The 72,089-nt window shown below is 36.5% G+C and overlaps 1 pseudogene across 1 annotated transcript; it reads left to right on the forward strand.

The window, feature by feature from the left end:
• Positions 1–27,975: 27,975 nt before the first annotated feature.
• Positions 27,976–47,305, forward strand: LOC308344309 (glyceraldehyde-3-phosphate dehydrogenase-like; annotated as a pseudogene). The gene is made up of 2 exons: positions 27,976–28,082; positions 46,342–47,305. The product of its transcript is annotated as a glyceraldehyde-3-phosphate dehydrogenase-like (transcript).
• The last annotated feature ends 24,784 nt before the right edge of the window (positions 47,306–72,089 follow it).

Genomic DNA, 72,089 nt, shown 5'->3' on the forward strand with positions numbered 1-72,089 from the left:
TATAATTTCTTATCTCAATCCTATAAGATAGCTACTGCTATTTTCTGTAATGTATGGATAGGTAAATGAGGTTCCAATAGGTCATTCTCCAATGAGCGAGAATCCTGATTGGAGTCTTTTTATCTTTTTTGATCCCCCCTCAAAAACTGATGGAGCAACTTTTCAGGCAGGCAAACAAACAAAAAGCCTGTGGACAACACTTACTACAAACCAAAGTAGTGGAGAATTGTCATAAATCTCAAAATATGTGTGGGAAGAAACCAATTCCTAATAGTAACTGGATCCACATAATACCAGTGGCTGATGGGGGAATGCAGAAAAAACAAACAAACAAAAACAAAAATAAAATCATGGCCCCCAATAGACGAGAGAAAGTTAAATTGGACAATCCATGAGCAGGGGTGGAAACTGGGAGGAGACTATGCGGGCTTCAGTGAGAATGAGGTGAAGAGAAAAGGATTGCAGGAAGACTTAATGATATTGGTAGGTGTAGACCCTTCCAGTTCACTGTCCTATACTGAAGAGAACCTAAGGGGAAGAGAATTCAAACTGAGTTTGTTAGCTTGGTGTATATCTCTAAAATAATTTAGCGTAAAGTCTGTGAGTTCGCATCTCAATGATTTCTCTTGACCTTGCAAATGTCAGTGGTGGGTCTCATTCTGAATATTAGGGATAGCGGCTGCTCTTTGCCTTCAAGTCACAGGGGCCACAACGTGGCTTCAGGGAATTGGAGTACAGCTGTCCCTCTAAACAATCAGGTATGTGGAGCCCAAGCTGTCCTAGAAAATCCATTCCACTTTGGTAATCTGAGTTTGAGAACATGAACTAATGTTAATTTCCCTACCTATATAAACATAGGTCATATTTTAGTGGCTGTTTTGTTTTTCAAAGAGTAGAAAAAGAAACATCTCTATGAGAAATTCAGAGCTTGTCTCTTCTCATATTTCTCAAAATGTCTTCAAAGATACTCAGAAAATTATGATGCAAAGGTATTTGTAATGATGTAAAGAATGTCTTTGTATAATTTCCCATAAGGTGGATCTCAAAGCTTGAGAAATGTGATTCCTGGCCATATTCTTTTCTTTTTGCATTTTGCAGTGTTGCATTTTTAATAATTTTATTTATAAATTAAATTCATTTCCAAGGGATTGTTGTGGTGTAATTTTTTTCCCTTTTCCAAAAAAGATTCTTTCATTTTGTAAGGAGAAAAAAAGGGATTTTAGCATAGAATTTTAAAAGTGCCATCATTATTTTAATAGAAAATGTATAAGAGAAAAAAAATCTCAAGTCATCTAGCAAGTAAGTGTCCAGGCTAGGACCTAGGGTTCATTAACTCCTATACTCTGGCTGAGCCTCCCAAAATAGGTGATTCTAATGCAGGACAGCTTTTCTCACATAACCAGCTTCAGAGATTTGTTCTGAAGGACAGAACCTTCAGGACACTATAACAAACTAGGGCTACCATAACAAATTACCATGGACTTCATGGCTTAAAGCAACAGAAATTTATTTTCTCAAAGTTCTCAAGGCCAGAAGTCTGAAATCAAGGTGTTGGCAGGCTGCATTCCCTCTGAAGGTTCTAGAGGAGAATGCTTCCTTGCCCTTTCCAGCTTTGGGTGGCTCCAAGCATCCTTGAATTGTGGCAAGGTAACTCCAATCTCGATATGTCTTTGCATGGTTTTTCTGTGTGTTTTTCTATGTCCTCTCATAGCCCCATTTTAATAAAGGATGATCTCATCTCAAGATTCTTTTTTTAAAATTTTTTAATTTTTATTTTTTTTATAAACATATAATGAATTATTAGCCCCAGGGGTACAGGTCTGTGAATCGCCAGGTTTACACACTTCACAGCACTTACCATAGCACATACCCTCTCCAATGTCCACAACCCCGCCACCCTCTCCCAACCCCCTCCCCCCGGCCACCCTCAGATTGTTTTGTGACATTAAGAGGCTCTTATGGTTTGTCTCCCTCCCGATCCCATCTTGTTTCATTTATTCTTTTCCTACCCCCCACGTTGCATCTCCACTTCCTCATATCAGGGAGATCATATGATAGTTGTCTTTCTCCGATTGACTTATTTCGCTAAGCATAATACCCTCTAGTTCCATCCACGTTGTCACAAATGGCAAGATTTCATTTCTTTTGATGGCTGCATAGTATTCCATTGTATATATACACCACTTCTTCTTTATCCATTCATCTGTTGATGGACATCCAGGTTCTTTCCATAGTTTGGCTATCATGGATATTGCTGCTATAAACATTCGGGTGCACGTGTCCCTTCGGATCACTACGTTTGTATCTTTAGGGTAAATACCCAGTAGGGCAATTGCTGGGTCATAAGGTAGCTCTATTTTCAACTTTTTGAGGAACCTCCATGCTGTTTTCCAGAGTGGTTGCACCAACTTGCATTCCCACCCACAGTGTAGGAGGGTTCCCCTTTCTCCGCATCCTCACCAGCATCTGTCATTTCTTGACTTGCTAATTTTAGCCATTCTGACTGGTGTGAGGTGGTATCTCATTGTGGTTTTGATTTGTATTTCCCTGATGCCGAGTGATGTGGAGCACTTTTTCATGTGTCTGTTGGCCATCTGGATGTCGTCTTTGCAGAAATGTCTGTTCATGTCCTCTGCCCATTTCTTGATTGGATTATTTGTTCTTTGAGTGTTGTCATCTCAAGATTCTTAACTTCATTATATCTGCAAAGACCCTCTTTCCAAATAAAGTCATATTTGTATATTCCAAGTGGACTTACGTTTTTGAAAGCTACTATTCAATCCACTACAGTGACTGATCTATAGATAAGTAGGGAAGGTCTTTTCATACACTTGAAAATCTATTTATCATATCTTGAAAATAGATTTTACTGCCTATGAGTAGTATCATCTAGGAAAGATTATACTATATTTTTTCAAAATAATAATTAAAAACTTATCAGCCTATGATATCTAATTAAAAGAGACATTTACATCTTGAGTTGATTCCCAGTCACAGTAAAAGTAAATACACTTTTATTAGCATGAAACGAATTTTGTTTTTGAGAAAATTAATACTTCATTATGAAGTATTATAATGAATTGTGTATTATATATTAAATTATTATGAATTGTGTATTATATATTAAAATCAGTTTCTTGTAGTAGGATGTTAAACGGATAATACTGTACCCTAGAAATAAAAGCAAAGTAGGAAAATGACAGAGGCATTTTTACAAAGTAATTTAGTTTAATGCTTTCATATTGGGCCATAGTTTTATTATTGTTATTTTTGTTGTTGTTGTTTGCTTTTACATTGTTCAGTCAATTGTGAGATCAGTGAACTGTGAATATGAAATAACAAGCAGGGAATTCTAAAATAACTGAAATTTTTCTATAATATAAAGAGAATTGAAGAGAAAAAATACTCCCTTCAATTTGATGATTCTTTTTTATATTTCCCAGATAGGAAACCCAAATAAAAATTGTCTATTTATGAATAAAAGGAAAGCATCTTATGCCTAATGTGCTGAGGCAGAAACAAATTTTAAATAAGAGTCACATAAAGGAGAAAATCACTGCATGTATTATTTTTTCTTACAAAGAGTATGGAGACTTTAGGTGCAAATGAGAGGAAGAGGAAGAGGTGGAGGTAGGGAAAGAGAGACAGAAAGTGCTTTCTATCACATATAGCAATGTTACGCATGCTGCTCCTCTTATAATCTGGTAGGAAATATTTGTGTTTATTCCTACCCAGGAAAAATAATTGGCTAAAAGGGAGAAATTCAGTAAATACTACAGCACAGAATTGGTGGATCCTAATTTATTTGTGAGCCTGACTATACACCTTTCGGTTTCTGTTTCTCCACCAATAATATAAATTCTACATAATCAAAATCTTACCCTACCTTATAAACATTTTGCATGTAAACTCTGGGAGTTAGTCTTTGGGAAAGAGAATACTAGAAAACATGTGCTCTTTCTGAGCTGGTTTTTAACGTGTCTAGTAAGACACTCAACAAAGACACTGATGCTCAACAAATATTTCATTTGTCCCCCTACATTTTCCAAGTTCTTTGCAGTGAAAAGGGACCTTGTGACTAGTTCCGGACAATGAAATGTGACTTGAAGCAGTAAATGTCATTTCCTATTTAAGGCAAGGAAAAACACCTCATGACTCTCCAGTTCTGCTCTTTTCCCTTCAGGGTAAGAGTAAAGGTCACATGTTGTTAATGGCAGAACTACACGTTTGGAACCGCCTGTATCCCTGAGCCATCATGTGGATGGAATTCAGCACCCGGAGAGTTCCAAAAACCTATTGTAGGCTTCACATGAGTAAAAAATAAACTTTATATTTTAAGACATTGAGATTTGGGGATGGAATATTACTACAATATAAACCTATCCTAATATTTCTGATATTTCCAAGTTGTTTGGGATTAGCCAAAGTAATCCCTTAATAGATATGAAGTAAAATTAAATGCTACAAAGGAGACAGTTAAATTTGCTGTTTAAAAAATGCACTCTTGGGTGCCTGGGTGGACCAGTCAGTTAAGCGTTTGCCTTTGGCTCAGTTCTTGATCCCAGAGTCCTAGGATGGACCCCCACATCAGGCTCCCTGCTCAGCAGGAAACCTGCTTTTCCCTCTCCCTCTGCCTGCCAGTTCCCCTGCTTGTGCTTGGGCATGCTCTTTCTCTCTCTGTCAAATACTTAAAATAATTTTTTAAGGATTTTATTTATTTATTTGACAGAGAGAGATACAGCGAGAGAGGGAATACAAGCAGGAGTAGTGAGAGAGAGAGAGAGAAGCAGGCTTCCTGCCCAGCATGGATCCCGATGCAGGGCTTGATCCGAGGACTCTGGGATCATGACCAGAGCCCAAGGCAATCGCTTAACAACTGAGTCACTGAGGCACCCCCAAATAAATAAAATAATTTAAAAAACCTGCACTCTTTTAGGGTGCCTTGGTGGCTCAGTTGGTTAAACAAACATCTGCCTTCAGCTCAGGTCATGATCCCAGGATTCTGGGATCAAGCCCCAAGTTGGGCTCCCTGCTCAGCTGGGAGTCTGCCTCTCCTACTCCCTCTGCCCCTCCCTCTTTCCCTGCCCCTTCCCCCTCCTCCTGGTCATGCTTGCTTTTTCATTCTCTCTCAAATAAATAAAATCTTAAAAAAATAACCTATTCTCTTTTTGATGCTTTTTTTACTGTTAAAAAATGGTCTTGTGATTTTGGACACAGATATATTAGTAATCATTATTTTAAATTTTACTAACAGGAAGATCTGTGATTACAAATCCTTCTTATACTTTTCTTAACCCTCATTAACTTAATTGATTTTTTCATACAATTAAAGTTGTATGGGAAGACCTAGAAACCATAAATTTCTGTAATATTTTCATCTAGATATTTATGTGTATATAGTAAACTCTATTATCGAGCATGACTCAATGGAAGTTTTGGCAAAACTAAAATTTAAATTCATATTTTTAAATTTGATGAACCTAATAGGATAGATTTGAAAAAAATCACCAAAACCTTGATCCAAGCATATAAAATCATTCTTTTTATAGAATTACATGACAATCATAGATTATGGCTGTAGTTCTTAAGCCTGTAGACCATCTAAGTGAGCCCCTTCTTTAATAAATTTTCATAACTAGAGGTGCCTGAGTGGCTCCATCAGGTCATGATCTCAGGGTCCTGGGATCAAGTCCCACATTGAGCTGTCTGCTCAGTGGGGACCCTGCTTCACCCTCTCATTCTCCCTCAGTGCTCTCGCTCTCTTTCTTTTTTCTCTCAAATAAATAATAAAATCTTTTAAAAAAATAATAAAATAAACTTTCATATCTACATTGAAATATTACCCATTAGTGATCTTGACAAGAAAGGAACATACGGCCCATCTACCCACCTCCAAGCGGTAGAGATTACTAGTATCCACTAAAATAACCTGCAGCCCAAAGACCCTTTGAGCATCAAGCTGTGCATGTAAATCAAGGCTATTATAACTTGTACAGTTTCTCTGAGTAAAACTGATAACCTCCACTGGTTAGAGATAGGTAGGTGGGAGCCATATGTATTTTTCCTGTCAGGAGCACTAACAGGTGATACGGATCAATGAATACATATCTTAGACTAACTTCTCCTAAGCAGGAAGAAACACAGCCTATTTTATAGGTAATAGAAATCCCTATACTATACATTAATACTATTAAAATAAATCATAATACAATTTAACACTGCTTCAATAGGTTCTATTATCTAAGAGGGAGATGTCAGTTTAAAAGAGTATTTCCTACTGCTTTATGTGGACATTATGAATTGAAATCAGGGTGAAGTGGGAGAGGAAGGAGACTCTTTCTTTCAACATACTTCTGGTGCCTCCGACATTTTTTTCCTATGGGTGAAATATTACAAGAACTGGAAGAATGTGGATTTGGACTCTAATCCCAGCAGTTTACAGCATTGCAGGATTTCTTTTTGTGTGGCTGTCAAGAAATAGTAATCATCCTGAGCCATTTAGACTAAGACATGAATTAAACAACAACAACAAAAATCAACCGTTAACTATATTTATCTGCACATTTCCATGCTTTCAAATTGTATAAACAAGTGTCACCCTAAGTGTTTTATTCATTTAAATGAGGACTGAATGAGAGCATTGGGAGAGAGAAGGGCTTTATTCCAACAACAACAACAAAATGTTATTTCTGAAAGATAAGAGGAAAATGCATTAGTAAATCCATGATGTATGCTCTGAAACTCCCTCAAAAGCTACGTTCTGAGGCCAGGTGGACGACTGACCCACCATCGACTATATCCATGGATTGAACTCTTTTGCAGGAGAATTAAGGCAATATGGTACTAAAATGAGTAATTAGATCTTAATTAAACTCTTGGGCTGTAATTAGTAGGCAATAGTGGTGGCGTGTTCTTCATTATAAACTGGCAGCTGTTCATTCATTTATTTTTGTTGTCTAGTGCTCTTCGCACAAAGACTGGGTAAATAACCTGGGGAAATTAGTAGCCATTTTGCCTTTGCCTAAGTAAATCCAGCAAGTTAGTTTTATTGTTTAATTTCAGGTGAGGCTCAGACTATTGAGGGTGAGAGAAATTTTTAATGCAGAGTACTTAACAAAGTAACAAATCCAATAAGCTTTACCCTACTGCTATCTCTGTTTCTAATTTACTCCTGCCTCTTCCCACCCCCCATATATAAACTACTAATAGCACCAATTCATTGTAATCTGGCCTTCCCTTTTCCCCTAAGCTTTTATTCTGTGAAAAGTGAAAAGTGATCTGAAACCACTGAGAAACTAGCAAAATGCCACAAATAGCTGCATATATTTAACAGCATGACCTGACCCTGTTATTAAAAAGGAGATTCTTGGTAGATGCAAGTCTAAAGAGAGACAGAAAGAAAATCCTAATGTGTTCTCCCACAGGAATGGAAGGTTTCACACCCTTTTAACAGGCTCCTTATGAATACACTTTGGAGGGAAAATCATAGTGCTTTTAATAAGCATTTTTTTAATTTCCTTCGCAAACTGCATTTCCTTTCATATACTTGTGGATCACAGTTTACTAAAAGGATTCAATCTACAAAGGAGGAGAGAATTAATATGCCACTTTAAGACCTGTTACTTGAGGGGGCAGAACATCTATTACCTAGTATCATTCCTCTATTTTAACTTGACTCTGCACTTCAACTTGAGTCTGCTTGAGTCAATAATAATAAACACGTTTTTCTATATTCTGAAGAAAAGCATAGAATTATGGATTTCAACATTTAAAATGCACAAAGCATAAAATACAGATATAGATATAGATTATAGATTATAGATATAATCTATACAGATTAACACATATTTTGTATGTTATATGTATCATATACTATATTCTTAGAGAAACTTGGGAAAAAGAAAATGTTATTAAGAAAATAATAAAAAATACATTTACAATACTATACTGTATTTATTTTTAAAAGCTGGTAATAAGCGGACCCATATAGTCCAAACCCATGTTATTTAAGGGCTAATAGTATATATTTAAATAAATCCCTGATGGGTGATAGTTAATTCAATCCAAAATAAGTATTTATTAAGCCCTGTTCTACCTTAACTTTGCTATGCCTTACACAGTGTATAGAATATATAAATACATAGATACTAAGGAGAGGGACAGAGAATTTTCATACCTATGAGCTTTGCATTTCTATACATCTTAAGAGTGAGACTTTGTTTGCCCCCTTTTATTGACTTTTTTTTTAAGGATTTTTTATACTAAACAGAAATAGTGTCTTTGACTGGAACGAAGATAGGCTTGCTTCCAGCCTTGGAGGATAATAGTGTTATCCTCCAGAGCAGAGGGAGAGCTGGCATGCTGTCCATTATACGAGATTCAGATTTGGTAACAATTTGTTTTGTGTATTTGTGAGCCTGTTTCTGTTTTGTTTTATTTGTTCATTTGTTTTATATTTTAGATTCCACATGTAAATGAAATCATATGATATTGGTCTTTGTCTGGCTTATTTCACTTAGCATAATACCTTCTAGGTCCATCCATGTCCTTCCAAATGGTAAGATTTCATTCTTTGTCTATAACTGAGTATAACACTATTTTGATTATTACATCTTTGTATAGTTTGAAATGTGGAGCATGATACCTCTAGATTGTTCTTTCTAAACATTGCTTTGGCTATTTGAGGTCTTTTGTGATTTCATTCAAATTTTATGATTATTCCCGTTTTGTGAAAAATGCCATTGCTATTTTGGTAGGAATGGCATTGCATCTGTAGATTGCTTTAGTTAGTATGGACATTGTAACAATGTCAATAATTCCAGTGCATAGGCACAGAGTATCTCTTATTTGTGTCTTCTTCAGTTTCTCTCATCACTGTTCAGTAAGATTCAGAGTACAGGTCTTTCATGTCCTTGGTCAAATTTATCTGCAATTAAATGGGATTGTTTTTTAAATTTCTCTGGTAGCTTGTTATTGGTGTGTAGAGACATAATTTATTTCTGTGTGTTAATTTTATATCCTGCAACTCTACTGAATAAATTTGTTCCAATAGTTTTTTGGTGGAGCATTTAAGGTTTTCTATATATACTGCCATGTCATCAACAAAGGGTGAGAGTTTTATTTCTTCCTTTCTAATTTGAGTGACTTTCAGTTCTTTTTCCTTCCAAATTGCTATGGCTTGGACTTCCAGTACCATGTTGAATAAAAATGGCAGGCATGGGCATTCCAGTCTTTTCTAGTCTTGTGTCTGATTTCAGAGGAAAAACTTTCAGCTTTTCACCATGGAGTAGGATGTTAGCTGTGAGTTTATCATATAGTGTCCTTATTATGTTGAGGTACATTCCCTCTGTACTCACACTGTTGAGAGTTTTCATCTAATTTATCTAATTAGATAATTTATCTAATGCTTTTCTGCATCTTTGGGATTGTGTGATTTTTATTCTTTGTTTTATTAATGTGATATACACACTGATTGATTTGCAGATGTTGAACCATTGCTGTGTCCCTGGGATAAATCCTACTTGATCACATAGTATGATTCTTTTCATGTATTGTTGAATTGAGTGTGCTAATATTTTGTTGAGGCTTTTTTCATCTATGTTCATCAGGGATATTGGCCTGTAACTTTCTTTTGTGTGTGTGTGTGATGTGTATGCATACTTTCAGTATCAGTATAATGCTGGCCTGGTAAAATGAGTTTGGAAGCCTTCCTTTATCTTCAATTTTTTTGGAATAATTTGAAAAGGAAAGGTACTAACTTTACTTTAAAAATGTTTGGTAGATTCATCTGTGAAGTCATCTGCTCATGGACATTTTCTTTCTGGTAAGTTTTTTTTTTTTTTTTAATTACTGCTTCTATTTCATTTCTTGTAATAGTGTACTGAGATTTTCTCTCTCTTTGTGATTCAGTCTGGGAAGATTGTATGTTTCTAGGAATTTATTCTAAATTGTCCAATATGTTTGTATATAATTGTTTGTATGATCCTTCATATTTCTGTGGTACCAAGTATAGCTTTTACTCTTTCATTTATGATTTTATTTCTTTGGGTCCACTCTCTTTTTTCTGGATGACTATGGCTACAGATTTATCCATTTTACTTATCTTTTCAAAGAATCAGCTTTTAGTTTCATTGATCTTTTATATTTTTTAAAAATCTCTATTTCATTGATTTCTGCTCTGATCTTTGTTTTCCTTCTTCTCATGCCTGTGGGTTTTGTTTGTTCTTTTTCTAGTTCATTTAGATATAACATCAGGTTATTTATTTGGAATTTTTCTTGTTTTGTGGTAGACCTGTATCACTATAAACTTCTCCCTTAGAAGTGCTTTTGCTGTATGTATACATATGTATACATATGTATATATAATGGGATACAGGGGCACCTGGGTGGCTCAGTCGTTAAGCGTCTGCCTTCCGCTCAGGTCATGATCCCAGGGTCCTGGGATCAAGCCCCACATTGCGCTCCCTGCTCAGTGGGAAGCCCCCTTCGCCCTCTCCCACTCCCCTGCTTGTGTTCCTGCTCTCTCTCTCTCTGTCAAATAAATAAATAAATAAATAAATAAATAAATAAATAAAAAAATGGGATACAGCAAAAGCACTTCTAAGGGAGAAGTTTATAGTGATATGTATATATAATGGGATACAGCAAAACACACACACACAAAAACAAAACACATTTCCATAAAATGGAAACGCAGTATATATTGTGTTTTCATTTTAATTTGTCTCAGGATATTTCTGTATCCTCTTTGAGTTCTTCATTGACCCACTGGTTTCATGTTGTAGCATGTTGTTTAGCCTCCACATGTTTATGTTTTCCCCAGATTTTTTTCCTCATAGTCGATTTTTAATTTATATTGTTGGAAAAGATGTTTGATATGATTTCAGTCTTCTTGAATTTATTGAGACTTGTTTTGTGACCTAATAGTTGATCTATCCTGGAGAATGTTCTGTGTGCACTTGAGAAGAATGTGAATTCTGTAGTGTTTGGATGATAATTTCCGTTTATATCTATTAAGTTTATCTGGTCTAATGTGTTGTTAAAGGCCGATGTTTCCTCATTGATTTTTTTTTTGGGGGGGGGGTCTGGATTATCCACTGGTGTAAATGGGGTATTAAAGTCCCCTACTTTTATTGTGTTACTTTCAATTTCTCCATTTATCTGTTAATATTTGTTTAATATGTTTAGCTGTCCCTATGGTGGGGACATATATGTTGGGGACCCCGATATGTCCCTTTAGTTATAGTTGATTTTACTATTTTTATCCCTTAATTTTCATACTGACTTTTTAAGTGGCTGATTTACTGCCTTTACTAAATATTTGCTTTTACCAGTGAGATATTTTTCCTATATTCTTTTTTTTTTTTAATTTATTTATTTGACAGACAGATCACAAGTAGGCAGAGAGGCAGGCAGAGAGAGAGGAGGAAGCAGGCTCCCTGCTGAGCAGAGAGCCCGATGCAGGGCTCGATCCCAGGACTCCGGGATCATGACCTGAGCCGAAAGCAGAGGCTTTAACCCACTGAGCCACCCAGGCGCCCCATTTTTCCTATATTCTTAAATTTTCTAGTTATGGCTCATTCTTTTCCACTTAAAGAAGATCCTTAGTATTTCTTACAAGGCTGATTTAAAGGTGATGTGTTGCTTTTTGCTTGTCTGGGAATTATTATTCAACTCAATAATAATTTTGCTGGGTAGAGTATTTTGGTTGTAAATTTTTCCCTTTTGGTACTTTAAACACACCCTGCCATTTTCTCTGGCCTGCAAAGTTTCTGCTGAAAAATCAGCTCATAGTCTTATGAGTGCTTTCTTGTATGTGACTCTCTTTTCTTTTGCTTTTAAGACTTTTCCTTTCTTTATCTTTAATTTTACTCTTTTTATTTAATTTTTTAAAAGATTTTATTTATTTATTTGACAGAGAGAGACACAGTGAGAGAGGGAACACAAGCAGGGGGAGTGGGAGAGGGAGAAGTGGGTTTCCTGCCAAGCAGGGAGTCTGATGCAGGGCTCCATCCCAGGATGCTTAATAACTGAGCCACGCAGGCTTCCCTAACTTTACTATTTTAAGTATAACACGTGTTGGTGCGTATCTTTTTGCATTCATCTTGCTTGGGACATGTGCTTCCTGGACCTGAATATGTTTCTTTACCCAGCTTAGGAAATTTCCAGCTATTATTTCTTCAAATAAGTTTTTGCCCCTTTCTTTCTTTTCCTTCTGGGACCCCTATAATGTGAATGTTAGTACATGTGAAAATATCTCGGAGATCTCTTTAACCTATCTTTAAAAAAGTGCATTTTACTTTTTGCTCTTCACTAATCCATTCTTTGCAGATCACTGATCCATTCTTCTGCATTCTTTATTCTGCTGTTGATTTCCTCTAGTGTATTTTTCATTTAGTTATTGTAGTCTTCAACTCTTAATTTGTTCTTTTTTATATTCTCTATCTTAAAGTTCTGAGTTCACCTACTCTTCTCTCAACTGTAGTGAATATCTTTATGACAATTACCTTGAACTCTTTATCAGATAGATTGGGTATATCCATTTCATTTAGTTCTCTCTCTGAGGCTTGTCATTCTTTCATTTGTAACATATTCCACTATTTCCTCATTTTGTTTGACTTTCTGTATTTTATTCTGTGCATTAGGTAGAATAACTGCCTCTCTAGTCTTGAAGGAGTGGCCTTGTGTCGGACTATCCCCACTGTTGACTGCATGTTCTTCAGTGGCTTCAGCTGGTTGGCTGAAGCTGGAATAGGTGCAGGTCAGGATTTCCAGGGTGTTTTGCTGTGTGGTCACCCTGGTGGGCTGACTGGAGCTTCATTGGCCTTTGGCCAGGTGTTCCTGGACACTCTGTACCAGTGAGCTGCTCTGGTTAGTTGAAATTGAAGCCCATGGGGTCAGGGCGTTTCCAAGATGTGCTGACCAGGGTTACGCTCTGAGATGGCTAGAACTGGAGTGGACATAGCCAGTGTGCTTTGTGCAGGGAGTGCCTTGGTAGGATGGCTGGGGATTTCCCAGTGAATGCCATTCTATGGCTGCCTTGGTGCGATGGATGGAATTAGAGCAGCTGCTGGCAGGGGGCACCTTGTGGGGGATGGCTGGAGTTGTGGGCTAGGGGCCCAAAGCTCACTGCAGTGGCTCTAGCAGGTTGGCTAGAGCACCTAGACCTTGCTGCTGTCTGCACTACCAAGGTGAAGGGGAAATGTAAACAATGGTGCTTGCTAGCACCTCTGACCCCAGAGAGAGTTCCAACAGTTTTTCCTACCATTTGGCAGATGCTCTAGGGTATGTCCCTTATAATAGTTCCCCTTTAAACTCTGTGTGTGTGTGTGTGTGTGTTTGCTTTTGTTTTTGTTTTTATTTTTGCTATACTTTAGGTTGGGTGAATCTATGTATCTATGTGCTGGCCCTCTAGTGATATCCTTTCCTACTGTGGGTGGTACTGTGGGTGCCATGGTTACTGTGTTTCTGTCTCTCCTATCCTTCTCTTTGTGGTTCTTCTATCCTTTATTACACAGAAGCTGTTCAATCAGCCGTCAGTTCTTCAGGAGGAATTGCTCTAAATATAGGTGATTTGCTGTGTCTGTGGGCATAAGTTAATTCAGGATCTTCCTATGCCACTGTCTTGGACTCAAAAACTCTGGAAATTAGGTTTGAGGAAGTATGATAACTTCTGATGGTCTGACTACTGGCATTGGTGAGCAGTAAGTTCCTTTGTCTCTGACCTAAGTGTTTTGTGTCTTTTGGTAGCATCCATGAAACTGAAAGGCTGACTTGTTAACTTACAATTAGAGTGAAACCTCACACCTTTCATAAGTTCTTTCTTGTTTTCTGATTTTTTTGAAGTTCAAAAAGTAGCAAAATTCACTTGTTGATACTTTTATCTCTTTTTTTTATTCCCACCAAATAGTGCTAAGGGCAAATGGAGAGGAATGAAAGGAGATTGTAAAAGGGCTCAAGAAATGACAACTTGATTTAAAAAAGACACACAAGCATAGACTTTATGTGCTTTGGGTGTCTTACTCTATCACATGCTCTTGGAGCATTTGGGGCTAACTAACCTGCTAACAAGATCCATATTCTCCTGAAAAGCCAATCTATCCTACATTCTTTCTCTAATACGGTGCTGAATATTTCCCCCATAAAGAAGTATGAGTTGACAGCATGGATTTAGTTAGGTCATAGAAAAACAGGTCTTTAAAAGAGCTATTCTGTTGAAGGATACCAGTTCCCTGGAAACCAGGTTAGTAAACACCAACTTCTTTTTAGTGGCAAGTGAAACTGATCTCCTTCTTAAGCTCTTTCTTTCATAATCCTAGATGTATTAGAAAATGATACCCCTAACAGCAGTTGCAATTTTTAGGTTCATATCTATAATAACAAGTGTATTCTATGATCATGTTAATATTATTTTACTAGCCCTGGAATGCCACTGTGATTTTTAAAAGTGATAACAGTCTTTAAAGATAATGCTAAATAAACATAGATCTGTCTTGCTGTAGGAAAAAAAAATGTTTAAGACATTTAAATTGTATATTAACTTTCATGGTTTTTTAAACTTATACCCAAGACAACTGGTTTATTTAGGATTTGTTGTATGGCTTTATTATGTAGGATTTATATATGGCTATTTTGATTCAAGGGCAGTGCCCAACATTGCTCCACTCTTTGCACATCCAGGTTATCCTGGACTTGTAAAGCAGTTGATTGTGTTTCTGGAGGCTTGGTAAAGTGTTTCTTTCGCTGTGTTAGGTAGGGTGATGCTATTTTAAAAAGCCAATGCCCAAATTACAATGCCCTAATAACAGTAAATGCTTATGTTTAACTTTACTGTGCAGGTGCTTTTTGGTTACTGGCATAGAGAATTCTACTTCGTATAGTCATTCAGGGACCTAGGACATTGGAGGTTGTAACATCATCAACAAATGTCTTCAAAGATCATCTTGGATTGATATTCATCTGGCAGAGAGGGAAAGCGAACATAACAAAACTATTTCCACTTCAAAAATACCTTGACCCAAAAGTGTCACATATTACTTCTGCTCACATTCCATTGACAGGAATTAATTACAAGGCCCTATTGAGATATATGGATGACTGGCAGGTGTAATCTATGATTGAGTGGTCACTTCTTAAAGATAACTTCAAACTACTGAAGTGGGTCATGACTATTTGGTGGAATAGCTGTCCCGCCTCTTTTCCCACTCTTTTTTTTTTTTTTTTAAGATTTTATTTATTTATTTGGCAGACAGAGATCACAAGTAGGCAAAGAGGCAGACAGAGAAGGGGGGGTGGGAAGCAAGCTCCATGCTGAGCAGAGAGCCCAATGCGGGGCTTGATCACAGGACCCTGAGATCATGACCTGAGCCAAAGGCAGAGGCTTTAACCCACTGAGCTGCCCAGGCGCCCCTCATTTCCCACTCTTAATGATTATTCTACAAGCCATCTTTAGAGACCTCTCAATATCTTAATACTGCATTAATTTATTCTTATGAAATATTATTAATGAACCTAAAAATAATTGTATAGCTATGTGGAAATACTGGTTCATTATACTACAAATAAGGTAATATAAACTTGTACAAACTACAAATAAGGTAGTATAAACTTGCACAGTACAAACGTGCATAAATTATGATCAGTATGGTCATAATGGAACAATCTGCAAAAGATATTATGAAAATAGTAGCTCATCCTCCTCTGTCACAGATGGCTCTAAGTGCAAAGAGATGATTTAAAGAAATAAAAAGTGGCAATTTTTAAAAAAGCATTTTTTAAAAATCAGAAGTAACCTGTATATTTATTGTAGCCAACTATTTCATTCAGCCCATTCAAAAATAATCCAAACTGAAAATATAATTCTCCATATATGCTAAGGTCAGTGAGACACATGAGAAATTCTCAGTAAATGTTAGTTATGTAAAGTGAAGCTGTTCATACAGCTTTCATTTATTTGCACTTCTGTTCCCATGGTGAAAACATTTGATATTTATAAGTTAGTTTAACTTTTCCAGATTTTCTTTGGGAGCCAGGGCCATCTTGTATTTTTACTTCCAGCTTAGTTATTATGTTATCTTTACAGAACTCACATGAGAAAAGGATTGTTTTACCTAAATTGACTTTGAAAAGGTATTTTGTGTTGCTTTTCCATTTAAATGTGTTTAAAGGGTAAGCTATTTCAAGGAAAAAGCTAGGATGCCTATAGCCCCAAATCCCACCCAGTTGAGAAACAGTGGGAGAAGTTCATTGGTATCCTATATAAATATTATCACTAAGTGATATTAGATCTGTTAGATCATACATTTTGAAATTCTGCAGATCATACATTTTAAAATTCTGCTTTTTCCATTTCCATCCAGAGGATACTGTCCCTTTGGAAGTAGATTTGTGGCATTCTGAGTATCATTTCTGTCTATAGAATTTTGTTTTCTCATGCAAATGGCTTACACTAATAAAAAGCAAGGCAGTTCTAAAAGAAAAAAAAGGCAAAGCAGTTCTATTTCTATATAGTAGAGAAACAGGAGGACATTTCTAGGGATCTGTCAGGAGAGGGAGAGGGAGGAGTGGGAACCATTCTAATTGTGGCAAATTTTAAGAGAGGCGGAGATGTTATCACAAAGGAAGAGAAACCCTACTTCCTGTCAGAATGATAAGTTTCATTTTTAGGCCAGAATATGCAGAGTATAGAAATAGTGCTTACCTTTGTTGGAAGGTCAGAATCGAGAAAGGACATTTCAAACGTATCTAGATTTATCTAGTTAATGCTTATAATTCTTCATCTATTCTTGATGTGATCATTTTGTTAGTTTTAAGAGCTGTGATGTTATTAGTAATCGCAACTATTCGACCACGGTCATTTTAGTGATAAAATACTGTCTAAAGTCTTGTTCACACTGCTCTTTGTTACTCTATAGTTATGATTCTTGCTATTTGATCAAAGAACTCTGTCAACATAGCAAACATTTAATATATGCAAAAATAAATTTAAAAATTATTAGGTCTTGTCCCTACATATATGTATGCAATCTAATGACTTATGCCATTTGGAAGTGTATTTGTTTTCAGCCATAAAACTTTTTTCAAACTGAAGACTTCAGTAAAACATCAATAACCATAAACATGGAAGAAGAGAAGTTAAAGTGGAAAATAGGAGTGCAAAAAATGCTTGCTCAGTTTTTTAAAAATAGACTTTTCATTTTAATAGTTCCAGATTTATAGAAAAGTTATGAAGAGAGTACAGAGAGTTCCCTTATATCCTATACCCAGGTTTCTCTATCATTAACATCTCATATTACTATATTAGTAATTTGTTATAGCTAATGGACCAATATTATTACATTATTAATGAAGTCCATACTTTACTCAGACTTTCTTTATTTTTACCAAATATCCTTTTTCTATACCAGGATCCCATTCAGGGTACCACATATGTTTGTTTGTGGTATTTCCTACTTCTTCTTGGCTGTGCTAGTTTCTCAGTGATGGGTTTTGGGGAGAAAACCCACAGAGTTAAAGCACCATTCTCATCATAACATATTAAGGGTACATCCTATCAATTTGACTTATCATGGGGCACCTGGGTGGCTCAGTTGGTTAAGCATCTGTCTTCCGCTCTGGTTGTGATCTCAGAACCCTGCTCTGGAGCCCCACATTGGGCTTATTGCTCAACAGAAGCCTGTTTCTCCCTCTCCTCTCTGGGTGTGCTCTCTCTAGTTATCTCTGTCAGTGTCTGTCTCTCTCTTTCTCAAATAAATAAAATCTAAAAACAATATGACTTATCACTATTGTTGTTACCCTTGAGCTCCTGGCTGAAGTAGTATTTGTCATAGTTCTCCACTATAATGTTATCCTTTTCTCTCCCCTTTCCAAAATAGACTCTTTGGAAGGAAGTCACTATGTGCAGTTCACACTAAGGAATGGGGAATTGAGTTCTACCTCTGTCAATGAGGAATATTGTATAACTTATTTGGAGTTCTTCTAAGATGGGAAATATTTATCTATTCTCCTGATTTATTTGTTCAGTCATTTATGTGAGTGTGGAATCATGGATAATTGTTTTACATTTTGGATTATCATCCAATAGATCTTTCAGCTGACTCCTGTTATCCCTTTAGCATCACTATGGATTTTTTTGGTTTGTGGTTGGTTTCTGTTTTTTAGAGGTTTTTTTGTTTTGTTCTGTTCTGTTTTGTTTTGTTTTTCTAGCATTATAAGATGTTTTGAGTGCACCTTTTTTTTGGTTTTGTTTTTATTTAAATTCCAGTTAGTTCATATAGAGTGTAATATTAGCCTCAAGTGTATAATATAGTAATTTAACACTTCCGTATATCACCTGGTTCTCATCACAACAAGTGTATTCCTTAAACTTCATCACCTGTTTAACCCATTCCCCCCCACCTACTGAGCTATCACCTCACACCTGTCAGAATGGCTAAAATCAACAACACAAGAAATAGGTGTTAATGAGGATGTAGAGAAAGGGGAACTCTCTTGCACTGTTGGTGGGAATGCAAACTGGAGCAGCCACTCTGCAAAACAGTACAGAGCTTCCTCCAAAAATTAAAACTACCGTACAGTGCAACAATTGCATTACTAGGCATTTATCCAAAGAATACAAAAATAATGTTTCAAAGGGATACATGTACGCTGATATTTATAGCATCATTATCCATCTGCATCTTGTATATCCTCTGACACAGCCTACTAGGTGGTCATTTCTCTAAGGAGCCCTACTTCCTTTTATTGGAGAATTGCATTAGAGGCCAAGTTCTGTGCCCTCGTTGTACTAATTGCTACCTGAGTGTCAACCCTGCCAGGTCCTCTCAGCTGACAGAGCAAATTGTGTGTGTGTGTATACCCATACATATATGCATTTATAATAATACTTATACCTTCACATATCTATAAATATTTATATTAAGTTACACATGAGTTCATACTGTCATTAATCGTAATCTGTTACCACATCGGGCCTTCTAGACTTCTCCCCCTACTTGTCTATAAGTTCTTACTCCAACACTGGGAAACCTGGCTCCTAATATCTGCCATTCTTTATACTCTCTTGGTCACTATAGCTTCATAAGTCTTGAAGTCAAATAATGTAAGTCCTCCATTGTTAGTATTCTTCAATAGTTTATTGCCCATCTATATCCTTTGCCTTTCCATATAAATTTTAGACAGTATGTTGGTATTTATGAAATAGCTTGTTCAGATTTTTTTTTTTTTTAAGATTTTACTTATTTTAGAGAGAGGGAGTGCAAGAGTGTGCACAAGCCGAGGAAAGAGGTAGAAGGAGGGAGAAGCAGACTCCTCTCTGAGCAGGATGCAGATTCAGGGCTCTACCCCAGAACCCTGGGATCATGGCCTGGGCTGAAGGCAGACACTTAACCGATGGTTGCTCAGATTTTGATAGTGATTGTGTTGAATAAACTGATCAATTTGTGAAGAATTGTCAATGTACGAGTATTGAGCCTTTTGTTACAGATGCATGGAATATCTCCATTTACTTAAATCTTCTATTTCTTCTATTAGTGTTTTGTAGATTTCAGCATACATTTTTATACATGTTGTTAAATTTGTACCTAAGCATTTCCCTTTTTTTGTGCTATTGTAAATAGAACTTTCTGAATTTTTAATTTCAGTTATTCATTACTGCTATATAGAAAAGCAATTGAGTTTTATGTATTAATGTTGTACAATGTGATGTTGCTATACACGCTTATTAGTTCTAGGAGTGTTTTTCTATAGATTCTTTGGGGATTTTTATATGCTCATGTCATCTACAAATAAGAACAGTTTTTCCTTTCTTTGTAGTCTAATTTTCTCTTATATTGTACCAGGTAGGGCTTTCAGTATGAGATGGTAAGCTGATCTCTTTTTCTCAAACTTAGTGTGGAGGCTCCCGTTTTTTATCATTAACTATGATATTAAATGTAGGGTTTTTTTGGTAGATATTCTTTATCAAGTTGAGAAAGCTCCCATCTGTTCCAGAGTATCGAGAATTTTTTTTTCATCATGAATGGGTGTTGGATTTTGTCAAATGTTTTTCAGCATCTTTCATCTTTCTCATCTTTGCCTGCTCACATGGTGCGTTTCACTAGTAGATTTCCAAAGGTTAAGCCAGCTTTAGATGTCTGAAATAAAGCTCAAATATTCCTGGTGTGTAATTCTTTTTACATATTGGTGGATTCTATTTGCTGGTGTTTTGTTGAGGATTTTTGCATCTGTGTTCATGAGAGATATTTTTCTGTTGTTTTCTTTCCTCGTAATGCCATCTGTTTAACATATTACAGTAATTCTGGCTTCAGAGACTAAATTAAAACATACTTTCTTTGCCTGTATTTTCTAGAAAAGACTGTAGAGAATAGGTACATTTTTTTTCTTAAATATTTGGTGGAACTCAACAGTGAAAACACCTGAACCTGGTAATTACTTTTTAAGAGGTTTTAAAATACTGATTCAATTTCAATAGAAAGTATAAAGCTGTTTAGGTTATCTCTTTCTTTTTGCATGTATTTTGGTAGTTTGTGTTTTTCAGAGAATTTATTTATTTTACTGACATGATCAAATTTGCAGAATAAAGTCTTTTGTAATGTTTTCTTATCAGTAGTGTTGATCTCTTTTTGTTTCTGATATTAGTAATTTGTGTCTTCTCTCATTTTTTCTTGATTGGGTTACTTAGAAGTTTATTAATTTTGTTAATGTTTTCAAAGAACTAAAGTTTTAGAACAATTTTCTCTATTGGTTTCTTGTTTCCAATTTCATTGATTTATATTCTATTTTATATTACTTAAATTGTTCTTTTTTCTCTAATTTCCTAAAGTGAAATCTTGGGTTTTTGATTTTACATTTCGTATTTTCAAATATAAATATTTAATTCTCTAAACTGCCCTCTGTGTCCTGTTCTTGCTTCATCCCACCAATTTTGATGATGTGTTTTAATTTTAACTGAATTCAAAATATTTTAAAATTTCTTTGGGGACTTATTTGAGTCATTAGTTATTTAGAAGTGTATTAATTTCCAAATGTCTGGTATTTTCTAGCTCTCTAATTTATTTCTAGTTTAATTCTAATTCTAGTTTATTTCTAATTAATTGTGGTCTGAAAACCTACTTTATATGATTTCTATTCTTTTAAGTTTATTAAGATGTGCTTTATGACCTAAAATGTGTATTTTGGTGAATATTGAATGTAATCTTGAGAAAAATGTAAACTCTGTTATCAAATGAAGTTTTCCATAAATGTCAATTAGATCAAGTTGATTGGTAGTGCTGTTTAGTCACCTATACTCTTACCGATTTTCTGCCTGGTTGTTCTATCCAATAGTGAAAGAGGTGTTGAAGTTTTCAATTAAGAATGGATTTATTTCTCCATTCAGTTGTCAGTTTTGCCGTGTGTATTTTTTCTTTTTAAAATTGAGATATGATTGCCATATAACACTGTGTAAGTTTAGGGTGTACAACATAATGATTTGTCTTACATGTATTGTGAAATGATTACCACAAGAAGTTTAGTACCACAGTAAGTGATTAACAATAAGTTTAGTTAACATCTATTACTACACACACACACACACACACACACATATATATTTTTTTCCTCTGATGATGACAGCCAAAGATTACTACATCTATTACTAAACACACACAAACACACACACGTATGTATTTTTTTCCTCTCATGATGACAACCAAAAATTTACTCTTTCTATGGAAGTACAGTTGTCCACAATGTTACATTAGTTTCAAGTGTAAAACATAGGGATTCCACAAGACTATACATTATGCTATGCTTACAGGTGTAGCTACCATCTGTCACCTTACAACATTATTACAATACCGTTGATTTATATTCTCTACGGTGTACCATTTATCTCTGTGAATTATTTATTCCATAACTGGAAGCCTCTACCTCCCATTCCCCTTCACCCATTTTTTTCCATCTCCCCCTTGTCTTTCCTCTGGCAACCATCAGTTTTTTCTTTGCATTTATGGGTCTGTTTCTGCTTTGTGTCTTTGTTTTGTTTTAGATTTCCACATATAAGTGAAATCATATGATATTGGTCATGCTCTGAATCATTTTACTTAACATAATATCCTTTAGATCCATCCATGTTGTCACAAATGGCAAAATGTCATTTATTTTTATGGCTGAGTAATATTCCATTTTGTGTATATGTACACACACACACACACACACACACACACACACTGCATCTCCTTTATGCATCATTCATCTGTTACTGGACACTTGGTTTTCTTTCCTATTTTGACCATTATAAATAATGCTGCAATAAACATAAGGATGCATATACTTATTTTAGTATTTTCATTTTCTTTGGGTAAATACCCAGTACTGGAATCACTGTATCATATGGTATTTCTATTTTTAATTTTTTGAGAAAACTCTGTGATGTTTTCCACAGTGGCTGTATCATTTACATTTCTACCAACAGTGTACAAGGGTTCCTTTTCTTTTACATTCTCACAAATGCTTGTTATTCCTTGGCTTTTTGATTCTAGCCATCCTGACAGGTATAAGGTGACTTCTCCTTGTGATTTTGATTTGCATTTGCCTGATGATTAGTGTTATTGAGCATCTTTTCATGTGTCTTTTGGCCATCTATATGTCTTCCTTGGTGAAATATCTGTTCACGTTCTCTGCTCATTTTCATAACCAGATTTTTTTTTTTTGGTGTTGAGGTGTTTAAATTCTTGAATATTTTAGATATTAAACCCTTATCAAATATATTATTTGCAAATATCTTCTCCTGTTAAGTAGATTGCCTTTTCATTTTGTTAATGTTCTCTTTTGCTGTGCAAAAGCTTTTATTTTGTTATAGTCACAATAGTTTATTTTTCCTTTTGTTTCACTTGCCTGAAGAGACATATTTATTTATTTATTGAAGAGACATATTTAGAAAAATGTTGCTAGGGTCTGTGTCAAAGATATTATTGCCTATGTTTTCTTCTAAGAGTTTTATGGTTTCAGACCTCACATTTAGGTCTTTAGTCCATTTTTAATTTATTTTGTATATGGCATAAGAAAGTGATCCAATTTTATTCTTTTGCATGTAACTGTCCAGTTTTATCAGCACCATGTAATGAAGAAACTGTCTTTTCCCCATTGTATATTCTTGCCTCCTTTTTCATAGATTAATTAATCATACAAGTGTGGATTTATTTCTGGACTCTCTATCTTGTTCCATTGATCTATATGTCTGTTTCTGTACCATACTGCTTTGTACCATATGTCTGTTTCTGTACCATACTGCTTTGTACCATACTGTACAGAGTAGTACCATACTGTATTTATTACTGTAGCTTTGCAGCATATCTTGATATCTAATACTGTGATAACTCCAGCTTTGTTTTTTCTCAATATTGCTTTGGCTATTAGGCAAATTTTTGTGGTTTGATACAAATTTTTGAATTCTGTGTTCTCATTCTGTGAAAAATGCTGTTGGTATTTTGATAGGGATTGCATTATATCTATATATTGCTTTGGGTAGTATGGACATTTTAACAGTATTTCTTCTCCCAATCCATGGGCATGGAATTTCTTTCCATTTCTTTGTGTCATCTTCAATTTCTTTTATCTATGTTTTATGGTTTTCAGAGTACAGGTCTTTCACCTCCTTGGTAAAGTTTATTCCTAAATATTTTCTTACTTTTGGTGCAATTATAACTTGTTTCCTTGGGGCGCCTGGATAGCTCAGTTGGTTGAACATCCAACTTTTGATTTCGGCTTGGGTCATGATCTCAGGGTCATGAGATGGAGTCCCACATCTGGCTCCACACAGGGTGTGGCATCTGCTTATGATTCTCTCTCCCTCTCCCTCTGTCCCTCCTGCTTGTGCTCTCTCTCTAAAAAATAAGTAAATAAATAATAAATAAAATTATTTTCTTAATTTTTTTTCTTTCTGCTACTTCATTGTTAGTGTATGCGACCAATTCTGCATATTAATTTTGTATCCTACAACTTTACTGAATTCATTTATTACTGCTAATAGTTTTTTGGTGGAGTCTTCAGTGTTTTCCACTGTAGCATCATATCATTTGCAAATAGTGACAGTTTAACTTCTTCCTTATCAATTTGGATGCTTTTTATTCCTTTTTCTTATGTGATTGCTGCATCTGGGACTTCCAGTGCTTCACACTTCATACCCTGGTGGGATGGCTGAAACTAAAGCAGACATAAGCCAGGAGGTCCCAGAGCACTCTTAGCCAGGGGTGTCCTAGAAAGCCATCTGGGGCCAAAGTGGTGCTGGTCAGGAGTGTTCTGGGGTGCTATGCATCTGTGTCACTTTGGTGAAATGGCTGGAGCTAAAGTGAGAGCTGATAGGGTGTATCCCAAAATGTACCATGGGAAGGATGCCTTAGTGGGGTGGCTGGGGCTGAATAAAGTGGTCAGAGTGGGCATCTTTTCTTATTCCTAATCTTAGAGCAAAAGCTCTTAATTTTTCACCATTGAGTATGATGTTAGCTGTGGATTTTTCATTTATGGTCTTTACTATGTTGAAGTATGTTCCTACTAACCCCAGTTTGTTGAGAAATTTTATTATAAATGGATGTTGAATTATGTCTAATGTCTAATGAATAATGTCTAATGTATCTATTGAGATGATTATATGATTTTTATCCTTTATTTTGTTAATGTATTGTATCACATTGATTGATTTGTAAATATTGGACCATCCTTGCAACCCTGAGATATATCCCACTTGGCTTTGGTGAATGATTCTTTTCATGTATTGTTGAATGCAGTTTGCTCATATTTTGTTGAGGATTTTGCATCTATGTTCATCAGAGTTGTTGGCCTATAGTTTTCTTTTTTTTTTTAATGTCTTTGTCTGGTTTTGTTATCAGGATGATGCCAGATTTGTAGAATGTATTTGCCTGCTTTCCTTCCTCTTCTGTTTTTGGAATAGTTTGAGGAGAATAAATATTAACTCATCTTTAATGTTTGGTAGGACTTACCTTTGAAGCCATCTGGTCCTAGACTTTTAATTGTTGGGAGTTTTTGATTACCAATTAAATGTTGTTACTAATAATTGCTCTATTCAAATTTTCTGTTTCTTCCTGATTCTGTATTGGAAGATTGTATGTTTCTAGGATTTATAATTTCTTCTAGGCTGTCCAGTTTATTGGCATATAGTTATTCAGAGTAGTCTCATAATTTTTTGAATTTCTGTGGGGTCAGTTGTTACTTCTTCTCTTTAGTTTTGGATTTTTATTTATTTGGGTATTCTCCATTTTTTTTGATGAGTCTTACTAAGAGTATATCAGTGTAGTTTAACTTTTCAAAGAACCAGGTCTTGGTTTCATTGACCTTTTCTCTATTTCATTTATTTCTGCTCTAATCTTCATTATTTCCTTTTTCTACTAACATTGGGCTTTGTCTTCTGCTTTTTAAAAATTCCTTGAGGTATAAGGTTAGAATGGTTATTTGAAATTTTTCTTGTTTTGAGACAGACTTCAAATTTCCTCAAACTGTTATGAATTTCTATCTTAGAACTTGCTGCATCTGAAAGATTTTGGACCATTGTATTTTCACTTTCACTTGTTAACATGTATCTTCATTTCTTTTTAATTTCCTCATTGACAGTTTAGTAGCATGTTGTTTAGCTTCCACGTGTTTTTTTTTACAGTTTTTTTTCTTGTGATTGATTTCTAGTTTCATGCTGTTGAGTTTAGAAAAGATATTTTGTATGACTTCAGTCTTCTTGAGTTTATTGAGGTTTCTTTTGTGACCTAACATGTCATCTATCCTCAAGAATATCCCATGTGCACTTAAAAAGAATGTATATTCTGTTTTTTGGATAGAATGTTCTGTATATACCTATAAAGTCTGTCTGGTTTAATGTGTTGTTCAAAGACACTTTGTTATTGACTTTCTGCCTGGATGATCTAGCCATTGATTGTGGTGGGGTATTAAAATCTCTTACTATTATTATATTACTGTCAGTTTCTCCCCTTATGTCTATTAATATTTGCTTTATGTATTTAGGTATCACAATGTTGGATACATAGATATTTATAACTATTATATCCTCTTATTGGATTGATCCTTTTGTCATTATATTATGTCTTTGTTTCTTGCTGTAGTCTCTGTTTTAAAGTCTATCTTGTCTGATATAAGTATTGCTATCTTGGGTTTTTTGTTTTTGTTTTTGTTTTTTTTGCTTCCATTTGCATGAAATATATTTTTTTCATCCTCTCACTTTCAGTCTGTATGTATCTTTACATCTGAAGTGAGTCTCTTGTAGGCAGCATAGAAATACATCTTAAAAAAAAAAATCCATTCCCTCACTCTGTGTCTTCTGATTAGAGCATTTAGACCATTTACATTTAAAGCAGTTATTGATAGATATGTACTAATTTCCTTTTTGAAATTGTTTTTTGTGTTACTTGTAGTTCTTGTCTGTTCCTTTCTTCTCTCACCTACCTTCTTTGTGATTAATGACTTTTTATATTGTTATATGTGGACTTCTCATTATTTTTTGTGTATCTATCTTAAGTTATGGATTTGTGGTTACCATTAGGTTCATATATAACATCCTAAGCATATAGCAGTCTATATTATGTTGATGTTCACTTAAGTTAAAACACATTCTAAAATCACTTTTTAATTATTCTATCCTCCACATTTTATGTATATGTTATCAAATTTTACATCTTTTTATGCATAATTTTCTTACTTCTATTGAAGTCCTTTTCTTTTCTGCTTAAAGAAGTCCCTTTAACATTCTAGGCTAGTTCAGTGGTTATGAACTCCTTTAATTTTTGTTTGTCTGGGAAACTCTTTAACTCCCCTTTAGTTCTAAATGATAAACTTGACATGTAGAGTATTCTTTTTTTTTTTTTAAGGATTTTGTTTATTTATTTGACAGACAGAGATCACAAGTAGCAGAGAGGCAGGCGCAGAGAGAGGGAGGAAGCAGGTTCCCTGCTGAGTAGAGAGCCAGATGCAGCTGGATCCCATGACCCTGAGATCATGACCCCAGCTGAAGGCAGAGGCTTTAACCCACTGAGCTACCCAGGTGCCCCGAGTATTCTTGATCATAGGTTATTTTCCCTTCAGCTCTTTGGATATGTCATGCCATTCCCTTCTGGCCTGCAACGTTTTTGATAAAAAATCAGCTGATAGCCCTATGGGGTTTTCCTTATATGTAACTTTTTGTTTACCTCTTGTTGCTTTTAAAATCCCCTCTTTATCTTTAATCTTTGACATTTTAATTATTATGTTTCGTGGTGTGAACCTCCTTGGGTTCATCTTGTTTGGCATTCTCTGTGATTCCTGATCCTGAATATCTTTTTCCTTCCCTAGGTTAGGAAAATTTTTTTAGCTATTATTCCCTCAAATAAATTTGCTGCCCTTACCTCTTTCTTCTCCTTCTTCTTCTTTGACCTCTATAATGTGAATGTTTATTCACTTGATGTTGTCTAAGAGATACCTTAATTCATCTCATTTATGTTTTCTTTCTTTGTGCTGTTCAGTTAAGGTGCTTTCCGTTACCCTGTCTTCCAGATTGCTAATCCCTTCTTCTGCTTCCATTAATCTACTGTTGATTCCATCTAGTGTATTTTTCACTTCAGTTATATATTCTTCAACTCTGGTTCTCTTTTATATGCTTCTTGCTTTGTTGAAGTTCTCAATGAGTTTTTCTAATCTTCTCTCCAATCTGGTGTGCATCTTTATAATCATTACATTAAACTCTTTATCAGACATACTATTCATCACTATTACTTTTAGTTTTTATCTGATTTTTTTCTTATTCTTTTGTTTGGAGCATATTTCTCTATCTCCTTATTTTGCTTAACATTCTGTGTTTCTTTCTGTGAGTTAGGAGGAACAGCTACTTCTAAACTTGAAAATATGGTCTTGTTTGTCCCCTTTGTAGGCTATGTATGCCTGGTGACTTTATCTGATAGCTGAAACTGTAGCTTCTGTGGGCTGAGGGTATTAGGACACTCCATGCTGGGGCTGCCCTTGGGAGATAACCAGAGCTGTAGTGGCATGGGCCAAAGTGGTCCTGGGGTTCTGCATGAAGAGAATGCTCTGGCAGAAGAGCTGAAGCTGAAGTGAGTGCAAGTAAATGGGTTCCAGAGCTCTCTGTATAGAGGGTTGCCTGGCAGTACAACTAAAACTAATGTGGGTGAGGGCTGGGGTGGTCCCTATGCTCTCAGTGTAGAGGGCACCCTGAATGGTAGCTGAAACTGACATGGGTACAAGACTGGGTACCCCAGAGTGTTCAGCACAGTAGGTGCCCTGGCAGAGTAGTTGGAGCCAAGATGAGGTGTGGGTGTAGGGTTCTCAGTGCTCCAAACAGGAGTGCTCTGGCAGGGCTAGAACCAGGGCAGGCCCAGGCTAAAGGTTCCCAGAGCACTCAGTATGAGGAATACCCTGGTGGGGTGACTGAAACTAAAGCAGACATGAGCCAGGAGGTCCCAGAGCACTCTTAGCCAGGGGTGTCCCAGCAAGCCTTCTGGAGCCAAAGTGGTGTTGGCCAGGAGTGTTCTGGGGTGCAATGCATCTGTGTCACATTGGTGAGATGGCTGGAGCTAACTCACTTCTCTCTAAAGTGAGAGCTGACAGGGGTGTCGCAAAATGTACCGTGGTAAGGATGCCTTAATGGGGTGGCTAGGGCTGCCTTGGTAGAATGGCTGGGGCTAGGCAAGGGGCCTGGGATTCATGAAGCAATGGACTGGCCAGGGCACCCAGAACCTGCTTCCAGCCATGCTTTCAAGGTGGAGGGGGAACATAAACCATGGCACTAACTAGCCCTTCCAACCCTGAGAGATTTCCGGTAGCTTCCCCACCATTTGGCAAGGTTCTAGGGCTGGTTCCTTTACATACTAGTTACCCTTTTAAACCTTGGCTTTTTATCTGTGCTGTAGGGCAGACAAATCTGCTCACAGTTCCTCAGTACTATCCCTCTCCACTGCAGGTTGTAGTGTATGGAGTGGGAGTTCCCCTCACTCTCATGTCTCTGTCTCTCTTGCCATTCTTATGTGGTCTCTCTATCTTTCGTTCTGTTGTTCAGTCAGCCCTCAGTTATTCTTTAGGAGGAATTGCTCTATATATAAGTGTGAATTTGGTGTGTCTGTGGAGGAGACAAGTTTATGGTCTTTCTATGTCACCATCTTGGAACCCAGTGAAAAACTCTGCCTCTTGTATTTTCACACTCTTTTGTTATATGCACACACATTTAGGATTCTTATATTTTCTTGGAGAATTGATTCTTAATCATGATATAATGCTTCTGTTTATCTCTCCATCTTTTCCTTCTTCTGACGTCCTTTTTGCCTGAAATTAATACCACTATTCCAGATTTCTTTTGATTGGTGTTGGTGTGGTATATCTTTCTCTCATTCCTTTACTTTTAAAATATCAATCATTATACTTAAAATATATTTTTACAGACAACATATAGTTGGATCACTTTATTTTTAAATATCCTTCCTCACTACCCCATTCCTCCTCATCATCATTTTTCCTTCTTCTCTTCTTCTTTCCCTTTTCCTTCTCATTCATTTCTTTTCTCCCTCTCCTTCTTCCCTTCATCATCCTGCTTTTTTCTTCTTCTCCTAAAAACTAAAGCATCTAATCTTCTCACTTTGGATTTAACCAGCAAGATATCAAGTAGAATAGAAACAGATACCTATGTGGCAAGACTATGAAGTACCATATGGGGATAGGTAAAGTGAAAGCAAATGAAATATATTACCCAGATGTTTACACTTGTGCCTGTATTGGTGGGCAAGTATAGTTGTTTTAAGGCAGTGGGTGAATTCGAATAGGTTTGACAAATAAGCTGGCTGTGACACAAATAGAATTTTAAATTTTGTCAACGTATCTGGGTTTATGCTCTCTAGATTGTCTCTTATTAGACTGTTACTCTTCTTAGAGTTCCAGCTTGCTTCCAAAGCTAAGCCAAAGTGCTGGAGGTGGGATGAGGGCAGTGTCCTTCTAGGGCCCAGACAGGTGGTGTTGGCACTATTGTAAAAAACGATGCAACTCTAGGAGCAGGTGAATCTTAGAGTGCAGATTCAGAGCTACTTAGAAACCTGTTTCTGTTAACTTTAAGAAGCTGAGTTTGATTTTATGATGAGTAACCCCTTACAGGAAGCAGAGAACACTACTTCAATTCCATGTCTAAACTCTGGACCCCAAATAGGATTGTTATCCTTCAGAAATCATAGATGTGGAAAAAATGTGCAAGCCGCTTATAGGAATGGGATTTGAACACAAGCATTGTTAGAGAATGATGGGCATGTTTTCTTTGACTGTACCTCACTTGCTCAGATCTTAATATGCTCTACTGAAGTGCGTTTCATAGAATCATGAATCATGAATCACAGAATCATGCTTCACATCAGTGTTCTCAACCTAAACCTAAACTGTCTCTTAGCATCGCCTGAGAAACTTTTTTAAAGTACCAGTGCTGAAGATAATTTAATTGTTCTGGGGCATTGGTATTTTTTAAAGCTCTAAGGTGAACTAATGTATACCTAAGGGTGTCATCCACTACCTTATGCACTTAAAGGTGTGTTCCCATGTTTCATTGGAATCTTAGCCCATTGTTTCTTGGTTTGCCCTTTGTGACAATGAAGAACAACTGGTCACTGGTGTCCTAGAATAGTGCTACAAATATTTGAAAATAAATCAAACCCCCAGCCTCTTCTCTGAGCTAAGCAAGCCTAGTGCATTTTACCTTGCCTCTTAGAAGGCTTCCACTATTTTTCTAATTTTTTTGAGGAATTATTACAACTTTAAATGTCTTGAAAGGTGAAAAACAGAAGTTCACAGGGAGGGGAGAGACTTTAATTATAATGACAAAATTTATTACCATTCCTTACTCGTTGTTCTCTTGTCAAAACCTTCTTATAGTATATTAACATTTTCTATTTCAGAAGCAATTATTGCCTATTGAACACCTATGATTGGTGTTCAGCTTACATGCCAACATAATTACATGTTTCTCAAATCTTACATTGTTGATTTTCCTAGTTTTTTGAAGTCTTCTGTTGGGAAGACACTACCTGTATATTTCATTAAACTTATTGGGATAAGAGAGGGCACTGGTGAACAATAAATTTTAGGGAAAGATTCTGTGGAAAGCCCATTTCTATCCTATTACTGTAACATTTAGGTATATTGGATTCTTGCTTTAAATTCTGCCTGAAGCTTGTCAGATGAAGGAAAAGCAAGGGAGGAAGAAGTACCTTAAATATAAACTATTGAGCAAAGAGTAAAATTTCCCCCAAAGCAGTGAACCATTTAATTTCTACCAGTGTTATCTAGGAAATAAATATCAGTAGAAGAAATTTAGATATCAGAATAAGCCTACAGAGACTCCAAATATCTGGTTCAGGGAAATCAGAATAGAAATCTGCCTCCCAAAACAGGTTTAAATGATTTTTTTTCCTTTTATTTACAAATTAAACTTAGTTTGCCAAAAGATTGACAAGAATTCAAGATTCTTGAATCAAGTTTGACAGGAATTCAAAATCTATTCCAGATCAGCCCAGCACTGTATAAGCTTGGCAAACTCTGTATTATGAAGGAGTGAAAGAAACTTATCCTAAAATAAAGAATGTATAATATTTTAAGATGTCAAGTAAACGATAGGACTTACTGTACTTGCTTATGTTGGGTTTTAAGGGAGAGGATAAATAAGCATTTACACATGTGAACATGAACATGTATATACTTAAAAATATATTTTTATTATTTTTCAAATCAACCCTAAAATAAAACTTTCAGACACTGGCTAGGTTCTCTGGCAATATCTGATTGAACGGGGGTTAATATCTGACAAACACTCCTTCCTTCAAGAATGTGAACTGAGTTCACTTTAATGGTGGAACTCTAGTTAAAGACCCTCAAACTTTTGATTCTGTAAGCCCAAGGCCCAGTTTCATCCTTTCTTAAGAGTTGTGTCTTCAATATTTAACATTTTTTGTAAAATCCCCAGTATTCTTACTGTAAATTCCTTTTTAACGGTGAAGCCTTCCTCATATTAGTTCTGTTATTAAAAAAAAAAAAAGTCTTTACTTTTATAAGTAAATAAGCAATTGTGGCAGTGGAGCTTAGGAAAAGAGCTTAAGAAGTCAGCTAGTTTAGCTTTATCACTACGGATGAAGAAACTGACAGAGATTGAGTCAATTGTCTAACATACAGAAGTAGAGGTGTGGGATAAAAACTTAGTTTTTACCTCTTCTGAGTATTCCATTCTAGTTTCTGAGATTTACCTAAGTTATAATAAAGGCTCATTGATCTTAAGCCTCTTGATTTAGTAACCTGTCCACCAATTATGCTTCTTTTCCTCATGCTAAATTCATACTTTTCATATTTGTGGTATTTTTTATTACTTTCATTTTATGGCTGAAGGCAAAGGACCAAGGATTTTCACAAATGCTATATCTGGCCCAAACCCTAAATTAAGCCTTTTAGCTTTTTATTTATAAACAAAATTTATTTGGCTAGGGAGAATCCAAAATAATAAAAAAATTAAGTGATTCATTTATTGTGATTCAAATATTTATTGAATTCTTCATGGGTGCCAGGCACTCTTCTAGTTGCTGGAGGGTATAATAGTAAACATAGAAAAATCTCTTCCCTCTTGAAGCTTCTATTCTAGTGGTGGGAAAGACAACTAAGATATATAAAACATACAATCTATTATGTTGGAATGAATACTAGGAAGAAAATACAGCAAAAAAGGAAGATAAATGTGTGTGGTGTTGTATTGTAATTTTAGAGAGGGTGGCCAAACTGATAGGATGACATTTCAATAAAATCCTGAAGGAGATAGAGGAGAGGGCTGTGTAAGTGTCTAAAGAGAAACACTTCAGAAAGAGAACAGCACATGCAAAGGTCCTGAGGCAAGGGCATATTTGGTTTATGTCAGAGACAATGAGGCCAGTATGGCTGATGCAGAATGAATAAGGGAGAAGTCATAGGAGATGAGGTGAGAAAGGTGACAGGGTCTTGAGAACACAGATTACACAGGACCATATATTCTCTTGACTTTGTCTCTTACTCTGATAGAAAACCGTTTGGGAAATTTGAGAAGAGGAGGGATATAGTGCAATTTATGTTTTAAACTGTATCCCTGTGGCTGCTAAGTGGGGCACAAGGGTAGAAGCAGGAAAACAATTTAGAAGCTTCTGCAATAATCCAGGAGAGAGATAATGATGGCAACGGAGGGGTGAGAAGTAGGAAGATTCTGGATATATATTTTAAGGCGGAGCTGACAGGATGTGTTGCTCAATTAAATGTGGATTATGTGAGACAAATAGGAATTAGAGACCCCAATGATTTCCACCTGAACAACTCAAAAATAGAATTACTATTTACCAACCTTGTGATCCCACAAGGCAATGTAAAAATGAAACTGTGAAATAAGGTGCCAGGGACTAAGGATATTCCAAGTGGAAGTTTCCTGAATGTCTAGTATATGCTTAGACATCCCAGGATGTGCACTTTAAGCCTATGTCTGAGTGTAGGTATGCTTTTAATCCCAACTTCTGAAAGATATTATAGCCATCTGAAATTACTTATCAGGACATTGTTACCACATTTCTAGGCAAGGTGAATCACATGCTTTTTTTTTTTTTTAATTTTACTATATAGTCAAGTGATTCAGATACCATGACACTTGCCCATTTTTCCTGATTGTCCTATCCAAGACTGATTTATGAGTGAAACTGATCCAATGTCAAATTTCTTATAGCAGGGCCTGAATTGGGGTTGTTAAGTGAAGTACCAAATATCATCTTGCTTAAAATGATTTTTGGATGATTAATAATTACATTTAAGATTAAAGTTTATTCCTCATTTTGATTTTGCCAAATACAGCAGAAAAGCATTTGACTAATGCTTTAACAGTTAACAGAAAACATAAGGGACCAGCAAAATTGATTTAAATTCAACATGTTCTCATTTTTGTGCCAACTTCAAGTACATCTGTGAAAGTGCAAATTTTCTTCCCAAGTTAAACTAATTTCAGATGAGAGATTTATCTTGTTTTACTCTACCCTAATAATGGACCATCTGCTCCATGACCTTGACTTTCTGAAAGCCCAAGAGTGCACAGTGCCATGCACTAAGAGAGAAGGGGGGGGATAATTATTTCTATCCTATTAAAGATATTACCCATCTCCAAAAAATAAAAGCCATTTTCCTTCCTATTTCCTATGAACAATTGGTTCCTTAAAACCAACTGGTCAGTCTTTGCAGAATAAAGTCTTCTTCATGATTGCATATTCATTTAGCATTGGGACATGTGTAGGATCTAACATTTTCAGTTTTTTAAAGTATAAAAACAAATTTGTCCTTTTCACTGAAGAAATAATGAGGACTTTTCTTTTTGTATTGCTGTTTGGAAAGAGGAATGCTTTCACATCTGAATTTCTTTTAACTAGATTCAAGAATCCTAAAACCCTTTATTTGCTTTTTTTTTTTTTTAACCATCCCTTCTTTTCTTCCTTACTTCCTTCTGTAAGTACATTTTGAACATCTTGTATATAACAGGCATTTGCTAGATAAAGGCAATAAAAAATGAATAAACCAAGGTCCATCTTTAAGCAGTTTACACTAAAAAAATAAGTAAATACAAAATAAGTGCCACCATTACCTCTCAGCATACTAATCCCCCTCTTAATTCATCTTGCTGCTTCCACTCCTGACCCCTACGATCTATTCTGTACAGAGCGGCCAGATTATACTTGCAGGATTAGACCATGTCATTCCTGTGTCCAAACCTTTCTGTGGGCTCTCATAATGCTTAAAATAAATCCCAAAGTCCTGGCCATAGTAAGATCATAACCTGAAAGACTACATGATTTGGTTCAACTCTCTCCTTCTCCTCTCCCCATCATCACTTGTTCAGGACACATTGACCTACTTGCTCTTAGAGCTCCCAAACGTGTTCTTGCCTCAGGGCCTTTGCAAGTGTTTCTGCCTGAAGTAATTTTCCACTAGATTTTGTTAATGATCCACTCCCATCAAATCTCTGCTCAAATGCCATTTCCTCAGAGTCCTTTTGCACTACTCCATCCCTTCTATGGTAATGGGGAAGTCAGGGAAAGAATGTATGATGTTGTACCACTTTATTTTTCCTAGCATTTATCACTACTTGATGATGTATTTATTTCTTGATGATACAATCCATATCTTGGATTTTTGATATCAGGCAGAAAGGGATTTTTCTTGCTGTTTTCTTTACATTTGCATACCCAGCCTCTAGAAATGGTTCCAGCACACAGAAAGTGCTCAATTAATACTAGTTAAATGATTTTACAAATTATGAAAGCACAGATGAGCAAGTGGAGTGACCAACAAGCTGGGGAACTCAGGGAAAAATTGACTGACATAATATGTGAGTAGGGTATAAAAGATAACCAGGGATTTGATTGATAAGGAAAGGAGGAATAGGAATTTCATGAAAGGTAGGGTCCCAATAACATGATGAATTAAATTAACTCAGGGACTGGTATGCTTGGGAGAAATTAACTTCAGCATACCTAGAAGGTACAGGTATGGTAGTTGTTGATGTTAGAGGACTGAGTTAGAGCAGTGGAGTTGCTTTGAGGCTAAGCATTGGAAAAAAACAAGAGAGTGGTTCTAATGCCAGATGATGCCTTACTTTCCGCACTTTCTCCTAAACTTAGTGGTGACGAGAATCTCTACAAAGAATTTGCATGCCATTTTAATGAATTTATGGTATTAAGTAGTTTTAAGGAATGAGACCTTTTGTCATTCTATTAAAATTATTCATAAGCAGACTGGTGTACTCTGCACAGGCTTGAGATTCAGTCCTCTTTATCCTTTTATCTCTACCAGCTCCAAGCACAGTGCCTGACACATGGTTAGGAACTCAGGAAATGAAAGCTAGAGCAAGGAGTTTTAAATTTTTTATTTCAACTCTAAATATTTTAAATAAATCAGGAGCACTATTTGGAGCATTTCTACAGAATTCTTATAAAGAAATCTTTATATTCTGAATTTTGAATTCCTGTGAGTATTTAAAATGCAGCTATATCTGGCTGATCTGAATGCCCATTTGTCATATTTAAAATGGTTTCATGTCATTGTCATCCTTTTGTGGCCAAGAGAGGTGCTACCTCCTTCAAAATATAGTGACGCTTTGTTTTTTGTCCTTGAAGCTCTAAATGCCATCAGCACTATGACTTTGGTACAAGTCACTCTTCCTTCTTCTAACAACTTGGATTTACAAGTGTGTACTGAAGATAAAGGATTAATTAAAACATTTGTTCTGCTGCCCGCCTGTATTTTAGAGTTCTTTAAGGATAGTAATAGCTGGGCATCTGGGTGGCTCAGTCAGTTAAGCGTCTGCCTTCGGTTCAGGTCATGATCCCAGGGTCCTGGGATCAAGTCCCATGTTGCGGCGGGGGTGGGGGGGGGGGTCCCCGCTCAGCGGGGAGCCTGCCTCTCCCTCTCCCTCTGCTTGTTCACTCTTTCTCTGTCAAATAAATTATAAAATCTTAACAAGAAAGATGGTAATAGCTACTCATGCCTAACTATATTTCAAGCATCCATCACACTGTCTTTCACTTAGTCTATTAAACACGTATTTCTGAAGCCTATATAAGTCAGGCACTGTTTAGCATACTTTATATGGGACATGAGACAAGGAGCAAAAAAACCAAAACCCTTCCCTTTTGTGTCATATATACTAGTAGGGGTAGATAGGAAATAAGAAAATAAATGAAATATATGGTATTTAAGAAGTTGATAAATATTAAGAATAATAAAGCAGAGAAGAAATTTGGTGAAGTGTGTTAAGGGGAAGCTTGCAAGTTAATGTAGGGTGGCCTGAGCAGGCCTTCCAGAGAAGGCAGCATTTGTGTGTTTTTCAGGAATTTAGAGTTGAGTTTGTCTGTAACCATTTTCAACTTCCTGGGCACAAATGGATATTTAAGAAGAGAATGCTCAAATATAGAAAGCAACAGTGGAGAAGACCTGGGGTGAGGGCATACCCAGAATACTCTAGAACAGTAAGGCAGACAGAGTGACTGTAGCAAAGGAAGTAAGGAGGACAGTGAAAAGAAATAGGGTCAGACAGACCATGGGCATCCAAAAGTAGAGCACCTTGGAGGTGATGTAAGGATATTGTCTTTTATTCCAGTATGTATAGGACACTGGAGAGTTTTTTTTTTTTAAAGATTTTATTTATTTATTTGAGAAAGAAGTGAGAGAGAGAGAGAGAAAGTGAGAGAGCGCACAAGCCGGAGGAGAGGCAGAGGAAGAGAGAGAAGCAGGCTCCCTCTGGGGCTTGATTCTGGGACCCAGAGATCATGACCTGAACAGAAGGCAGGTGCTTAACTGACTGAGTTACCCAGGTGTCCTGGACGATGGAAAATTCTGAGCATAGGAGTGATATGACTTGATTTAGGGGATCACTCGGACTTCTTTGTTGAGAATAGAGTATGTGGGTCAGCTAGGATATACTTTATGATGTGTTCATGGGAAGTTGATCAAACCAGGAGATCTTCACTGAAGATTGGTGAAATGAGTGTGAGAACCTTTGTTATTGACTTCTGAGTTCCAGAAAGCTCTTAAATTTAGACTTGAACACTGAGTTGCCTGCTTCTTTCAAATCACCAGAGCCTTGAACCTATCCTGAGAGCTGAGTTGTGGTGCAAGTTTTACCTCATATGGGTAAGACATTTTTACTTTAATTTTTTTTTCCATTTGAGTGAGGGTAAGGCACGTTAGGTCAGCAAATCAAAATGTACCAATTATAAAATATCTCTTCTTATAAGAACAGATGGCTGTGGGGGCACCTGGGTGGCACCGTCAGTTAAGTGTCTGACGTTGAGTCAGGTCATGTTCTCGGGCTCCTGGAATCAATCTCAATTTCTGTCTCCCTGTTCAGCTGGAGTCTGCTTGTCTCCTCCATCTCCTTCTGCGTTTCCTCCTGCTTGTGCTCTCTCTTTCAAATAAATAAATAAAATATTTAAAACAAAAACAAAAAAATAGATGGTTGTGTTATTTAAAAAAAGAATGATTTTAGGAAAATATCAAATTGTGAATGAGAAAATGTCTGGAGATAACATAATGCCAGGGTTGGGCTTTATTTAAAATTGTGAAACTGTCGGAAGGGTGCCTGGTTCTCCTATACTCTCTTTTTTCATACTCCTCCCTCCTCTAGTTAGCCCCGTGGCTGCTAAGGGGTCACACATCAGGATATTTCCATCTTCGTCTCTCATATATAAACGCACATATTACAACCCATTCTTCTCTACACTTCTGTTCTGCTAGAGGCCTGAGTTGAGATGATTTTCTCATGAGATATGGCTAAGGGAAGATAACTATGTTACCTCTCTCAAATAATGTCATTCCTTAATCTAGTTAAAATGACTAGTATAAATTTGAGGAGGTTAAGCACAGTTTGATTTAGAAAACTCACTGGTACCTTTCAAACCACCCAGAATTGAAATGCTCACTCAGACCAAAATGAATGACCATTAGTATCTGGGCATATTGTGCAACCTGGGAATATTGTGCGATAGTATCTCAGGGAATATTGTTTAAAAACAATATTGTTTTTAAACATAGGATTTATTATTATTCAAGTATGGTGAGGCCAATACATCAGAGAAAAATTGCTCTTAAAAAGATAGTCTGTTAAATTGAAAGATCCCAAGAGGACAGAGCACATACCGTGCCATAGAGGGCTGTGTGGGGAAGCATCTGGGTCAGATAGGGGGCAGAGGGAGTAGGGGAAAACATGGGTAATAATCTTAATTGTGGTTTCCGTAGTAAGAAATGGGTGAGGCAGAGTAAGTAGGTTTAGGATTGGCTAGTTTAGATGATTTCAGCGGGTTTTAGGGTACAGAGTAGTTAGCCCTCAGGTGATTGGGGCAGGTGGATAGTGGCCTGGAGTGGGAGAGCCTTGTGAGAGCCCCATAAAGGAGGTTGTAGGTATGGACTTTCAGTTAGTTGGTTTGCATATGAAAAGGTGTTTTCTCTCTAAGAACTGACTAGCCAAGGGAGAGGCAGTCTCTCCAGGACCAGCAAGGGCCCAGAAGCCAAAGAATCGGAGATACCTGGTTCATACACATATTGAGACTTATGCCCTGTTTCTAGAAGAGTTCATGTTTCTGGGTAGTGACACGTATCCCAACAGAAGAAGCAAAAAATGGATCTTCCCTGAGTGTGGTGAACTACAATAAGCAAAGCAGTTGTACTAGTGAGATTTTAAATTTCTCTATAGATGAGAGGTTTTAAGATATTTCAGTTTATAACTATAATACCGTGGAATACCAGGCCACAAACCCCTTCCTTGGAATAAAATCCTTAAAAAGATCTTTGACCTGGGTGTGATGCTAGACAAGTTGTATTGTCCACAATAAAGATGCAAGTAATGTCCAAATCATATGTTTGCCCCCCAAAGCTGTGTGTCTTCTAAAATTCTCTTCATATAGAAAAAAAAAAATCATTGCAGGTCATTCTTTAATTACATCAAAGTGCCCTTTTAAAACGTGCCAGAAGACCATACTGCAATTGGTTTTTAAGTCCTCTTTTTTCTCTTTGCTACAATGTGTGCTGTTGCTTTATTTCTCTGAACAATATCCAGGCAGCTTCAAGAGAAAATCCATTGATGCCCTTAAATTTGCATTTTATAGCAGTTTTCTCAGTTTTTCAACATGGTATGGGAAAACACATTATGACAACTCCCATGCACCCTTCAAAAACACACTGTGATGGAAGGTAAGAGAGATCTGTGGAGAATTTGGATTCACTTTAAAAAATCACCTGTGGGACCTGCCAGATTGCTACTATCTATCCCAAACATGGTGCTCATTAAGAAACCCCAATGGCTCATGATTTATTGATTGGAGACCAAGTATCCTGGAAGACTCATTAATCACTATTTGAATAGGCTTTTAAATATCCTTTCCTATATCCCATCAGTGCATTATGCTTCAGACACATATGCATAATTAATCTATATAAAAATTTGTCTGTTCTACTTTCTATCTTATTACTTAGATTGTTATATAAAAAGATTATGTAGCTGGATTCTATTTAAACAACAGAATTTTTATTAACAAGTTATTATCAGTCATATTAAATACTCAAAGTTATTTTCAAATAGATGTTATTCCAAATATAGGCTTTACTATTTGAGTGATTTGCTGGAATGCTTTCTGGATGTAAGGATTAGAATATTTATATGGATTAAGCTACAGATATTTTTTTTTTTCCAAAACAGGCTTTCTTTTAATTTGAAGAGGGGAAAAAACCCAAAGTATCAGAATTTTTAGTTTTCTTCTCTACCTCCCCTGATGTAGAGGACATTTAATACCTGAATCCAAAAAAAGTCAGGATTATGTGTCAGCATGAGGTATGAAAAATAAACAGACCAACCCCTGGTTTCCAAACAATTAAGAAGATTGAAACTAAAATGATTCTCAATGCAAGCAATAAGCTGAATATAAGTAGAACAAACAAAAAAAATAGAAACAGATGGGCAGATAATGTGATATAAACAACAAACAACAGGGCATTTTAAAAAATTTTCCAAGTTAAAAAAGATAAACATAGACTTAAGTTGATGGAACAACCAAAAAACAAACAAACAAACAAAAACACAAACACAAACAAGAAAAAAACCCTGGAAATATGATGAGGGTGTGAAAGCATCTAGGAGTCACTCATTCATTTATTCAACTTTGAACCTTCATTTGAAAAAATATTACTGATGTCTTACCTCTGTTGTGTTAGGCATTAAAGAAACAATGGCAAACAAGCCAATATTTATTTCATCATGGAACTTAAACACTCGTTTAGGAAAACAAACCCCAAATGAATTGTAAAACAGGAGGGCAAGAGTGAACATTAACTATGAACTTCTTTGGGGAATGTAACCGAAGGATCAAAGAATAAAGGCGTGTTTCCTAAGGCAATAGTGTTCGGCAAAGATGTAAGGAATGCATGGGCATTAGAAAGGAGAGTGGGCAGATGTAGCAAGATAGTGGTGGTCAAAGTAGTAATGGATGTAATGAAGTAGTTGGGGAAAAGTCTTCAGATAGAAGAAATCATAGGAACATAAACTATGAGGTGGTAAAGAAGATAGCACATCTTAAGAACTGAATGCCAGTCAATACTTCTAGATAAGAGAGTGAAACTATTATGAGCAAAAGTCTAGACCAGGCAGAACTTTAAAGATCTCAGTCAGAAATCTCAATTTTATGGTAAAAGAAATGAGAAGTCTTTGATGGGTTTTAAGGAAGAACTTTTAAGTATTAAATAATATATTGAAAAACCAACAAAAGAATATGTTAGCTATAGTGGAGGCTAGGTTGTAAGGCAGTGATACATAAGCATAAGTAGGTATCAGCCTATTTCATTAAATCGTATAAGAGATGATGGTTTCTTGAACTAGGCTTTTGGAAGTGGTTCTAGAACTATAGAAATAGAGGAAATGAAAACCATAGTATTTGGAAACTGGTAACACATAAGTAGTAGAAAATGGGAAGAAGCAGGAAAGATTGTTATGTTTTCAGATTAAGCAAACACATGCTTTTGTGTTATTGAGGCAGGAAATGCTGGAGGAAGAATAACTGATAGAAAAATTCATGAGTTCAGCTTTGAACATGTTGAAGTACTTTTATGACAGCTCTGTGTTGTGACTTGCAAGCTGTTAGGTATGTATCAGATAAAAAGTACAATTGAAGAGAGGTCTGAGCTTTTGTCAGTCAGCATGGACATGTCACAGCAAAATTTCAGGGAATTAGAACAAGTTTTATTCTTTGTTTTTGCTACCTGTCCATTGCAGGCTGAGAAGGGAGCTTTTTCAGATTATTCAGTTAGACACCCGAGATGACTGAAGCCTTACTTTGTGATGATGCTGCCATATCTATTGGGGGCTTCCATGTTCATCATGGCAGGGCAAGGGAGTATTTAGAAGGCATATCAGTTCAGAGAGAGTCTGTCCTGAAGTGACACTTTTCGCTTCCATTTATACTCCATCAGCCAAGGTAAGTTATTTTACCTCTGCTGAATTCTAGAGGGAGGTAAGTGTAGTTTCAAATTATTATCTAGGAAAAGAAAGAGATCCAGAAATACTGTGAGTAATGACTACCACCCGATTGAGCATATCATTTTAGGTGATTTTAACATACGGCCCAGGTAGTAGATATTTGTCACTTATTGTGGTCCAACTTTCTCTCTATATTTTGGTAATTTTTTACATCATTCATCATTCTTTCCAAGGCAGAGGATGGGATAATTCCAGACTTTCTTGTAGTTTTAGATACAGGCACTGACTTCAGTTTTTCCAATTATTTGGACCCACTTGACATTTACATTAGAAATCTAGCATTGTGAAAAAGTGACCGTGAAAAGAGGAGTATACACTCTGGCTCATGTAATGGCAGGGACTTTGGTTTTTTCTGATGCTTGGGGGAAGGAAGGGAGTGGAATATCAGGCATCTAATCCTAAGGGCAATCAGTTCCAAGTAGCATGGCCCTGATATCTTCTTCAGAACAGCCTCTGTGGTGTGATGTCATTGTTCCTGTGTCTTCAGAATCTTGTCCTCTGTCCCTTCTTTAATTTATCTGAGCTCCATAATATCCCTTTAAATATTAATTTTCTCCTTATGTCAGAATATTTTCTAATGTTTGCAATTAATAATACTGACCAATATGGTATTTGGTGCCAGGAAAGACAACAAACCATTAAAGAAATAAAAATTTGTAAATGGGTTGTTTATGCTGGTTGGGTTTGAAAGCACTGAAGACATAGTACAGAACTGGGAACTCTGGTAGTTAATGGCACAGCATGTGAAAGAGTTACTTAAATTATCCTCTAGAATGAAATGGCTATTGAAGACAAGATCTTTAAAAAAACAGGTAGCTTTTGGTATAGAATGAGTAGGAAAGACGGGATCATAAGGAAGAAAAGGAAGGGGGCTACTTCTAGATATATTAAAGAGCTAAGCAACAGAAACTCATAAGATCCAAGACTTAAGTTCTTGGCTTAAGACAGAGTAGGAGAATTGGAGACTTTCTGTGTCTGTGTCAAAAGTATTTGTTGCAACCACAGGACTGACATAGCCAAGAATAAAACATCCTATCTGATGCTCTGGGTTGCTGAATTTCAGATTAGGCTGAATTCATGTCTTTGTCAGATTTCTTAGTAACAGCATATTGAATGGAAAAGGTAGAACACCAGTTAAAAAGGAGGCCTTTGGGAGAGCCCCTAAATACCCTAATCTCCTGGAGTGTCTTTACAACAAAACAGAATCTCTGTCCCAGTTCAGGCCTTGCCTCAAGATCCGTTAGATAGGGGCGCCTGGGTGGCTCAGTGGGTTAAAGCCTCCACCTTCGGCTCAGGTCCTGATCCCAGGGTCCTGGGATCGAGCCCCACATCGGGCTCTCTGCTCAGCAGGCAGCCTATTCCCCGCCCCCCCCCCCCGCCTGCCTCTCTGCCTACTTGTGATCTCTGTCTGTCAAAAAAATAAATAAAATCTTAAAAAAAAAAAAAGATAAGTACCGTGCAAGGGGAGCCAATTTTTTCATGCTCCTTCCTGTGCTCTTTAATGCCTAAGGTCAATAGCCAGAATCAGTCAGAAATTGTAATTGTCTTCTCAGTTCCTTGACTGAAATTTACACATAAGGTTAGCCTATGCTGAATTAGGTAAAGATGCCATAAAATACCTTGAGTTAATAAAGTAGAAGGTAAATCCAAAAAACTATGAAAATTTTTGTAGTGAATATATCATAGGTGATTCTAACTCCTAAAGATTTCCTGATGGAACCCACAAAACTGCAATATAGCTATTAATTGAAATAATTGGGAAGGAGAGACTCAATGTTATTTAAAAGCATACTGATAATTTTTCTTGGTAGACCTTTGAAGACCTTTGTGGTGTGGTCCTACTGTGTTTTGTGGTCTTACTGTGTTTGAAATGAGTTCCCTGATTCCAGTGGAGTTTATATGATCATTGGATAAGGGGACTAAATAAATTAATATATGTAAAAGTACCTTGCACATAGCAAGCAGTCAATAGATCCTGGCTATTGCTACTCTTCTCCTAAGAGACTTGCACGATTTAGGAGGCCAACTGTATACTAAAGGAGGAGAAATTCCTAGACATTTCATTAAGTATTGGATACTAATTCCAGGTTGACACTGCTGGCTAAAACGAAACCATTTCTGCAATTCAGTAACAATGCTAGGGTTATTGAATGTCAGGTAATTAATAGTTGTCTTAGTCAACTCTGCTCAGGCTGTTGTAAGAAAGTACCAAAGACTGGGTAGCTTAAACAAGAAGAGATTTCTTTGGGGGCATCTGGGTAACTCAGTCAGTTAAGTGTCTGCCATCAGCTTCCGCCATGATCTCAGCATCCTGGGGTGGAACCCCATGTCAGACTCGTTGCTCAGCAGGAAGCTTGCTTCTTCCTCTCCCTCTGGACCTTCCGCTGCTCGCTCTCTCTCCCCCTCTCAAATCTATAAATAAAATATTTTTTAAAAATAAGAAATTTACTTCTCATGGTTCTGAAGACCATGATATCTAAGATCAAGGCGCCAGCAGATTCAAGCCACTTTCATGACCTCATCTAGACCTAATTATTTCCCAAATATCCCACCTCCAAATACCATTACATTGGGGTGGAGGATATATTCAGTCCATAACAATGCAGATTCACTGTGAGTGTACTCAAAGTAGGCTCAGTGGGTTTATACACACATCTTGTTGCTATTTCTTTAGTTCCTACTGATACTCGAAATGATTATAATCAGTAACTGGAATGATTCACAGACTGGAGTCATAACCCATAAACCAAACTCTATTATGGTTGGCTAAGTAGATGTTCCTGGGCCTTTTCTTTGCCTTTAAAATAAAAAATGGAAAAATAAAAATAAAAATGAAAGTTGCTCTCCTATCTCACCTGGAATAATAAGGATTCATACTCCCAATGGATGGTGGTTATGCCTTTCCCTTCTTCATTCAGTTAGCTTGTATCACCTGGACAGTAAGAAACAGGCCTTGGAAAATAACACTAGACTTTCCTTCATTTAAATACATGTTACCTGTAGTCTCAACTACGGTTCTGGATTCAATTTTATTTCGAGAAGAAATCAAACCAGCTTTGGAGTAGCACCTGGAATGCAGCTCTTGACATGGTCAAAGCATTTTTCTATACTAACAACCAGACAAAAACAAAAATGATTTGCTTTCACCTGGTAAAAAAAACAACAGTAGACTTTTATTCACTTATCTCAAAATTGTAATATATGATTCTGTGCCATAATTTATTCTAGAGGGACCTTGATCTCACAATGTCAGCATCATCCAGTTTTGGTATATTAATAATATCATGAGGAAAGAAATTAGAGAATAAGGATGCTAGATTTTTTTGGTAAGACATGTAGGCATGCTGAAGTTTGGACAATAAGTACCATGAAAATACAATGGTCTGCCACCTTTGGAGTTTCTGAATATTCTGTGGTAAATAGTACATGGTAAGATATACAATTCAAAGCGAAAGGCTAGTTACTGTGCTTTGCCCCATAAATCTCTAAGAAAGAGCTACAATGGGTTTCTTTGGATATTGGAGAAAATTATCGCCACTTTTAAGTTGGCTACTCTGATTATTTGCCAGGTGACTCAAAAGGATATCATTCTTTAAGGGAGCCTCAGCAAAAAAAAAGATTTTCCAGCTGGACCAGAACCCATGAAACAGCCTTCCAATGGACCTTATGACAGCTAATCCAATTGTGCTCAAAGTATTTGTGGCAGGAGACACAGTACAAAGCTTGTAAAGGAGAATGATAGTATAGGTTTCTAAGGTTTTAGAAGAAAGCTGTGACCACTTTGCAAGTAACTTTTCTCCTTTTGATTGAAAGTTTCTGTTTTCCTAGTAGAAGCAAGATCATGATAGGCATTGAACACCTGAAAATAGAGCAACAAATAACTTGATCTTACATTTGTTAACTTGGTGTTACCTATTAGTTCAAGCTACATAACTGGTTATATCCAGCAAAAACCTATCAATTAGGAATTGTGTATATAGTTTTGACCTCAAGCAGATCCTGAAGCACAAATAAGTTGCATGAGCAGATATTTTCATCAAAGATAAACAAATATGGACAGTAGTTAAAGTGGTAATAAGAGTTTTAAGTCACTAATACACTATTACAATAGAGAAAAAGATGGTATAGGGTAAATCAAGCTCAACTTCAATTTTTACAAAGGTGACTGGGCATTTAAAGGGATAATGACAGGCTCTCTGCTCTTCCCTGTTTGATGGATAGCCACGTCTTCTGGTGCAGTGCCAACTGTGTCCCTGAGATAGAACGGTGAAGGTTGGAATAAACAGATTTGCCCATATTGGGTGCCTGGTCACCAGGGCTGCTTTTAACTCAAGCAAAGTAGATATCATTGTTATCAATGACCCCTTAATTGACCTCAGCTGTATAGTCTACATCTTCCAGTATGATTCCATGTATGCCAAATTCCATGGTACAGTACAGTCAAGGCTGAGAATAGGAAACTTGTCATCAATGAAAATCCCATCTCCATATTCCAGGAGAGAGATCCCACCAACATCAAATGGAATGATGCTGACACCGAGTGTATTGTGGAGTCCACTGGGGTCTTCATAATCATGGATAAGGGTGGATCCGAGAGGGTCATCATCTCTACCCATTCTACTGATGACCCCGTGTTTGTGATAGGTATGAGTCATGAGAAGTGTGACAACTCCCTCAAGACTGTCAGCAATGCCTCCTGCACCACCAACTGCTTGGCCCCTCTGGCCAAGGACATCCATGACAACTTTGGTATCATGGAGGGAATCATAACCATAGTCCATGCCATCACTGCTCCCAGAAAACTGTGGACAGCCCCTCTGGAAAGCCATGGCATGGCTGCCCAGAGCATCATCCTTGCTTCTGGTGCCACCAAGGCAGTAGGAAAGGTCATCTCTGAGCTGAATGGGAAGCTCACTGGCATGGACTTCTGTGTCCTCATGCCAATGTGTTGGTTGTGAATTGGATTGCCACCTAGGGAAAGCTGTCAAATATGATAACATCAAGAAGGTGGTAAAGCAGGCATCAGAGGGCCTCCTCAAGGGCATCCTGGGCTACACTGAGGACCAGGTTGTTTCCTACAACTTTAACAATGACACTCAGTCTTCCACTTCCAATCCTGGGCCTGGAATGCCTCTCAAAGACCACTCTGTCAAGCTCATTTCCTGGTATGACAGTGAATTTGGTTAAAGCAACTGGGTGATGGATCTTATGGCCTCCAAGGAGTAAGAGTCCCCTGGACCGCCAGCCCCAGTGAGAGCAAGAGGAAGAGAGAGGCCCTCAGCTGCTGCGAAGTCCTTACCACAACTCATCCCCCAGCACACAGAGATTCTTCAGACCTCCGCACAGTTTCTGTCCCTCGAGAAGGGGAGGAGCTTGGAGAGCCCAACTTTGTCATGTACCATCAATAAAGTATACTGTACCCAGCGAAAGAAGGAAGGAAGGAAGGAAGGTAGGAAGGGGGAAAGAAAGAAGGAGGTGGAAGAAGAAAGGGGGCTGGTACAGAACCAGAGAAATGAAAAATTACAAAGATTTGGCCAATGTAAATATAATGTAATATAATTAGGCCAGCTGTGTCTGTTAGCTGTCAACAATTGAAGTAGGATTCCTTCCTACCGCAGAGTCTGGGAGAGAGGACACTATCCCTTCTGATGATACTATTTCAAAGGAATGATTTTTAGGTATTTGAGAAGACAATCCTGTAAGAGATACATAGAAGAAGAATTCATGATGGTAGCCTATATTAGTAAATGCTCTAAGAAAGGAAGGTCAGAGGCCTACCTGATGAGGTACCAGCTAGAAAGAAAATGGTAAAAATTCTTTTGGCAACCTGGAGGTTTCTTTCAGGCAGCCACTTTAAGGGGGTTAGGGTCATCCTAGGGATGTAGCCTTGAGCTGTTAGAAATTATGCTGTGGCTTGTTAAAGTCTTTTAATGTGGGATATGTATCTCTGTGTTTGTAATGGGTGGACAAAATAATTTGTGCTGAGAATCTGAAGTCTTTGGCACTCAAGTTGAGGCCTCATCAAGAGGAGGGCTGAGAGCACTCAACTGGAGTTTGGTGAAGGAGAGAACTTTTGTCACTTCATACTCCCTGTGTCCTAATGTTTTTCTATGCCATTCCTCTGTTAACTCACATGTGTGACTCTTGAGGAGGCCCTATGACAAATGGAACAAGAAGGAAATAATTTGAGTCTAACTTAAGTTTACTCAGCCTGATATGCTAGCAGTAATCAGAACTGGAGTGCTGTTATATTAAACCCATGCAGGGTAGCCATAAATGTCATTAGAAAAGGAAAATCCTCTCAAAATATAGAAGTTCAAGGAACATATTCCAGTTTTTGCTTAGTCTCGAGAGAGATGGTTGAAGGGTAGGTTTATACTGATTCATGAGCAATGGTGGTCTGCATTCTCTTCAGGAAAAGAGTTGGGGTTAGACTTAGGGACTCATTACTCAAAATGGGCTGAGAGATTGACAATATTGGCATCCTAAGTGAATACTCTGTCAAAGAGTCTCACTGTGAGATAAACTCTCAATAATCAGTTGAACAAAATGACCTGATAAATGGATGAAAGTTTGATTTCTTCCCAGCCACCCTAGTACTTGCCCAGTACACCCAGTAATAAAGTGATCATGGTGACAATAACAGCAGATTTATGTAGATTTCTCACAACAAGACTGTGATGGACACCACAACGGCTGGTTACCCAATTTACCCACAGCAGGAAACAACCCTAAGCCTTCAGGATAGTTCTATACTTCAGGAAAAGTATCTCATTCTTAAGCAGTAAATTAATTACATGGGGGCTACTCCCATTATGGAGTAGAAATAGTTTGTCCTTGGTAGGATAAATGCCTAATTTGGATTTATATTCGCCTCCATGCTCATCCTACTTCCTACAGCAAAACCATTCACAGGCTTTATGGAATATCATATACACTATTAAGACATTTCACATAACATTTTTGCCTTTTTGAGAACTCTTTTCAGTAAAAGAAATAAATCAGCTGCCAACTGTCATGAAATTCACTGGTCCTACCACAAATACAATGATTGATGAGATGTTTTCTTTCTTCTTGAGAAGGTGGTGATATATTTGTTTATAGGTAGTTACAATAGGATAGGTGAAAGCATGTTACTATTTGAAAGATTATGTTGGGAAGAAGGATATATATTAATGTCAGGTAGATAAGAGCAACTGCAGTGGATATTTGCCATTTCTTATCACCTAATATCTTGGAATACTCACCCTATTTTCTATAATCTCCATACTATAAATCCTATGTTCCCCAGCTAGGAATCAGAAAACTCAACATTTGTTAACTCTTTACAGTCTGATGAGGACATACTTGTGACTTAAGTTCTTCTAATTAGACACAATTTTGAGAGACTTGGATGTATCCGTGAGAAATGTGAGGAACCTGTGTGTAGTGGGGGAAGCATAGCAGCAAGGGCTTCCAATTCTTCAGAGTTAGCCATAGTATTTTCATTAACACATCTTTGTGATATAGGTACTGTTTCCAAGATTAGCTTTACCACTTGTCTAATTCTCCTTAAGGTCCTCCTAATATGAATAAATTTCTTTTCGGCTTAAGCTAGTTTGTATACAGCTGTGTGCAACTAGGTACTCTGACCTATGCAGCAAAATTGTGGTCAATGAGGGGCCCCTGGGTGGCTCAGTGGTTAAGTGTCTGCCTTTGGCTTAGGTCATGATCCCAGAGGTCCTGGGATCGAGGCCCACATCGGGCTCCCTGGTCAGTGAGAGGCCTGTTTCTCCCTCTCCCACTCACCCTGCTTGTGCTCCCTCTCTTGTTGTATCTCTATCTGTCAAATAAATAAATCTTTAGAAAAAATTGTGGTCAGTAAAACCATGTGAAATAAATATCTCTCATGAGGAGTGTAGCAAAAAAGAAAGTCTGAGAACAGACCCGAGGGACTTCACATTGAATTATCAAGTGGCATAAGAAAAACCAACAAGAGAGTAGGATAAAGAAGCCTCAGAGAGGTAGAGAAACAATACAGACAGTATGGATCATTGTAGCCAAAAGTAAGTGTTTCAAGAGGAGAGTGGTCACCCTGTTAAATGCTCCTGAAAGAGCACTGGGTGAATAATTGTTGTCTTTTATTGTACTTCTTACCTGATGACTTCATCTCACCATTAAGAGAACCCTATCAGAGGCATTACTATGAATTGAGGAGAAAATGAGGATGGTAAGGAGATAACAGTAGGTGCTATAGACAACTATTTAATTTTGATGAGAAGTGAGATGTTGACTGGAGGAAGATGTGAGGCCCAGGGAGGCTTTTCGTTTGTGTCTGGAAAATTGGGAGTGTTTAAAGATAAGGAGGGGACATGTGGGTGAAGTTTCTTGTGGACATAGAATGTGGTACAAAATTTAGGCAGCCTCATCACCTTTGATAGGAGGAGGCAAACATATCTTTCTTATTTTGAAGTTGGTAAAGAGAAGAAGATGGTTGATAGTTTTATGTCTGGTAGTAGCAATTTAAGAGAATTCCTGCATTTTCTAATTTCTATGTAAGGTACAGGACAAGGCTGTCTGCTGAGAGTGAGATGAAATGAGGAGAATTCAGAGATCTGAGGAAAGAAGAAGTAGTTTGGAAGAGTTCTTGCAGAGGTGACACTAAAATAATGAGAAAAATGGAAGAGACTCAATGTCATGGCTATGTTGAAATTGTTAACAACGAATGTATAATGGCACAATTGGGTCTTCCTTTGTTATTTTCTCCAGGAAGGCTCAGCGGGTGGTTGTAGAATGCACAAGATGGTTCTCTGCATTCATCCTGAGTCAGAGAACTGGAGAAATTAGACGTATGCCACTGTCTTTGCCATTGGGACTTACATAGGCACATGCTATGATAAAACTCAGCACTGGTCATGGGGTCAAGAACAGGAAGTGACCAACCCTAATGGGGGACTGTTTCCCAGGGAAGACCCCTCAACCAAGTGCCTGGAAGACTTCAGGGTTGGGATGTATGTGAGGTGGAGGAACACTCAGGACAAAGGCAAAGTTGTATAAAAATGTCTTGGTTTTGTTAATGTACTCTCTGCATTCTGAGTAATGTAGGAAAAAAGGTTCATAAATATTTCTTGCAAAATAATATTAAACTAGGGTTACAAATTCAATTCAAGTTGTTTAGTAATCTTGTGTTGCCATCTTGTTATTGATACTATAACCACATGGGAAGTCTAGGCCAATTTATTCAAGACATTATATTCTAGCTGGTATCAAGCAGTAACTAGCACCTTGACATGATTAATAGATAAGGTTTTACTGTGTTCATAGTGCTCCAGGCAGACAATAGCCATCATGGTTACAAACCAGACAAATAAATGAACAAAACAAAAACTGTGTTTTTCTGAATATGTGGGGATTTTACTTTCTACTGTTAGGTTAGTGCTGGGCATATCAGTATCTTACTTTTATATGACGTTTCCTATTACCTAAAGACACTATGCTAAAGGGTGTCAGTTATGTTGTCTGGAAAATGATCAATACTTTAAAGTGATAGAGATAACAGAGAGAAAGTAAAATAATTTTCAATGGATATTAAGTTATATTTGCAAACACCTACAGAACTTGTGATACCATAACTGAGATATTTTTATCTTGTAGTTTCTAATGTATCCTATATTTTCATACATATATTTTTTTCTTTCATGAACAATGAGACTAGATCACATTTATTGTTACTATTTAGGGAATACTCATGTGTGTTTTATCAGAAAGTTAATGGCCTTTAAATGTAAATGATACAAAGTTTCTTTTACTTTTTGCTTTTTAAAATTTTTGTTCTATTTATTTAAACAAACAAGAGAAAAAAATGAAAACAGTTCACTCACTGCTCCCCTGCCATGTCCCACATCTGGCAGTCACTAATAGTCACTAAACGGTTTTCTATAACTATGAGCTTAGAGATATATATGTATCTATATCTATCTACATATATATATTTAGCTTGCATATATGAGATGTTGCATGGTATTTGTCATTCTCTAACATATTTCACTTAGCACAGTGCCCTCAGGATATATCCATGTTTTCACATGTGACTGAATAATATTCCTCTGTGTGTGTGTGTGTGTGTGTGTGTGTATGATGGGCCCTTAGGTTGTTTCCACATCTTGGTAATTATAAATAATGCCATTATAATTCATTATAATAATGAATATGGGGGTCATATATATCTTTTTGAAATAGTGTTTTTGTTTTATTCAGATAAATAGCCATAAGTAGAATTGCTGGATAATAGGATAGTTTTAAATTTTTTTAGAAATTTACTCCTTACTCTTTTCAGTAGCGGCCCCTTCAATTAACATTCCTATCAACAGTGCTCAAGGGTAACTTTTTTCCACATCCTTGCCAAAATGTATTTCTAGTCTTTTTGATAATAGCCATTCTAACAGGTTTGAAGCAGTATCTCATTGGGGGTTCTTTTTAGGTTTTTATTTAATTCCAGTTAGTTGGGGTACCTGGGTGGCTCAGTTATTAAGTGTCTGCCTTTGTCTCAGGTCATGATCCCATTGCCCTGGGATCGAGCCCCACATCAGGCTCCCTGCTCAGTGGGAAGCCTGCTTCTCCCTCTCCCACTCCCTTTCTTCCTCTCCCACTCCCACGCTCTCTCTCTCTCTCTCGGTCAAATAAATAAATCTTTTAAAAAATTACAGTTAACATACAGTGTAATATTAATTTCACGTGTAGAATCGAGTGATTCAACAGTTGCATAAACAACACTGGGTGCTCATCACAGCTAGTGCTGATCCTTAATCCCCATCACCTATTTAACCCATCCCCCCACCCACCTCTCCTCTGGTAAACATCAGTTCCTTATAGTTAAGAGTTCATTTCTTGGTTTCCTTCTCTCTCTCTTTTTCCCCTTTGCTCATTTGTTTTGTTTCTTAAATTCCACATCTGAGTGAAATCATATAGTATTTGTCTTTCCCTGACTGACTTAGTTCTCTTAGCATAATATTCCCTAGTATAGTATTCCATGTCCTTGGAACTGGCAAGATTTTGTGGATGTCTCAACACATATATGCCTGTTTTTGTGCCAGTACCTTCCTGTTTTGATCACTACAGCTTTGTAATATAACTTGATGTCTGGAATTATTATGCCTCCAGCTGTTTTTCTTTTTCAAGATTGTTCTGGCTATTGGGGGTCTTTTGTATTTCCATACAAATTTTAGGATTGTTTTGTTCTAGCTTTGTGAAAAATGCTTGTGGTATTTTAATAGGGATTGCATTAAATGTGTAGATTGCTTTGGATACCATAGATATTTTAACAATATTTGTTCTTCCAATCCATGAACATGGAATATCTTTCCATTTTTTTTGCATCATTTTCAATATCTTTCATTAGCATTTTATAGTTTTCAGAGTACAGGTCTTTTACTGCTATGGTTAGGTTTATTCTTAGGTATCTTATTGTTTTTGGTGCAATTGTAAATGGGATTGATTCCTTCATTTCTCTTTCTGTTGCTTCATTATTTATGCATAGATATGCAACAGATTTCCATACATTTATTTTGTATCCTGCAACTTTACTTAATTCATGTATCAGTTCTAGCAGGGTTTTTTTGGTGGTCTTTCAAGTTCTCTATATAGAGTATCATGTCATCTGCAAATAGTGAAAGTTCGACTTCTTTCTTGCTGAGTTGAATACCTTTTATTTCTTTGTATTGTCTGATTGCTGTGGCTAGGACTTCCAGTACTGTGTTAAATAACAGTGGTGAGAGTGGACATCCTGGCCTTGCTCCTAACCATAGAGGAAAAGCTCTCAGTTTTTCTGCATTGAGGATGATATTATCAGTTGGTTTTTCAGATATGGCCTTTATTATGTTGAGGTATGTTCCCTCTAAACCACTTTGTTGAAGGTTTTTATCATGAATGGATGTTGAACTTTGTCAAATGCTTTTTCTGTATCTGTCGAGAAGATCATATAGTTCTTATCCTTTTATTAATGTAGTATATATCACGCTGATTGATTTGTGAATTGAACCACCTCTGAAGCCCATGAATAAATCCCATTTGATCATGATGAATGATTCTTTTAATGTACTGTTGGATTTGATTTGCTAGTATTATATTGAGAATTTTTATGTCCATATTCATCAGGGATGTTAGCCTTTAGGTCTCTTTTTTAGTGGAGTCTTTATCTAGTTTTTGTATCAGGGTAATGCTGGCCTCATAGAATAAATTTGGAATTTTTCCTACCCTTTCTGTCTTTTGGAATAGTTTGAGAACAATGGATATTAACTCTTTAAATGTTTGGTAGAATTCACCTGTGAAGTCATCTGGTCTTGGGCTTTTATTTGTTGGGAGAGTTTGATTACTGATTCAGTTTCTATGTTGGTTATGAGTCTGTTCAAGTTTTGTATTTTTTCTTGTTTCAGTTTTGGTAATTTGTATGTTTCTAGGACTTTATCCTTTTTTCGGGTTGTGCAATTTGTTGACATATAATTCGTCATAATATTCTCTTATAGTTGCTTGTATTTCCGTGGTATTGGTTGCCTTTCTCCTCTCTAATTTGTGATTTTATTTATTTGAGTTTTTTCTCTTTTCGATAAGTTTGGCAAAAGGTTTATCAATTTTATTAATCTTTTCAAAGAACCAGCTCCTGGTTTCATTAATCTGTTTGTTTTCTTTTTCTAGTTTCTATTTTATTTCTGCTCTAATCTTTATTATTTCCTTTCTTCTTCTGGGTTTAGGCTTTGTTTGTTGTTCTTTTCCTGGCTCCTTTAGGTGTAAGGTTAGGTTCTTTATTTGAGATTTTTCTAGTTTCTTGAGTTAGGCCTGTAATGCTAAATAGTTCTCTCTTAGGACTGCTTTTGCTGCAACCCAAAGGTTTTGGACTATTGTATTTTCATTTTTATTTGTTTCTATTTTTTTAAAAATTTCTTCTTTGATTTCCTGGTTGACCTATTTATTGTTTAGTAGCACATTGTTTAACTTCCCTGTATTTATGGTCTTTTCTGGTGGTTGACTTATAGGTTCATAGTGTTGTGGTCAGAAAAGGTGCATGGTATGAGGTTATTGTTTTTGTATTTGTTGAGGCCTGGTTTGTGACCTTAGATGTGATCTGTTCTGGAGAATATTTCATGCCCACTTTGAAGAGAATGTATATTCTGCTGTTTTAGGATGGAATGTTCTGAATATGTGTTAAGTCCATCTGGTCCAGTGTGTCATTCAAAGCCATTGCTTCCTTACTTTCTGTTCAGATAATCTGTCCATTGATGTAAGTGGGGTGTTAAAGTCACCTACTTTTATTGTGTTATCAATTAGTTCCTTTATGTTTATTATCAAATTTTTTATATATATTTGGGTGCTCCTATGTTGGGTACATAAGTATTTACAATTGTTATATCTTCTTGTTGGATTGTCCAGTTTATGATTATATAACATCCTTCTTGGTCTGTTTTTACAGTCTTTGTTTTAAAGTTTCATTTGTCTGATACAAATATTGCTACTCTGGCTTTCTTTTCACATCCATTCATGTGATGAATGTTTATTCATCTCCTCACTTTCAATCTGCAGGTGTCTTTAGGTCTAAAATGAGTCTCTTATAGGCAGCATATAGATGGGTCTTGTTGTTTTGTTTTGCTTTTCTGACACCCTTTGTCTTTTTTTTTTTTTTTAAGATTTTCTTTATTTATTTGAAAGACAGAGTTCACAAGTAGGCAGAGAGGTAGGCAGAGAGAGAGGGGGAAAGCAGGCTCTCCGCTGAGCAGAGAGCCCGATGCAGGGCTCGATCCCAGGACTCTGGGATCATGACCTGAGCCGAAGGCAGAGGCTTTAACCCACTGAGCCACCCAGGCGCCCCACCCTATGTCTTTTGATTGGAGCATTTCATCAATTTACATTCAAAGCAATTACTGAAAAATATGTATTTATTGCCATTTTATTGTTTGTTTTGTCATTGTTTCTGGAGATTTTCTCTGATCCTTTCTTGTCTTTGTGACTTTTGGTATCTCCTTTACACTCAGAACATCCTCTTATATTTCTCACAGGGTTGGTTTAGTGGTCACAAACTCTTTTATTTTTTGTCTGGGAAAACTCTTTATCTTTCCTTCTATTCTGAATGAGAGCCTTGCTGGATAGAGTATTTTTGGTTGCAGATTTTTTTCATTCATCACTTTGAATATTTCATGCCACTCTCTTCTGGATTGCCACATTTCTGTTGAACAATCTCCAGCTAGCCTTATGGGTTTCCCTTGTAAGTTAAGGACTTCCTTTGTCTTGCTGGTTTTAAGATTTTTTCCCCTTTATCACTATATTTTGCAGATTCAATTATAATATGTCTTGGTGTTGGCCTGTTTTTTTTTTTTATTTTGGTGGGAGTTCTCTGTGTCTCCTGGATCCGGCTGTCTGCTTCCTCCCACAGATTACTGCTATTATTTCCTCAAATAAATATTCTGCCCCCTTTTCTATCTCTTCTTTGAGACTTACATATTATGAATTTTATTACAATTGATGGGGTCACAGAGTTCCCTAAGGTCTATTCTTGTGTTGCATAATTCTTCTTCTCTCTTTTGTTTGCTTCACTATTTTCCATTATTTTGTGTTCTAGGTCACTAATTTATTCCTTTGCTTCTTCCAGCCTGCTGTTCATTGTATCAGGTCTGTTTCCAATCTTACTTAATGCAGTCTTTATCTCTGATTCTTTTTTGACTCTTTTATGCCTGTGGTAATAGTCTCACTGATGTCTTCTATTCTTTTCTGAAGTCCAGTGAACATTCCTGTGATTGTTGCTTTAAATTCTCTGTCAAACATATTACGTATATCAGTTTTCCTTAGATCTCTGGCCGTAGCCTTATCTTGTTCTTTCATTAGGGATAAATTCCTCCATCTTGGCATTTTAAATTTCTTCCCTCTCCTCTGTCTTGGAAAAGCCAGTTCTGTCTTCTGCTCTTGAAAGTAATGGCCTTATGAAGAAGATGTCAAATGCCCAGGGCCTGGTGCTTCAGGGAGTATCTCTGGTGTGCGGTGTATAGCTCCTGCTGTTGTATTTTGACTGCTCTATGCTTCAGGCTATTCATGTGCAGAAGCTCTCCTTGCCTGCTGTGGACAGTGTTTGGTCCCTGGCCCGAATGGGGTGAGTTTTAACTAGCTGTGTTCTGAATTGCTTGTGCAGTGAGACCTGACACCAATTCCACCAGAACTGAGGCCCTGCAGAACTCTCTGGTTGGGAGACATTGTATGGGCAGAGGTTATGTTGGTGTTCTGGGGGAGGGGCCCTCCATGCTGTGACTGAGGAGGCAAGCTTGACTGAGAAGGACAATTTGCCAGGGCATGGGGGTAGGGTGGGGTGGGGCTTGGTGTATGCAAATTAGGCAGCCAGTGTCAGGGCTGTGCTGCTTCCCACTAGTGGCCCTGTGTTTATTGTGAGGGGTGGGGAGGGAAATGGCAATAGCCAACTCCTTTGTTCCTGGAAAGGGAACTCTGAGAACGTTGCCTCTCAGGGACACACTCCAAGAAGAGTGAACAATGTCTCCCCCACTGTGGGTCCCCAGACAGATTATCATTTCCACACCATCCACCCCCAGGTTGTTTGTTTGCCCTATCTCCAGAAGCAATGCAGTACTCTGTGAGCTCTATCCCAGTCAAGCCTGCAAACTTCAAAACCCAGGCTTTAAGACCTACTGGTTAAGAATGATTGTGGTTTTGATATGAATTTTCCAGATGACTAATGACATCATATTTTCAAGCAACTGTTTTCTTTGGGAAAATGTCTATTTTTCCATCCATTTTAAAACTGGATTTTTTAGGTGGCTTCTTGTTATTGATTTATATTAGTTTTTATGTATTTTAGTTTTTGTCCCTTTATCAGATATATGATTTGCAAATATTTTCTTCTACTCAGTAGTTTTCCTTTTCATTTAATTGATACTTTTGGCTGTGTGAAACTTTTCTAGTTTGATGTAGTCCCACTTTTTAATTTTTGCTTTTGTTGCTTTTGCTCTAGGTGTCACATTAAAAAAATCATTGTCAAGACCTATGTCATGATGCTTACTGCATATTCTTTCTTCTAGGAGTTTTATGGTTCAGGTCTTATGTTCAAGTCTTCAATTCATTTAGAGTTAATTTTTGTGTATGGTACAAAATAGAAATCCAATTTCATTCTTTTGCATGTGGTTTTCTGATTTTCCCAACACCATTGTTGAAAAGACTCCCCTTTCCTCATTGTTCTTTTTCATTGATATGTGTGTCTATTTTTATGCCAATACAATGCTGTTTTAATTGCCCAAGCTTTGTGATATAGTTTGAAATCAGGGATCATGATACCTCCAGCTTTGTTTTTCTTTCTCAAGATTGCTTTGGCTAGTCTGTCTTTTATGATTTCATACAAGTTTTAGTATTGTTTGTTCTAGTTCTGTAAAAAATGCCATTGGAATTTTGATAGGGATTTCAGTGAGTCTGTAGATTGCTTAGTGAAATATGGACATTTTAATATTAATTCTGACCCATGAAAGTGGCATATCTTTTCATTTATTTGTGTCTTCTTCCATTTCCTTTATCAAAGTCTTGGAGTTTTCAATATACAGGTCTTTTACTTCCTTGGTTTAATTTATTCAGGTATTTTATCCTTTATAATGTAATTGTAAATGAGATTGTTTTCTTAATTTCTCTTTCTGATAATTCATTTTTAGTATATAAAAGCACAAGATGTTTTTGTGTATTGATTTTGTTACTTCCAATTTAATTTAATTTCTTTATTTTAATAGTTTTTGATGTGGTCTTTAGGACTTTGTATATATAATATTGTGCCATCTGCAAGTGGTTACAGTTTTACTTCTTCTTTTCAAATTTGGATACCTCTTTATTTCTCTTTCTTGCCTAATAGCTCTGGCTAGATCCTCTAATACTGGTGAATAAAATTCATGTAGTAGAAGGAAGGAAATAACAAAAATTATAGCCAAAATAAATGAAGTAAAGATTAAAAAGACAGTTGAAAAGAATCAGTGGAACTAAGGGCTTGTTCTTTGAAAAGATAAAGAAAATTCTCATACATTTATCTAGATTCACTAAAAAAATTCTCAAATTTAGAAATGAAAGTGGAAATATTACAATTGATACCAAATAAATACAAATAATCATAAGGGACTATTATCAATAGTCATGCACTAACAAATTGGACAACTTAGAAGAAATGGACAAATTCCTAGAAACATACAACCTACCAAGACTGAATCATGATGAAATAGAAATCTGAATAGATCAATTACTATAAAAAGATTGAATTACTAATCTAAAACCTCCCAACAAACAAGACTTCAGGACCAGATGGCTGCACTGGTGAATTCTATGAAACATTCAAAGAATAATTAATACCATTCCATTTCAAACTCATCCAAAAACAAAACAAAAAACAAAATAAACAAACAAACAAACAAACAACAACAAACTACATGATGAGGGAACTCTCCCAAACTCATTTTACAAGGCTACTACTACCCTGATACCAAAACCAGTATAATATGCCACAAAGAAAATTACAGCTCAGTATCCTTAATGAACATAGAGGCAAAAATCCTCAAAATATTAGCAAATCACATTCAACAATGTATTTAAAAACATAAATTATGATCAAGTGGGATTTATTTCGGTGACACAAATAATTGATTTCTAGTTTCATATTATTGTTGTTGGAAAGATGCTTGATATGATTTCTGTCCTTTCAAATTTATTAAGACATGTGTTGTGGTCTAACATATGATCTATCTTGGGAGTATTCTGTGTGCACTTGAGAAAAATGTGTATTGTTGCTTTTAGATGGAATGTTCTGTAAATATCTGTTAAGTCCATTTGGTGTAATGTATTGTTTAAGGCTGATGTTTCCTTATTGATTTTCTGCCTAGATGATCTATCCACTGATTTAAGTGGGACATTAAAGTCCTCTATTATTTTATTGCTGTCCTTTTCCCCCTTTAGATCTATTAATATTTGCTTTACGTATTTGGGTGATCCCATGTTGGGTACATAAATGTATACAATTGTTATACCTTTTTTTGTTGGATTGACACAATTATCATTATGTAACGCCTTTCTTTTTCCTTCAGTACAGTCTTTTTAAAATTTTTTTTATTTTTGTTTTAGATTTTATTTATTTATTTGACAGAGAAAGAGATCACAAGTAGGCAGAGAGACAGGCAGGAAGAGAGGAGAAGCAGGCTCCCTGCTGACCAGAGAGCCTGATGTGGGACTCCATCCCTGGACCCTGAGATCATGACCTGAGCTGAAGGCAGAGGCCTAACCCACTGAGCCACCCAGGCACCCAGTGCAGTCTTTATTTTGAAGTCTCTTTTAATCTTATATAAGTATAGGTACTATAGCTTTCTTTTGGTTTCCATTTACATGGAATATCTTTTTCCATCCCTTCACTTTCAGTCTATATGTGTACTAACATCTAAAGTGAGTGTCTTATAGGACTTATATAGATGAGTCTTGCATTTTTATTCATTCAGTCACTCTATGTCTTTTACAAAGAGTATGAATTTTGAAGTAAAGCAGATCAGATACTAAATTCTAGCTCTACCACTGTTCATGACTCTGGTCTCTTTGAACTTCAGTTTTATCATCTGAAAATTCCATGAAATTCTCATTGAAATGTTGTGAAGATAAAATGAGAATATTTGTAGGATACCTAGTATTGTATTATAGCAAGCACTTAATACATGCTAGTTTCTCTTCCTCCTTAAAGGTAGACAGTTCAAAGGACAAATAGAATTGGCTAGCTTCATGGGTACCATGTTGGGACATCAAATTATATCCATATCTCTACCTGTCATAGAAAAAAAAAATGTCTTCCAAAAATTTGGATATGTCACATTTTCTTTTCCCTACTTCCCAAAAATTGATCTATAGAACATTTAAATCACCTTTAAAATTCTCGAAGGACAGAGATTGTAATTCAATAGAAAATTATGAGTATTTCTATGACTTTAGGTACAGTGGCAGAGACTAATGAATGGAGAGTCTTTTACTTGTGAATTTATAACAAAGATGGCAGTAGATAATCTCTAAAGTAACTTTTGATGCCACAATTTCATGGACTATAGATGTATACATATAGATAGATAGATACACATATAGAGAATATGTATATTACAGAGCTCTCATTAATTTTGCACTAAATGTAAAGTCAGATCATACCAAGCAGATGCCATTTTCACTGATTACTTTGATGTGATAATGGCTACTGCAATTAATCTGTTGACTGTCAAATAGAGAGTATTCATCACCCAGAATTGTCATCTTTATATGCTAATGCTATCATTTATTCACTCATTGAATGATGAATTAGTGATACCCAAACTATTTTGCAATCAGAGATACATCCTTGAAGAAGAGATAGGTACTACTATAATTGTGAGTTCCATCCCTCAATCTCAAAATGTCAGGCTCTATAGAACTTTACTTGAATTTTTCATTGAAGTATAATTCACATAGAATTTTTTATTGAAGTATAATTCACATAGAATACTATCTTAGTTTCAGTTGTACAAAATAATAATTCAATAATTCCATACATTACTTAGTGCTTATCACCATAAGTGTACCTTTAATCTCATTTATCTGTTTTACCCATCCCCTCACCTAACCTCCTCTGGCAACCACCAGCTTGTTCTCTATACTAAATACTATTTTTTTGTTTGTCTTTCTTTTTTTGTTTTGTTTTATTTTGTTTTGTTTCTGAAATTGCACATCTGAGTAAAATTGCATGGTATTTGTCTTTTTCTGTCTGACTTAAATCACAGCATTATACCCTCTGGACCCACCCATGTTGCTGCAAAGGGCAAAAACTCAATCTTTTTTTCTTTTTTTTTTTTTTTAAATTTCATTTATTTACTTGAGAGAGAAACAGAGACAGTGAGAGGGAACACGAGTCAGGAGGAGAGGGAGAAGCAGGCTCCCTGCTGAGCAGGGAGCCCCACATGGGGCTCAATCCCAGGACCCCAGGATCATGACCTGATCTGAAGGCAGACACTTAACCAACTGAGACACCGAGACACCCCCTCATTCTTTTTCAAAGCTGAGTAATATACCATTGTGTGTGTATGTATGTGTGTATATACACACACCACTTCTTTATTCATCTGTGGATGAACACTGTGTTGTTTCCATATTGTAAATAATGCTGCTATTGTAAACAATGCTGTAATGTGTATATCTTTTCAAATTAATTTTTGTTTTCATTGGGTAAATACTGAGTAGTAGAATTATTGCACCATATGGTAATTCTCTTTTTAATCTTTCAGGACCCTTCATACTGTTTTCCACAGTGGCTACACCAGCTTGCATTCCATCAGCAGTGCATGAGCATTCCTTTCTCTCTACATCCTTGCCAACACTTGTTATTTCCTGTTTTTTTGGTGATAGCTGTTCTGACAGGTGTGAAGTGACACCTCATATAATGCATAATTTGCACTTCCCTGATAATGTGTAATGTTGAACATCTTTTCTGTTGGCCCTATATGTCTTCCTTGGAAAAATGTTTATTTTTCCTCTGCCCATTTTTAATCAGATTATTGAGTTGTTGAGTTGTATGAATTCTTTATATTTTTGGATATAAACCCCTTACAAGATATATCATTTGCAAATATCTTCTTCCGTTCAGTAGGTTGCCGTATCATTTTATTGATTGATTCCTTCACTGTGCAAAACCTTTTATTTTGATGTAGTCCTGATAGTTTAATTTTGCTTCATTTCCCTTACCTGAGGAGACATCTTTAAAAAAGTGTTTCTTTGGCCAGTGTCAAGGGAATCGGAGAGAGAGAGGGGGAAGCAGGCTCCCCACTGAGCAGAGAGCCCCATGCGGCCCTCAATCCCAGGACCCTGAGATCATGACCTGAGCCGAAGGCAGAGGCTTAACTCACTGAGCCACAACAGGCACCCTCTAGGATTCTCATACTTCTGCTATTAATCTTCTTTCTCAAGATTGTTTCAGTTATTTGTGGCCTTTTGTGGTTCTGTATAATTTTAGTATTATTTGTTCTAGTTCTGTGAGAAATGTTGTTGGTATTTTGATTGGGATTGCATTCAGTGTGTAGACTGCTTTGGGTATGGATGTTTTATCAATATTTGCTCTTCTAATCTACCAGTATAGAATATCTTTTCATTTGTTTGTGTCATCTTTAATTTCTTTTATCAGTGTTTTATTGTTTTTCAAATACAAACTTTCACCATCTTGGTTACATTTATTCCCAGGTGTTTTTATTCTTTTAAGCACTTTTGTAAATGGTATTATTTTCTTTTCTTTTTTTTTTTATTTTTTTATTTTAATAAACATATAATGTATTTTTATCCCCAGGGGTACAGGTCTGTGAATCGTCAGGTTTACACATTTCACAGCACTCATCATAGCCCATACCCTCCCCAATGTCCATTTCCCCACCACCCTCTCCCGTCCCCCCTCCCCCCCTGCAACCCTCAGTCTGTTTCTTGAGATTGAGTCTTTTATGGTTTGTCTCCCTCCCAATCCCATCTTTTCATACCTCCCCCCAACCCCCCCCCTGCATTGCATCTCCACTTCCTCATATCAAAGAGATCATATGATAGTCGTCTTTCTCCAATTGACTTATTTCGCTAAGCATGATACCCTCTAGTTCCATCCACGTCATTGCAAATGGCAAGATTTCATGTCTTTTGATGGCTGCATAGTATTCCATTGTGTATATATACCACATCTTCTTTATCCATTCATCTGTTGATGGACATCTAGGCTCTTTCCACAGTTTGGCTATTGTGGACATTGCTGCTATAAACATTGGGGTGCACGTGCCCCTTCAGAGCACCACGTTTGTATCTTTAGGATATATACCCAGGAGTGCAATTGCTGGGTCGTAGGGTAGCTCTATTTTCAGTTTTTTGAGGAACCTCCACACTGTTTTCCAGAGTGGTTGCACCAGCTTGCATTCCCACCAGCAGTGTAGGAGGGTTCCCCTCTTTCCGCATCCTCGCCAGCATCTGTCATTTCTTGACTTGTTAATTTTAGCCATTCTGACTGGTATGAGGTGGTATCTCATTGTGGTTTTGATTTGTATTTCCCTGATGCCGAGTGATGTGGAGCATTTTTTCATGTGTCTGTTGGCCATCTGGATGTCTTCTTTGCAGAAATGTCTGTTCATGTCCTCTGCCCATTTCTTGACTGGATTATTTGTTCTTTGGGTATTGAGTTTGATAAGCTCTTTCTAGATTTTGGATACTAGCCCTTTATCTGATATGTCATTTGCAAATATCTTCTCCCATTCTGTCAGTTGTCTTTTGGTTTTGTTAACTGTTTCCTTTGCTGTGCAAAAGCTTTTGATCTTGATGAAATCCCAATAGTTCATTTTTGCCCTTGCTTCTGTTGCCTTTGGCGATGTTCCTAGGAAGAAGTTGCTGCGGTTGAGGTCAAAGAGGTTGCTGCCTGCATTTTCCTCAAGGATTTTGATAGATTCCTTTCTCACATTGAGGTCCTTCATCCATTTTGAGTCTATTTTCGTGTGCGGTATAAGGAAATAGTCCAATTTCATTTTTCTGCATGTGGCTGTCCAATTTTCCCAGCACCATTTGTTGAAGAGGCTGTCTTTTTTCCATTGGATATTCTTTCCTGCTTTGTCGAAGATTAATTGACCATAGAGTTGAGGGTCTATTTCTGGGCTCTCTATTCTGTTCCATTGGTCTGTATGTCTGTTTTTGTGCCAGTACCATACTGTCTTGATGATGACAGCTTTGTAATAGAACTTGAATTCTGGAATTGTGATGCCACCGACTTTGGCTTTCTTTTTCAATATTATTTTCTTAATTTCTCTTTCTATTACTTTGTTGTTAGTGTATAGAACTGCAACCAATTTCTGTATGTCAATTTTGTATCCTGTGACTTTACTGAATCCATTTATCAGTTATTATAGTTTTGGTGGAGTCTTTTGGATTTTCTATATATATTACCATGTCATCTGCAAATAGGGGAAACTTTATTTCTTCCCTGCTTTTCCTTGTCTGATTGCTGTGGCTAGGACTTCCAGTGCAGTGTTGAATAAAAGCAGTGAGTATAGACATCCTTGACTTGTTCTTGGTCTTAGAGGGCATCTTCTCAGTTTTTCATCATTGAGAATAATGTTAGCTGTAAGTTTTTCATAGATGGCCTTTATTAGGTTAAGGTATGTTCCCTCTAAACCTATTTTGTTGAGGTTTTTTTTTTTTTTTTTAAGATTTTATTTATTTATTTGACAGGCAGAGATCACAAGTAGGCAGAGAGGCAGACGGATAGAGAGAGAGGTGGAAGCAGGCTCCCTGCTGAGCAGAGAACCCATGTGGGGCTAGATCCCAGGACCCTGGGATCATGACCTGACCCAAAAGTAGAGGCTTTAACCCACTGAGCCACCCAGGTGCCCCGAGGGTTTTTACTATGAATATATATTGTACTTTATCAGATCCTTTTTCTGCATCTTTTGAGATGATCATATGGTTTTTATACTTTTACTTGTTAATGTGATGTATCACATTGATTTTGTAAATATTGAGTTACTTGTGTTATCCCTGGAATAAATCCCGTTTGGTCATAATGAATGATTTTTTAGATGTATTATTAGATGCAATTTGTCAATATTTTGGTTAGAATTTTTGCATCTTTGTTCACCAGAGATAGGACTGTAGTTTGCTGTTGTTATTGTTGTTTTAGTGTTCTTATCTGGTTTTGCTATCAGAGTAATGTTGGCCTCACAGAATTAATTTGGAAACTTTTCTTCCTCTTCTGTTTTTTGAAATAGTTTGAGAAGGTAGGTATTAGCTCTTCTTTAAATGTTTGATGGAATTTACTGGTGAAAACATCTGGTCCTGGATTTTTGTTAGGAAGTTTTTGTTTTGTTTTGTTTTGTTTTCTTTTGATTACTGATCTAATTTCATTGCTGGTAATTGGTCTGTTCAAATTTTCCATTTCTTCTGAATTCATTTTTCAAAGATCTAATGTTTCTGGAAGTTTATTTATTTCTCCTAGCTTGTCCAGTTTGATGGATATCAATTTTCATAGCATTCTCTTTTAATCCTTATAGTATGTGGTGTCAGTTGTTTCTTCTTTTCTTTCATTTCTAATTTTATATATTTGAGTCCTCTCGCTTTTTGTTTTTCTTGATGAGTCTCCTTAAATGTTTGTCAATTTCGTCAGTCTTCCTTCACTTTTGAACAATAACCTTGCCAGGTAGAGTATCCCTGGTTGGAAGTTGTTTTCTTTTAGTATTTTGATTATATTGATCTACTCCCTTTTGACCTGCAGTTTTTCTGCTAAAACATCTGCTTGTAGTCTTAATGGAGTTTCTTTATATATAAAAACTTTCTTCCTGCTGCTTTTAGGATTCTCTCCTTGTCTTTCACTTTTGACATTTGAATGATAGTATACCTTGGTGTTCCTCTTTTTTGGAACTTCAGGACTTCCAGGATCTGGGTGTTTTTCCCTCTCCACATTATGGAAGTTTGCTGCCTTTAGCTGTTAGTCCTTCAAATATGATTTCTGCCCCTTTTTTCTCTCTCTTCTCCTACTGGGACCCCTATTATGCAAATGTTAGTCATTTTGATGTTGTTCAATAAACACCTTAAACTATTTACTTTTTTCCATTTTTTTAAAAAATTTTTGCTGCTCTGATTGGATGAGTTCTACTGCTCTGTCTTCAAGTTGACTGATCCTTTGTTCTGTTTTATCTGTTCTGCTGTTGAGCCCCTGTACTATGTTTTTCAGTTCAGTTAAAGTATTATTCAGCTTTGTAGCTTTGATTTGGTACTTATCTTTTTGCTTTTATCTAACTTCTTACAGTGTTCATCCATTCTTCTCCCAAGTTGGGTGAGCATGTTTATGGATCACTCTTTTGAATTTTTTATCAGGTAAATTATTTACTCTGTTTCACTGAGGTTTTTGCTCTTTCATTTGGAACATGTTTCTGTTTGTTCATTTTGCTGGACTCTCTATGTTGGATTCTACACAGTAGATGAAACAACTACCTTTTCAAGTCTTTAAATAAGTGACCACATATAGGAAGATGAACCTTTTCATTCAACCCTGTCTCAGTTCTTTGTTGTGTCTCAAACCTGTGTGCTTGTCCAAGCAAACTGTTAGTAGTATAGGATGTCCAAGTAAACTCCCAGTAGTTTAGGATGTGTCAGTACATGTAAGTGTCCCAGAGGGGAGGATTTTAGCACTTAGAGTCAGGCTGACTAATTTCGCTAACTCTTTAGACATTTTTTATAAATATGTAAATATATACATCCTTATGGGACCACAACTGTATGCCCTGCTGTTGACTAGAGTCAGGTGATCTGAAGGTGCAGATATGCAGAATTAAGTCAGTCATGATTCTGGGTGTATGATATACTGTCCTTTTTGGCCTATTCATAACCTGCTTGACTTCCTTCTTAACTCCTTCCCCTCCTTCCTTCCCTTATTTCATTTGTTATCTTTTTTAATAACAGATAACCATTCACAAATCTAAAACAAAACCTAAAAAGTCTTTTACAATAGTCTGTATTTAAGCATTTGGTTTATTTTGTCTAATGCCTTTCTCTGCCTTCCGCTAACTTGAATTTAGCATTGTTCTGACTCCTATTTAATTATTCATTAAATTTCCTTTTTATATAGCTTATTGTATATATGCATTCATGAAAGTATATATTTTTAATTATTTTTAATTCTAAAAAAAGGTTTCATGTTATATATAATCATTGGTATTGATTGATTAATCTGTTGACTTTGCTTTCATGAATATCAGTGCATATTAATGTCTTTCTCTTGTTTTAACTGCTGGATAATATTCCATTAAATGAAGATAACACTATCCACTTTCTAATTTAGGAGCCTTTGGGGTTTTGTTATTTTTTACAAGCAGTGATAATATAAAAGTTCCTGAATTAATAAATGTTCCCTCTTGCCTAAATACAGTGGTTTCTTTTGGGTATATACTTAGAAGTAGAATTAGTACATCATATGATACTTACAAGATACTTGCTTATATTTATTATGAATATTTGTCAGGTTTTAAAACTACTAAAATAAATAGAAAGATGGTTTCTTCTTCTTTATTCTTATACTTTGAGAGGGTCATTGTTGTGATACTCTTTGTTTCTTTGCAGTCACTAAGAAGTAAATCATCTTAATTGTAAATCAAGTGTTACATTGACACAGTTATAAACCAACATTTGGCAGGTAAATGATACTCTAAAGAGATAAACAAAGATCAGTTATATCTAGAAATACTTAAAATGTTTACTCCATCATAAAGAACAACTTTCAGAGAAGATGACCTCTGTATTCATAACTGTACTGCTTCTTTCTTTATTGACATTTATTTTATCATTTTAGATTTTCAGTATTTTCTAAAATGTTTCATGTTAAATGCTTTTATATTATTTCTACCCATTTAATCACTTTCACAATTGTTAGGATGCCAGTAATTTTATTTTCAAAAATGAAGTTGTTGAAATTAAAATTATGTTGAACCTTATGGCAGCAGGGATCAAATCTAGTTCTTATTATGTAATTGCCTATTCAGAAGTGTACCCTGCTTGTAAACATTGCCTCGACAATATATGCTTTTTGACATGCTAATGGATTTTCCATATTACCTCTAAGTAGCGGCTTGACTTGATGATAGTCCTTCAGACTATTATAAATTCTGCCATCATTCTGCCATAATTGATCACATTTACTGCTATGCTTTCCTTGCCCCATTTTGAGGAGAAAATATAGATAGAATATTTTTGTGTATAATCCCTTTGAATGAACATTAACATTTGCTATGAATTTTCCTTTGTACTGTCAGCAGAAGTATCCATAAGCAAATATGGGCTTATCTGTTCTTTGAATGATTAAAGAGTTGAAGCAGCCACAGTAAAGAGTGATTGTAGAAAGTGAAGAGAGTAAACTAAGCCTTACTTCTTACTCCTGATTTTCACATGCTGATGCTCTTTCATATTTTGGTAACACCCTTCATTCTCTTGAGCTGGTAAGGGCCTTAATGTACTTTCACATGTGTAAATAATGTAGCAATCAGTATTAGTTTGTGTTGGCTTACTGGCTTTTTTTTCCTTACCAGTAAAATTACCTCATGGTAAATAATAAATGAACTCCCACCATTTTTGTTCATTCATTTATTCAGTAGTCAACCCAAATTACGTGAGCCCAACATGTTAAGTTCTGTATCCTTCTTTTCACTATGTCTGAGCCATATATATAACTTCCATTAAGACCTTCTTTTCTCTGAGCAGTATTTTCTTTTAGAATAAGAAATACATGATACTTTTGTCACTGGTAGCTGTACAATCCTTGATGCAGAAGTATTCTTTAGTAACCTAGTTAAAAACTATAATAATTGATGGTGATTATCAAGGGTGGAAAGGTTTTAAGTTTCTATTGACAGTCTATATAATAGAAATGAGTTGGGATACAAAATTTCACCTATAAAGTGGAAAGTGGAATATATTTTGCACAAAAATTATGTTATACATGGAGGTAAGATTTTTTCATCAGGACAAAAAGTCATTTAACCCAAGGTGAATCCAATGTACTATGTACTGTTATTTGACTTACGCCTACTTGCAATTGGTAGCATTCTTTTGCCCCCTAAGGATAACTTTCTAAATTTCAGCTCATTCTCTATCTAGGCAACAGCATTTGAAAATAAAATAGCTACGTAAGAGAATACACCTGCCTACACAATTAGATTGCAGATCTGTATTAGATCATTGATTCTGTGAAGTAAAAGAAAGGAGATTTCCTGAACTAAGAGTGGTATTTGGTGCTTCTGACTTTAATTCACTCACCTACTGGAGTATAGATCATTCACAATTTGGGACACTGATTACCATTGCAGAATATTCTCTGAGGCTTCTAACTCCCATGTGTGAGAGAGAATGAGGAAATCAATAGATTTCATCAATTAATACAGCGATGTAGTCAATAGTTATTGATCACTTACTACTTGCCAGAAATATAGTATTTAACTGTGCTACACATCAGGGTCTGTTTTGAAAGACTCTTCCAAAGTGCTCAAAGTGCAGTGGCCAAATATCAAGCCCACCTACATTAATTTAGATTGAAAAAAAAAATAGTTCTAGCTCAGCCAGTTGACTATGTGTGACTTGGGCTTACTATTTAATTTTTCTGGTATCTGTTTTGTCATCTATAAAATGAGGGCAATAACTAGATAGTATCAAGATTCTTTTAAGTTCAAAATTTTTGGACATTTTTAAATACACAAACTAGAAAGTATGAATGATGGCTCAATGAAGTGAGTAGTGCATTTCTGTAATAAGCTCATCTATTGCAAGGTTGCAAGATTCATCAGTAAAAGGCAGTGCCACCAATGTCTGTCCACAGGAAGAGAGGAGACTGCCAATGAAGTCACCAGCATTGGAATCTCAAGGTCCAAGGGACATACAGAATTAGAGTTCAGTCCAGGCAGGTTAGATTGGAAGATGATGGGTGTGCATGGTATCTTGTGTTTCAGGGACTAGTCTTCAGGGCAAGGTGACTAACAAAGTTGTAGTCCACAGGAACTCTTGTGATTGATGCAGATATCATCTAGTAGCTGGAATGTCATTAGAAGCTAGGGGAACTGTAAGAGGAAAATACTGGAAGAATGATCCAGCCATGTTATGCAGGACACTCATAGGAACCAACAAGGGCAACAAGGATCACAGTTCAATGGGCATATTAGTTAGGGGTCAGCAGTTCTAAGCTACAGAAATCTCTGACTAACATAAACAGAAAAACAATGTCATTTAAGAAAATCTGTTAACTTACAGATTGAACTGAAAAGCTGAAGGATCAGGTTTAGAAAAAGATGGAAAACAGGTAATTTGGGGAGGCTAGCAGCAAAAATTGCTCGACAAACTCATTAATGTGTTGCTGCCATAGTGAATAAGCTACAGCTGATTTCAGTGATTCTGCACAGGATTCAGACTTTAGAGAGGGAATTTCCAAATGGCTGAACTGATGTCATGCAAATACTTTTCAGCTAGGAAAAAAGGCACCTTGATTTTTTAGTATTAAAAAAGACTGTGCACAATGGGGCAAAGATACAGGCACAGAACGAAATTAAGATGTTATTTCCAAAAGGAGAACTACTATCCACTGTCCTGGTAGCATTCAGGACGAGAATCCAGATTCAATGGGGAACCATAATGGCAGTCAGGAGCAAGGGCACAAAGTCTGGCATGTGAATGGTGTACAAAGCATCTGTTTGCCTTGGGTGCAGTCATATGATATCCATTCCTGAGCTCTCTGGTTGATAGGAAAGAGGCTTCTTAAATATATCACTGTGTCTTACTGAATCAAGACCTCTGAGGGACCGATTGCTTTATAGGAGGTTGGCAAAGTAAATGATCTAATAAAGCATGTTGCACAGTTTCTAGCATACAGAAATTATAACATTTATAGATTATCACGGTCATCATAGTCACCCTTAAATTTCAGTTGAATGGGCAGGGATTCAGGCAGGGATTGAATTTCTGCATGACTCACCTGTGAGTTCACTTGTAATTAATCTAAAAGACTTGGAATGGAAGGAACTAGGAATAAACTAATGTTGTTCCTACCTCTTTGTCTCTGGGCAAGTCACTTAACCTCTCTAGGCCTGTTTCCTCATCTGTAAAATAAGACTAATAGGAATAATAGTATTGCTTATTTTGTAGATTGCGATGAGGACTGAATGAGAAAATAACATGTAGAGCACTGAGAAAATATTAAGAAGATGGACAAACACTTATATAGTGTTTATTTTGTAACACTATACTTTTTTATTTTGTACTTCACAAAGTGCTTTTCACATTATTTCATTTCATTCGCACAAATAATCCTGCGGTGAGATTACCCTTTTTTAAAATTAACAATGAAGAGAGGTGCCTGGGTGGTTCAGAGGGTTGAGCATCTGACTCTTGATTTAGGATCAGGTCAGGATCTCAGGGTCATGAGATCGAGCGCTGTGTCTAGCTCTATGCTGGGTGTGGGGCATGCTTGAGATTCTCTCTC

The sequence above is a fragment of the Martes martes genome (genome assembly GCF_963455335.1).
Source record: "Martes martes genome assembly, chromosome: 6".
Taxonomy (NCBI): domain Eukaryota; kingdom Metazoa; phylum Chordata; class Mammalia; order Carnivora; family Mustelidae; genus Martes; species Martes martes.